This window comes from Aotus nancymaae, unplaced genomic scaffold (assembly GCF_030222135.1).
Source record: "Aotus nancymaae isolate 86718 unplaced genomic scaffold, 86718_ANA_hifiasm-v0.15.2.pri h1tg000008l, whole genome shotgun sequence".
NCBI classification, from domain to species: Eukaryota; Metazoa; Chordata; class Mammalia; order Primates; family Aotidae; genus Aotus; species Aotus nancymaae.
In genome coordinates, this window is record NW_026988419.1 from 42,400,431 (window position 1) to 42,454,930 (window position 54,500).

The 54,500-nt window shown below is 40.2% G+C and overlaps 1 long non-coding RNA gene across 1 annotated transcript; it reads left to right on the forward strand.

The window, feature by feature from the left end:
• The first annotated feature begins 46,159 nt into the window (after positions 1–46,159).
• LOC135273653 (uncharacterized) lies at positions 46,160–48,388 on the forward strand. The gene is made up of 2 exons (XR_010341441.1): positions 46,160–46,365; positions 47,615–48,388. It is a non-coding gene; the product is annotated as an uncharacterized LOC135273653 (long non-coding RNA).
• The last annotated feature ends 6,112 nt before the right edge of the window (positions 48,389–54,500 follow it).

Below are 54,500 nucleotides of genomic sequence, written 5' to 3' on the forward strand. Positions count from 1 at the left end.
ACACCTATCAAACGTAGATTAGGTCTTTTCACATAGTCCCATATTTCTTGTTGACTTTGTTCATTCCTTTTTACCCTGTTTTCTCTAATCTTGCCTTCTCGTTTTATTTCATTGAGTTGATCTTCGACCTCTGATATCCTTTCTTCTGCTTGGTCAATTCGGCTGTTGAAACTTGTGCATGCTTCACGAAGTTCTCGTGTTGTGTTTTTCAGCTCCATCAATTCGCTCATATTCCTCTCTAAGTTGTCCATTCTTGTTAGCATTTCGTCAAGTCTTTTTTCAAGGTTCTTAGTTTCTTTGCATTGGGTTAGAACATGTTCTTTTAGCTCACGGAAGTTTCTTATTATCCACTTTCTGAAAGCTGATTCTGTCATTTCCTCACACTCATTCTCCATCCAGTCTTGTTCCCTTGCTGGTGAGGAGTTGTGATCCCTTGTAGGAGGAGAAGTGTTCTGGTTTTGGGTGTTTTCATCCTTTTTGCGCTGGTTTCTTCCCATCTTTGTGGATTTATCCACCTGTTGACTTTGTAGTTGTTGTCTTTCTGATTTTGGTAATTTTAAGTCTGCTGTGGCAGAACTCATAAACCCCCTGCTCTTCCCCCCAGGTGTTCTGTCCCAGGGATTTACGGTTTTATGATGTTCCCCTGTGCGGTTGCTGTTTTCCCTGCCCACAAGGTGGCAGCCTAGTCACGCTCAGGCTGCAGAGGCTTCGCTAAGCTGCTGTGGGCTCCACCCAGCTTCCGTGTGAACTTCTGGGTGTAGTTAGAACTGCTTCCGCGATGTTGGCCCGCCCCTGTAGTGACGGAGTCTCTGTAGTGGCGGATTGCCTTGTTAGATTGCCCTGGGAACAGCAGGGTGCATATGGAGAACGCCCCTCCTCCACAGAGCTGGACCGTCCCGGTTTCAGTTGTGTTTCAGGTCTTCTTGCTGGGTAAGAGGGGACACCGTCTCATCTGATCTGCCTCCGGAGCCGCTGCGTTGGCTAAAGCCGCGGCTCTGAGATTCGTGGCGCTGGCCTGGCTCCCCGTTTCAGCTCCCCTTGCTGGCTTATAGGGAACTCAGACTCTCTCACTTTGTACAGTGAGCCGTTGCCTCAGGGTGCCGGCCCAGCGGCTGCGCCGTTCAAGTCAGCGGCGCCAGCGGCGCTGGCGACCCGTGTGGCTTCTCTGCGTGTGAATCTCCTGGTCTGTGGGCAGTAAAAATCAGTCTGGAAATACGGCGTCCACTCACCCTCTGTGCTTTCTCTCGGAGCTGCATTCCCGAGGTCCTCCTAAGCAGCCATCTTGGATCTCCTCCGTACAGTGGTTTTCATATTTGTATGCATGAGCCCCAAAAGCATGTGGGTGGTAAATATTAGAACTTCTGTTTGTAATTACTTTGGTTTATCCTTTTAAAATTTCAGTTTTGGTGTATGTTTGATAATAGACACATTTTAAAATTTTAGTTTTAGTGTATGTTTTATATATATTACAAAATATGTAATAGAATATATTTTATAATATATATAATAGCTTATATATGTTAGTGCATATAAAGAGAGATAAATAAATATACATATATTGGTGACGCATGTTCATAAATGTTTAAGAATTAGTGACAATGTCAGATATCTAAAACTGAACTGCCCCAGATTTTCTGGGAATCTAACTGCCTTAAATGTGTCATATCTGAATTGGGACAATTCCCTTCAACATAGAACAGATTGTAAGTATATTTATCAATTAAGATCCTTTTATATGTCTTTGGTTGAAAATATAATTCTTAGCTCAAATAAAGCTTCCTATATTCTTTAACACTTTTGTATGAAGAAATGATTGAATGAGGGTGAATCATTCCTGGAGAAGTAACATTGAGAATGAAATCAAATAAATAAAATGTAAGTTCATGCTTCTGACATAATAAAATTAAGTGGACTGAGATTAAGAAAATAGGTGCTTTCTAGAATGCATGTAAGATCACTCTGAGTCAATCCACTGGTCATCCAGTCTCATTAATCTTCTTCTGTCTTTAGCCTTAACATGGAGAGCCTCATTTACATGCAACACTCTGAAACTATAATTCAGGGTCACTTCTATGATGGTTTCTTACTGACAATGATGCAGAGAAAATGAGACAAAGTTTTCTCCATGGTTCCAATGTCTCTGACCTTCACATGACTGCATGTGACAGAGACCGCTAATTGATCCCCTACCTCCTGTCTCCTAATCTTTCTTTTTTTGGTGCACCTTTCCAGTCTCCTAATCTTTCTTTTTGTTAGTGGAGTTTATCCGGCATGTGACTACTTTGTCAGAGGCATTCCTTGCAGCTTTTTGTAGCCAGTTGACCAAGTTCTCCCCAATGGGATGTGAATAGAAGAGAGTGTGTAACATCTGCATCACATTCTTAAGAGGAAGCTGCTTGCCCTGTATATCTTCCTGCTTCCTTTGGGCTGGAATGCAGTTGTGATGGTGGTCAGCAAGCTTCAATCATACCCATGAGGAAAACAAGAAGAAGCTGGAATAAAAAGACCAAAGGAAGTTTTGTGACCTACAGAAGCACAGTGCCTTCCTAACATCGCTGCCGAGAAGCTCCAGAGTGCTTCATGAAAGAGAAAGAAAGGCTTACCTTGTTTAAGCCATTATTATATTTTGGAATCTCTTTGTTACAACAGCTTACCTATAACCTAACTGGTATGTATCTAACACCTGTTTGTTCATCATGCATTAAATTCCTACTGTGTGTTAAATATTGTTCAGATACTTTCTAAATTTTAGATATTAAAAAACAATTAGGCATAGATATATTTCCTATTCTGAAGAACTCCCAACCTAAGAAAAAAAATTTGACTGGGGCCAGGTGGGGTGGCTCATGCTGGTAATCCTAGCACTTTGGGAGGCCAAGGCGGGCAGATCATGAGGTCAAAAGATTGAGACCATCCTGGTCAACATGATGAAACCCCGTCTCTACTAAAAATACAAAAATTAGCTGGCATGGTGGTGGATGCCTGTAATCCCAGCTACTCAGGAGGCTGAGGCAAAAGAGTTACTTGAACCTGGGAGGTGGAGGTCGCAGTGAGCCGAGATCACACCACTGCACTCCAGCCTGGCAATAGAGCAAGACTTCATTTAAAAAAAAAAAAAACAGACAAAAAATGAAAGAAAGGAAGAAAAATTTGACTGGAAGAGAAATGGGAAGATAATTGACATTTATTAAACACCTATGTGTTCATACACTGTCTTAGTCTGATTGGACTGCTATAACAAAATATCATAGACTGGGTGGCTTATAAACAACAGATATTTGTTTCTCATAATTCTAGAGAATGGAAAGTCCAAGATCAAGGTGCTGGCAAATTTGGTGTTTCTGGTGAGGATCCACTTTCTGATTCATAGATGGCTACTCTGTTTTTTATAAGTTTATCACTTTTCAGAACCTCCAAGATTCTTGATTTACCATATAAAATATGAGATGCTTTGTCGGCAACAGTAATACATACTCAATGACTGCTGCTTCAGAGAGACTTTATAACACCTATCTTACTCAGTAATTTTGGATTTCCCACAGTTCCTGGCTGGTATATTTTTAGCAGTAGCATTGATGATTCTTCATATTCATGTACATTAAAAATATAACTTTTGATCTAATTGTATCCTCCTAAATCTAAATATAGTGCAGAATCAGAAAGACTTTAAGCTCCAAGGCGAAACTCTTAGTGAGTTAAATTTAGTCTTCCTGAGACATCAAAGAAATTAAACTGTTATTTCTTCTTTGTAGGACTATTAGAGCTAATTTAACAGCACTGTCTTATATCCTTTTAAAAGAAATCATTGATTTACTGTATTTGCTCAGAAACATTGTGATTAAAAATGGATTATGCTGCATCACAGTCTTTACTTCTAATCTCATGAATCTGGCCTGGAAGAAGTGGCTATATTTTCATTGATCCTACTGAAACTAGATTTTTATGAAATAAATTAATACTATTTATTTCACAAGAGGCTTTTTCCCATAGGTTTTGTACAGTACACACATTTATACATTATGCATCTGTGCTCCTGACTTTCATTTATCCTTCACGCTGTCTCTCCAAGATGAAAGAGGTAGAACAAATGTGTCAGAGCTCTGTGAGGGGGTGTGAGAGGCTGAGCATGGAGGTGTGAATGTGGGGGGGTGTGTTTAAGACAGCATCTGTTGGTGTGTGGGAGCAAGGGTTCAAAGAGCAAGGATGTGTGTTAGAATTCAGAGGCTGCTCAAAACTGCTGCTCAAATGGTTTACTTAATGTCAATTTTCAGTTAAAGCTCTGATTTTTCAGTTTTCAAGAGAGAGAGTACTATTACAGATATCAAATTAACATAAAGCAGAACTCTAATAGAATCCATGAAATTTTAGAAAAGGGTACATAGACCTTGATGTAAGGTTTCATCCATCATTCTTAAAATGTGACTTGTAACATTTTACATCTATATTAGCACTCTTTAATATGTTTATGATCAAATGATTTATATTTTTCACACATTGGAACTAGAAACTGTCCTTAAAACTATCACACACACATATGCGCCAACATACCCCTATTCTTATAACAAGTTTTCTTACATCTGAATTTTGAAGCTATAATTTTTGGAAAGACTAATTTTATAAATGCAACTAAATTTTTTAAAACTCTGTTTTATTTTACAAAAATACAAAATATTGAGGGCACCTGTGTAAGAATTAATATTCAGGGTTCTATTTCTCACCCTGTCACTAACGTGGCACAAAATTCTGGGCATGTAATCTCAGTTATCCAAGACTCAGACTTCTCATGTAAACTGGGGTAGTTTTATCAGATAACCTCCAGAATCTTTTCAAGGTCCACGATTCCCTAAAATAGACATGCTTTATAAATCACAAATATTACTGTTGTGATCAGTGGGAAGGAATATGATGTACTTTTGAAGACTTACTCAGTTATTTAATCATAATTTTAGATAACAGATTTACATATTTAGTCAGGAATAAAATTGCTTGAAATTACCTAACAATCTTGTCCTTCTTTTGTCTGAATTTGGGATGGCCTTAGAACACAAAGGATTGTAAATAACTATGAAGCAATAAGCTTTGTACAGGAAAGGACTTTGCTTATGTCACTGCTAAATCCCTAGTTCCCAGAGCAATGCTGGACATACGGAGGGTCTTAAAACTTGGTAAATGAATAAACAAGAAAATGCCAAGGTACAGGGATTTGTAAAAACCCAGTGGGAAAACAAAGAGTGAAGGCTTTGCAATAATTGAGTTGGATCTATAGGGGTGAACTAGAGTTTGCCAAGCAGAGAAGGAGGAAAAGACATTGTGAGCAGAGCCACTATACTGTGGCAGAAACAAGTCATCTCCCAGTAGCCATCCTTCTTCCTTCCCTAGGAAGGCAATTCCTGGCCCATGAATGAAGGCTATATTTTCTACCTCCTTTGTAGCTAAGTGTAGTCAACTCACTAGGTTTCAGCCAGTGGGGTTAAAGTAGAAGAGTAAGGTATCCCTTTGATGAAGTGTCCTTAATTAGAAGAGGGTGAGATCTTCATTTCCTTCTTCTTTTCCACTGGCTGGACCACAAATATGATGGTGTGTGGTGACTTGGTTACATGTCCATTTAGCCAGGCTGAGCCACCTTTTCTAGAATTCCCTTCCTGTTTGTTTCCATTGAGAGAAGCCTACAGGGAGATTCTTGTAGGAGACCTAGAGGGCTTCAGCCATTTTGTAGCTTTCATACCTTGTCACTGATCTGCTGACTCACCTCAATGCTGTGAAGCAGCAACTGCTCCATCTTCCCCTGGATTTTCCTTCAGCTTCTGACTCCTGGGTCATGTGTATTGTGTTTGGCTGTAACAGTGAGACTTGGCTTCTGCAAGATACTCATGCTACCATGGTTAGAGGCAATAATAACTGGCACATGTTTCAGTCTGTTCTCATGGGGCTCTTGGTTCATTTTTTTGCTGCTGTAATAGAATGCTACAGACTGAATAATTTATAATGAACAAAAAGTTATTGGCTCATAATTATGGAGGCTGGAAAGTCCAAGATGAAGGGGCTAGCATCTTGTGAATACCTTGTGGCTGCCTCCTCCCATGGCAGAAGAGCAAAGCAGGGAGGCAAACCCACTCCTCTGATAATGAACCAACTCCTGCAATAACAGCATTAGTCTATTAATGAGAGTCGAGCCTTTATGATCTAAACATCTCTTAAAAGCTCCACCTCATGATATTGTCACAATGGCCACCAAATTTCACCATGAGTTGTGGAGAGAACAAACATTCAAATCATAGCAGGCTTCAGCTTCATGCATGTAAGTTCTTACTTGTTTCTTGATCTTCATCATCCTTCCCTGATTCTTCCTGCCTTGTGGACTTCAAGCTCCAACATCAGATGTGAAGACAGGAGACTCATAGATACTATTTAACTAGCTCTTGCAATTAAGGACAATCATCCCTCACCCCCTCCCCACCGTGTGTGTGTGTGTGTGTGTGTGTGTGTCTGTGTCTGTGTGTGTGTGTCTGTGTGTGTAGTATTTCTTCTTCTCTGAACCGTGTACTGAGATGGAGTGCTGCCGTAACAAATGCCTAAAAATGTAGAAGTGATTTTAGAACCAAGCAGTGGGTGGAAGCTAGAAGGATTTTGAGAAGAAATGTTACAGAAAAACCTAGATTTCCCTGAATAGACTGTTAGTAGAAATCTGGACTTTGAGGATGCTGTTGGTAAAGACTCAAAAGGAAGTGAGGAACCCTGGAGGAATGGAGATCTTCATCATGCAGTGGCAGAAATCTTAGCAACACTATCTTCTGCAGTTATGTGAAAAGCAGAGAATATGCTTAATGAACTTGATAATCTAGCGAAGGAGATTTCCAAACAATGTGTTGAAGGTGCAACCTAGTTCTGTCTTGCTGCTTGTAGTAAGATTTGAAAGAAAAAAGATAAATTGAGAGGAAAAAAGTTAACAATTTTGAAAACTCGCAGCCTCTTCAGACAGCAAAAGATGATAAAATTAAGAAATGATTTTGAGCAAAATTTAAATCCAGGACACTGCCAAGAGAAAAAAAATCTAAAGATGAAGCCAGAGTATAATTGCAAACTCTTTTGTTAAGATCTTCAAAGATAAAAAGTGCCTCTCTGGAATGCTATTCAGTCACATAATCGGCCCTTTTAAAGGATTAAGAGTGGGTCTCATGGATCCTTTTGATCAAACACTAGGGCCTCAAAGAAATTTAAGAATTTGTCCCTCAGCAGTCTCTGCAGGAGAACAAAGTAGAGAAGGAATTTTGCAAGTGTGGCTTTTGTCTAATGGTGTGAACTCCAGAGATTCACAAAAAGTCTACAAAGTTTTCAAGAGATTTATATCTGCTAAGACACTGCCAGTTTGGAATGAAAGAGACAAAAATAGTACAAAATGATGAGGCCGTTGGACCCCTGTATTCTACTGGCCTGGAGCATGCTGAAAGACCACTCAGTTGCAAATACATTCTACCTTTCATGATAAATGAGGGATGTCTTTAGAAAATGGTTGCTCTTGAAAATAGATCCCTTCCTAATTGAGGCTTCAGATGAGAATGTAGCACTGGAAGATTCTTTGATTATAGCCCTATGTGAGACTTTTAGGCAAAGACGTTCAGCTAAATCATTCCAGGACTCCTGACCTACAGAAACTGTGAGATAATAAATGGATGCTATCTTAAGTAGCTGTTTTTGTTCCACTTCAATAGATAACAAATACGTGGTTTGAGCAGCCACCTTGGATCATTAATTCAAGTAACAAATTGAGGATGGCAGAGTGACAAGATATAAACAATGTGGGGACCACGGAGTTACCACACTGGGCCTAGACTGCTGACTTTTGGACTGTATTTACATGAAAGGGAAATATATCTCTATCCTGTTTAAACCATTGTTATTCTGTGTTTCCTTTCATTTGAAGCTGATACTGATAGAGACATACATAGAGAAACATAGATGAGAAAGAGATTTTTCATGAAAAGACTGAATTAATTAAGTCACTGGTTGAAAATTTATTTCAATTATAAAACACTTCCTACTAGAAGTAAAATGGAAAAAAGCACAGCATCTCTAACTAATTATGTACAATTTTAAATGTTCCATTTTATGAATAACCAGTTTGTTTATCCACTCATCCATTGAAAGACATCCTGTTTGCTGCTAGTTTTTTGCAATAATGAATTAAGCTGCTATAAACATCTGTGTGCAAGTTTTTGTGAGGTCATATATTTTCAACTCATTTAAGTAAAATACCTAAGAGCACGATTGCTGGATTGTATGGTAAGTTTATGTTTAGCTATGTAAGAAACTGCCAAACTGTCTTCCATCGTGACTACCATTTTGCATTCCCAGCAGCAATCTATGAGAATTCCAATTTCTCTACATTTTCACTAGCAGTAGATAATGCCTGTCTTTTATATTTTTGCCATTCTCCTAAGTGTATAGTGGTATCTCATCATGGTTTGAATTTGCATTCCCCTAATGGCTAATGATGTGAAGATCTTTTTACCTAATTAGTTGCCATCCATATATCCTCTTTGATAAATAATTTTAATTGGGTTATTTTCTTACCCTTGAGTTTTCATGTTTCCAGCATACAGATCCCATGCAGGTTTTGTTAGATTTAGATCTATTTCATTTTGGAGCTCTTTTGGGTGATTTATTTTCTTAAATTATGGTTGTCAATTGTCCACTACTGGCATATAGAAGTGTGATTGGTTTTTGTGTATTGACCTTGTATTCTGCAACCTTGATCAATTTATTAGCTTTAAAAACTTTTTCTGTAGATTCCTCGGAAGTTTTTACATAGACAATCATGTTACATGTGAACAGGAACAGTTTCATTTCTTCTTGTCCACTCTATATGCCATTTATTTGTTTGTTTCCTTATTGTACTTGATTTATTTCCTAAGATGCTCAATAAAGGAATATAGAAGAATGTTGGAAGAGAAGTATTCTCACCTATTGCTGATCTTAACAGGTAAGCATTCATCTTTCATCATTCAGCATGATGTTAGATAGTTTTGTAGATGTCCTTTATTAGGTTGAGAAAGTTTCCCGCTATTCCTAGTTGTCTGAGAATTTTTATCAGGAATGGATGTTAAATTTATTCAAATGCTTTATCTGCTTAAATTGATATGATCACATGATCATGTGAACTTCTTTGGACTGTTATAATGGTGGATTACATTGATAGATTTTCAAATACTGAGCCAGCCTTGCATTTAGGGTACTTTGCACTTGGTTGTGATGCATTAATCTTTTTATGTATTGTTTAATTAAATTTCCCAATATTTTGTTCAGAGATTTTGCATCTATGTTTATGAGGCATATTGATCTAATGGCTTGCTCTCAGGGTAATGATGAGCTAGTAAAATGAGTTGGAAGGTGTTCTCTCCTTGTCTATGCTCTGGAAGAAATTGTATAGAATTGTTCTCATTTCTTTAAATGTATGGTTGAATCTGTCAGTGAAACCACTTCAACCTGGAGATACGTATTTTCAAAAAAATTTTAAACTACACATTTAATTGCTTTAATAGTTATAGGACAATTCATATTGTCTATTTCATCTTGGGTGAGTTTTGATAGCTTGGGATTTTTGAGGAATTGATTCCTTTTCTCACAGTTGTCAAATTTATGTGTATAGAGTTGTTCATAGCATTTCCTTATTATGCTTTTAATGTCTATGGGGTCTCTAGTGATGTTTCCTTCTTTATTCCTGATATTAGTAATTTTTATAATTTCTCTCTTTTTCTTTTTGTCAACCTGACTTGAAGTTTATTAATTTTATTGACTTTTCCAAAGAACTAGCTTTTAGTTTCATTGAATTCTATTTTCTACTATATTTCATTGATTTCTGCTGTTATTTTTACTATTTCCTTCTTTAGCCTTGCATTGGATTATTTTACTCTTCCTTTTAAGTTTCTTAAAGTAGAACCTTTGGTTACTGATTTGAGACTTTGTTTCATTTTAAAATAAACATTTAATGCTATAAATTTCCCTCTAATCACTGTTTTAGTTGTATCCCACAAATTTTTGGTATGTTATGTTTTCATTTCTGATCAGTTTGAAATATTTTCTCATTTTTCTTGTAACTGCCTTGTTGATCCTTGGGTTATTTAGAAGTGTGTTGTTTAGGGCTGGGTATGGTGGCTCACACCTGTAATGCTAGCACTTTGGGAGGCTGAGGCGGGCAGATCACTAGGTCAGGAGATTGAGACCATCCTGGCTAATATAACGAAACCCCGTCTCTACTAAAAATGCAAAAAATTAGCCGGGTGTGGTGGCACGTGCCTGTAGTTTTAGCTACTCAGGAGACTGAGGCAGGAGAATCGCTTGAACCCGGGAGGTGGTGGTTGCAGTGAACAAGATCACACCACTGCACACCAGCCTGTGCCACAGAGTGAGACTCTGTCTCAAAAATATATTAAAAAAAAAGAAAAAAAGAAGAACTGTGTTGTTTAATTTCTAAGTGTTTGGATATTTTCCTATTAATGATTACATACTATTATAGTCAGAAGACAAACTTTGTATGATTTCAATTATTTTAAATTTGTTGAGGTTTGTTTTGTGATGTAGGATATGGTCTGTCTTGGTGTTCTTTTATATGCCCTTAAAAAGAATGTGTGCTCTTCTGTTTTGGCATGGGCTGTTGTTCTATAAATGTTAATTTGATCCAGTGGGTTGATGATGTGGTTCAATTCTTCTATATTCAGAGTCATCAAACTAAAGCTTAGTGAAATCTGGCTTATGGCCTGTTTTTGTACTGTCCTTGAGCTAAGAAAAAGTTGTAAAAAATGGAGAATTTGTGACAAAATATATGTGCCTGAGAAGCTAATGTGTTCACTATCTGATCCTTTACAGAAAAATACTTCCCAATCCTGCTATATATACTTGCTGATTTTCTGTTAGTCCTATAGATTACTGAAAGTGATGTGTTAACATCTCCCACTATAATTGTGAATTTGGCCATTTCTCCTTTCAGTTCTGTTAGCGTTTGCTTCATGTACAGTCATGCACTACTTAACAACAGGAATATGTTCTGAGAACTGTGTCCTTAAGGCAATTTTGTCATTATATGAACATCATAGAGTGTGCTTACACAAACCTAGATGGTATAGCCTACCACATAACTAGGCTATATGGTATAGCCTATTGCTTCTAGGCTACAAACATGCACAGTATGTTACTATATTGAATACTGTAGGCAATTGTAACACAAAGGTGTTTGTGTATCTAAACAAATCTAAACATAGAAAAGGTACATTAAAATATGATATTATAATCTTGTGGGACCACTGTTTTATATGGGGTTGATTATTGACAGAGACATTGTTATGCAGTGCATAACTATACTTTGACTCTCAATTGTTAGGTTCATACAGATTTAGAAACGTTATGACTTCTTGGTGAATTGACACAATTATCGTTATGACATGTCCTTCTTCAGCCTATTCATTTTCTTTGCACTGAAGTCTATTTTGGTATTAATATAGCCATTCCAGTTCTATTTTGATTTATGTTTTTATGGCATAGTTTTTCTATCCTTTTGGCTTTAACTGACTTATATCATATTTCAATTGAGTATATCATAGATAGCATATAGTTAGGTCATGTTTTTGTTTTGTTTTTAATCTGTTTTTATAATCTCTTCTTTTAATTTGCATTATATGTATTAATAGTTTTTTTCCATTTATATATGTTAAATGGACTGGTCCATTTTATAATAAGTCCATTGCTAGATATGTCATCTAACACTCAGTGTTCACTGTCCTCCTTCTGTGTTTTTTCATGTGTCATTATCTGTATGGGACCAGCCCACAAATTTGCTTTTGCAGTAATTCTTGTCTCCCTGTTTGCAGGCATTGAAATTGATATTTAGTATTCATTTAATGCCTGCACCTAATTATACATATTTTCTGCTTCAGTTTCCTAATAACACACATGACATTATTTTGATAGTACAGTATTAGATGATATGTCTTCAAAAATATCCAGTACTAATAGTTATTTAAAAAATAACTTACTATGAAAATCAAAATCTAACAAACCAAACCCACTTTATTTATTTTAACTTAATTCACAAAAAAGGGAATTAACAGTAGTTGCTATAACAATTAAATAAAAACATTTGTCCAATATGGAACATTTTATATGCAAATAGTATTCACTGAAGTCCCAAACCACTCTACCCTGACTCCCATCCTGAATGTCCTTAACGAGTTCAGGGATGGCCTGAACTGAGAGTCAGGAAACTTGGATTGCAGGCCTAGAGACAGATCAGCACTGTAACTCTGGGTAAATTTCCACCCTTTCCTCATTGCCAGTTTTCCCACCTGTAAAATAATGATGACCAGTGATAATTAGCCCCAGCCCAGGATCCATCACCTGACTGCAATATAGTTTAAAGTGTAACTTCAGAATAAAAAATTATAATGCTGACTTTTGTAATCTGCTTTATAAACATACCCATACACAGTCATGCCCTGCATGACATTTCAGTCAATGACAGATCACGTATACGATGGTGGTCTCATAAGATTATGATGGAGCTGCCCTATTCAGTGTTTATACTGTATTTTTCACTGTACCTTTTCTATGTTTATATATGTTTAGATACACAAATATTTATCATTGTGTTACAATTGCCTACAGTATTCACTACAGTAATATGCTGTACAGTTTTATAGGGTAGGAGCACTAGCCCATACCAGACGGTGTGTAATAGACTATTTCATCTAGGTTTGTGTAAGTGCACTCTCATGCTTGCACAACAAAATTGCCTAAAGATGCATTTCTGAGAATGCATTCCCATTGTTAAGCAATGCATAACTGTATTAATATTTTAGTGGCTAAAAAGTCAAGTCACCTGTCATATTGATGTTTTTCAATTCAATGAATTGGGTAATGTTAAGTCCTAAGACTACATTTCTCCGTGAGACCTAAGCAATTATTTTCTAGTTGTAATGGGTGAAACTCAACCCTGTTAACACATTTATATTCCTTTAATTGGCACTTAAGGTTTTCTCACCTCTGCACTAGATGCTCACTCTCAGTGATGCCTTTGAGTTCTAACATTGTATGGCTCTATCCCCAAATTTGATTTGAAACTGGGTCATCTTTCCTTATGGCCTCATGCATCAGGAATTATTTCTTGCCCCACCTAAATAGCCTTTTTATGCTTAAATACCTTTCTGCACCTCTTCAGTTTACTCAAGATGTCAGAATACACCTGGGCAATCTGGCTCACACAGTGGCTGGGTTACATTATCACAGCTGAATTAACCCAGCAATGAACCTAAACCAATAGTCGATTTCAAGGATGAGTAGATCCACTGGCAATAAGGAGAGCCTTCACTCCTCTTCCTTTCACAAAAAATACCACAAAAAAAGAATACCCTTAACTCATCAGTCCATCATGCAAATTACCAAGTTACCATTGGCCTTTGGTGGTATGTAATACCTTTAAAGAAGACTTTGATCATATAGGTATACAATAAAAATTGTTGGCTTTCTGAGGTAATCACTTTGTGATTCTCCCCATGTATACATGTTAAATAAATTTGTATGTCTTTTCTCTGATTAAAAAAAGTATTGTTTTTCAGAAGTGGTTTCAGATAGAGGATTAGGACTTATATAAATACAGATGAGTTATATCATATGCACATTAAATTTAGCTACACATGAGAGAGGAAAAGAGAGAGAGAGAGAACAATTTGCACAGTGAGAACAATTCCTCTCTCCACTCTTCTCCATATGCTTAGGTGCTGGAGTGACCGTGATGTAAGAAACGATTTGAGCTATGCTTCAGAGTGTCTCTGTTTTCACAAGTTGTTGTAGTGTGGGCAAAGCTCAAGTGTAAGCTAAACTAAGTGTGATCCTAGTATTTAAAGATACATCTTTCTTGTTCAATATGGCTCCAATACATAACAACTTCATAAGGTCCCCAACTGACAATGATCAATGATGTATTCCAAACCTGGATGATAAACAGACCATAGACTATACATTATGGTTATTTTGGGGAATTTTTAAAGATTATTCAGTCTATTCTGCAAGTTTCCACTTAATCTATTACTATTAGAAATTACCCCCAATATACGGGCAAATGACACAGATAACATTTACAACACAAACAATGATCCAAATGAAAATATAATTTGGTGTCTAATTTAGGCAGGAAAATACCATTTGACATTTCTAAATATGCTTAATTCATTTTTAAGGTTAGACTTTTTTCAGGTCTTTTTTCCACTGCTCCTTGAATCATGTTTGAGCTGTTCCCCAGAGAATGATTTCTTTCTTCTCTATTAATGTTTCTTGAGATTGCCATTCTTCCCAGTTAGTCCAAAACCTCGCTTTAACAGGTAGTATATAAGACCTTTAAAGGTGTGATCTGCACCTGATTTATCTTGTGTGCCCAAAATAGAACCCAACAAGGTATCAGTTACACAGCATGTGTTTGTTCATTGTTTGGTATAAGAATGGTGGCAATGGCTATCAATGTGAACCTGACACAATCTCATCAGAACAGCTATCTCATGAATAAAGAATCACCATATTGTTATCTTAGACATTGTGTCAGTTAGGAATTATGTTTGACTGCAAATAATAGAAACCTGAAACAAAGACTTAAACAAAGTAGGAGTTTTTCTGACACATAAGAGTATGTAGGAAGGTAGTTCAGGCGGGGGGATTTAACATGTTGCCTGAGACCCACAGCCATTCTAATTTTCGCCCAGCTTTCACACCACCCTTACAATGAGACCCTCATTTTTATAGCTTGAGATGATTCCCAAAGCTCTAGCCATCCAGTTTGCCCATATTTCAGGAACAGGAGGAAGGATAAAGAGCAAAATTGTACCTACCAGCTATACACCAAAATGTTGATAGTGATTGTCTTTAAGAGGTAGGATAATAGGAAATTTTAATTTTCTTTCTGCGGATGTTCCACATTTTCCAGTGTTTGAATGGTAAATATTACTTTTGTTTTGAGTAAGCAAATGCCTTGAATTTTTTTTTTTTTTTTTTGAAATGGAGTCTCGCTCTATCACCCAGTCTGGAGTGCAGTGGCATGATCTTGACTCACTGCAACCTCCCCACCTCCTGGGTTCAAGTGATTCTCCTGTCTCAGCTTCCTAAGTAGCTGAGATTACAGGTGTGCACTACCATGCCTGGCTAAATTTTTGTATTTTTTTTTTAGGACAGATGGGGTTTCACCACGTTGGCCAGGGTGTCCTCGAACTCCTGAGCTCAGGTGATCCACCCACCTCAGTCTCCCAAAGTGTTGTGATTACATGTGTGAGCTATTGCACCTGGCCTAAATGCCTTGAATTTTATTTAAAAATTGTTAGTTCTGTTTGAATAAGGGAGCATTCTAAGACAAAACCCAGTTATCTTTTTTGCAGCAAACCAACAGGAAGTGTCAGTATTTTTCCTAAGACTGCATTTGTTTGATTATTTGTCACCAAATCTATTGCAAAGCATATATATTTATGAATTGTCAAATGTGGTTCTAAATCTATAAATAAAATAGAAGAGTACATTATGATAGTCACTACTGGTTGCTCTCCTGACTTTCAAACTTGTCATTCTTCAAGTGATCTCAAAATTTGTGCAGTTAATGAGCTCCTGCTATACTGTAAATGGCTATCAAATGCTTTATGAATTTAGCTCTGCCCCTTGAAGAAAATTGAGTATATTCATTTTCTATTGTTGAATAATAAATTAGCCTAAAATTTGGCAACTTAAAACAGCAAGCTTTATCTCACAACTTCTGTGTCAGGAATCTGGGTATACAACTTTGCTAAGATTCTTTGACTAGGGTTTCCTATAAGGTTGTAATCAAGGTGTCAACTGGACTGCAGTCATTTCAGGTTCCACTGGAGAAGATCTCCAAACCCCTCTCATGTGATTGTTGATAGGATTCAGTTCCTCCCAAGCTCTTGGCCTAAAGACTGCAATTCTTCTCTGTCTGTTGGCTGGAAACCTCTGTCAGTGTCTTACCATGAAGGCCTCTCCATAGGGTAGTTCATAACATGACAACTGGGTTCAGTCAGTGAGCCAGCGAGAGACCAAGAGAGGGTAAGCAAGATGGAAGCTAGAGTCCTTTTGTTGTCTAATCTTGGCTATGACTTCCCATCACTGTGTGCCATATTCTATTCATTAGAACCAAACCACTGGGATCAACCCACACTCAGGAGCACAGATACCAGGAGATGAAAATCACTGGGAGCCACCTTAGAGCTGCCGACCACACTGATCAAAGGATAGTTTTTCAGCATTTTTACTCAAAGTTGCAATACAAAGTTCTGCTAGAGGGATATAGAAATCTGTTCAGAATTTCTGTCAAGGCACATCTCTGTATGATGAGAATGAATATAGGCTTTTACAAATCAGTGTAAGGAGGTTTTGGGGAGAATTTTTTGTTTGTTTCTTGTTTGCTGCTGCTGCTGCTGCTGCTTATTATTATTTTGCCTTGAACTACAGCCTCAAACTCCTGGGCCCAAGTGATCCTCCTGCCTCAGCCTCCTGAGTAGCTAGGACTACAGGCACACACCACCTCACCTGGCTTTTTTTTCTTTTTTTGTAGAAATAGGATCTTGCTATGTTGCTCAGGTTGGTTTTGAACTCCTGGTCTCAGGTGATTCTCCTGCCCCAGCCTCCCAAAGTGCTAGGATTACAGGCATGGGCCAGTGTGCCTGGCCTGTGGAAGGAGTTTTAAGCAGAACTAGACTCAAATAAACTTTTGAAACTCACATGTGGGAAAATTATATAGTTCTTGCTGGCTTTGAGGGTAGAGCTCTTCAATCAGTGTGCCACAAATGGAGGTTATTATATTGTGAGACATGGATGCCTTAGTGGAATGAGGTGTGATAGTGTCCCCCAAGATACTTGCGGATGGCAAGCGGAGCAAGGTCCTTTATCCCTATGCTGCCATGTTGCAAGGATTGCAGTCAAGAAGGTGCTTTACTACCTGGCACCTCCATCAGCAGCCCACTTAGAGCCTGCCAACAGGGACTCAACATGAAGAGGAAGTCTGTGTCTGCTGGGGAAGTTTGTGCTCTGGGTGCCCAAAGAGTAGAGAGAATAGGATTGGTGAGTCTGAGCGAGGACTGCTGACTGCTGTAACTTCTGACCCAGCATTAGCCCTTAACCTCTACTTTCACATTTATTCAATCCTTCCATCTATTTGCAGCCAATGGGTCCTTTTAGGAACACCTAAGCTAGTTGCAGGGTAACTATGCTAACAATGTGTATATGATACAAACACATTAACTGGACTTGAAAATTTTCATGGAATTTAAAAAACCATTCATATTAATCACAAGAAATGTAAATATGTCAAAGAAGAAAAGAAGGGCTGTTCATCTTTAAATACAATTTAAATGGCAGTAAATTTTTAAAGTGTTATTTTTTACTTTTTCTATCACCACTTGTAAACCATCCCTCATCAATAGTGACTATCAAGAATTTGAAGAGCTCTTCATTGAAGAACATTGATAAGAATGACACATAACCATTTCAAGCACAAATCACAATATAAAAACTTAGGTCTATGGAAGCAAGCTGAAATTTATTATTAAAATTTCAAAATATTTTATTTAGAAATTTTAGACAAATTTAGTATCAAATGTCTTCCCTTATATTCTGTATTATATTCATCATAATTATAAACAAAATGTAGTCAATGGTGCTGTAGTTTAAATGATGGTATCCCCTCCAAATTTCATGTTGAAACTTAATCCTTGATGCAACAGTATTAAAAAGTGGGGCCTTCAGGATGGGATTAAGTCATGAGGGGTCCATCCTCATTAATGGGATTAGCACTTTTTGAAGAGGGCTTGAGGTCGAAAGGAGCACCCTCTTACCCTTCGGTTCCTTCTACCATGTGAGAACATAGTGTTCCTCATCTCTGAAGGATGCAGCAAGAAGATGCCCCCTTGGAAGCATAGATAAGGCCCTTGCCAGAGACTGACCCTGCTGACACATTGATCTCCAAAATTGTGAGAAATAAATTTCTGTTCTTTATAAATTACCCAGTCTCTGTTATTTTGTTATAGCAGCACAAATAGACTAAGACACATGGTTTTTCCAAGCCCCATATTCCTCCCAGCTTATCCCAATTAAAATACATGCTATGACCTAAAAACAAGTTTAGGAAGCTATGCTTTAGAACAAGTTGTCTGACTGTTGATTACATATCTGTTGTTTCTCGGCTTTATACTTAACCATTTATAATTTTCTCTATATTAGGACTAGAAGTCTGCAGATTCCCTTTCTTAGACTCCTTGACAGTGGCTTCATGTTCATATCTGTCAAATCTGTCAGTGGCAGGCAGGCATTGGGAAAGATCAGAGAGTCGGAAAAACTTTCTATTTCTAAATTCAACCAGAGCTACTGTAGCAGCAGAGGGGCCAGTGTAACTGCAGACTCTGGCAGCCCAGACAGCAGCACAGTCTCTTTCTTGATTACAGCATGAGCCATGGAAGGACAATTTTGACAGTTCTAGTCCCTGAAGTGGCAGCATCCATAACTTCCTAGCACCAAGTACAGGCTCATGCATGCCAGCCTAGGAGTATCAAGAGCTTTCTGTGTATGTTACCCTTTCTTCCTTTTGCTCTTTCAGCTCTTCCTACATCTTTGTAAACAATTCCCTGTATTAAATCCCTTGTGTTTGAAATACCTACCATGGTTTCAGGTTTCCTGACTCAATACAGAATAGTATATTGACTTATGTGAGGAGGAATTATTTTTCTCTTCCCAAATATCCTAACATTCCCTAGGAAAGGAAATGTGTTCAACCAGTTGAGGTCCATGGGTAGTGTATCCATCCATTCTTGCACTGCTAAAAAGAAATACCTGAGACTGGCTAGTTTATAAAGAAAAGAGGTTTCATTGGCTCACAGTTCCTCAGGATGTACAGGAAGCACAGCTGGTGAGGCCTCAGGAAACTTACAATCATGGCAGAAGGCAAACAGGAAGTACATATGTCTTCACATGGCCAGAGCAGGAGGAAGAGAGAGAGGGGGGATGTGCTACATACTTTTAAACAACCAAATCTTGCAATAACTCACTCACTATCAGAAGAATAGCACAAAAGGGGGAATTTGGCCCCATGATCCAGTCACCTCCCACCAGGCCCCACTTCCAACACTGGGGATTACAATTTGACATAAGATTTGGGCAGGAACACAGACCCAAATCACATCAGGGAGCATGTGATGAGGGGCCACTTCCAAGTGGTTCTCTCTTTCCTGAGAAGACACCCAGTCAATTATAAAGAGAGGGCATTGAAGATGGAGTGGATGGAAAAAAAAAAGCACAGTAGCAGCAAATGGCTTACAGATCTACTGAGTGGGCCTTTAAAAGCCATTGGCAAGTCCTGATTGACTGAATGAGGACTCCTGCTTCAAAATTTACCTTAGTGTCAGAAAAAAATGTTCCTTTATTGTTGATCTCTTTTAGTTGCAATTTCATCTTTTAGTTATCATCTATACTTCCCTTAAGTATTTCCTTACTTGGTATTATTAGCAGCTTTGCATCCCATTGGAAAATCATTATATCTGAACAGCATACTTAATCCATTTATCCAGACACCTAGCCTAAATTACAAATATTAAATATTACTATTTCCCTTGAACTAGAGAAAAACTCATAAATCCTGGTGTGCCCCTTTTTTTTTTTTACCTCACTGACTATTGAATAAGAGAGGTGCTTTCTGCATCCCATATTTGACCTAAGATCAACAGAAAAAAAAAAGATAAAAATGCTCACTATACATTTACTCTAAAGAGATATAAAAATAGCTTCTTTTTTAGACACTCTTTCTGTATTAACTGACTAATTGCATTCCAAGATATCTGAACCATTTCCAGGAAAGTCTACTATTGGAAAAAATATTCTACAATTTATATTAAATTCCTCAAATAGTGCCAGAAAAGGCAAATACACCTAAATTAATTACCTATACAACTTGATGTACATTTGTTTATGTGCACCAAATTTTGCTGTATAAAAACACTGCAAACCAGCAGCCTTCCTTGAATCCTCATAGATTGCATCTGCTACATAATCAACTAGAGTGATTGTTAAGAATTTGACAGCCTTTCTCTGCTTCTTCTCTGTCTTTACCTCCCCAGGAGCCATATGAAAATGGAGCGGTATGCGAGGCAAACATTTATGCCTGGAGAACCCAGGTAGGTGTAGATAATACCAGCACCACTGGAGAGAACAAAGCAATTTTGTGCCCTTTCTCTCCCATTTGTTTTGACTTTTATTGAAATAAGTGAAATTTCCCCTTGAAAAGGGTGTATTTTACTTTAAACTTCAAACTGTCCATTCTTAACACTGGGCTATGGGGTGGGTTTGAAACATGCTACTCAGAGCCAAAACATAAATTGCAGCCCATCTTAACCTCCATTTGCATGGGATGTGTAAAATGGTAATTGCCCAGCTTGCCTTTTGAGGTCTATGGTATCTATCTGTTTTTAATGACTTTCAATGTAGTAGATTCCAGTAATACTTGTTTGATAAGCTGTGCTGTAGAAGTAGAAATTAATCATAAATATAATTACATGAAAGTCAGTGGGGGAAGGGTTCCAGAGTAATACCCAACAAATTATTGTACAACAGCAATTTTCTCTCTTTCTGGGCTGTCTTTCCTTAATACTTCAACTCAAAGATCTCATTAAATCCAAAGCTGTACACATGTTCTTTTGCAATATGCTTTCTTTCTGTGCCTCATCCTGTGTCATATTTTCAAGTTTGTGCTTGACACTAATAAGCATTTGACCATATTTCCCAAAAATCTTTCTACAGTTATTTTTATACCAACCTCCTTTATATATTTCTTGTACCCTTGTTTTTCTGCTTGATTTGCTCAAAAGTCTGTTGTGATAGCAGAAGTGAGCTGAGCTGAGAGCTTCACATTTTTTTTTTTGAAACCGAGTTTCGCTCTTGTTACCCAGGCTGGAGTGCAATGGCGTGATCTCGGCTCACTGTAACCTCCACCTCCTGGGTTCAGGCAATTCTCCTGCCTCAGCCTCCTGAGTAGCTGGGATTACAGGCACGTGCCACCATGCCCAGCTAATTTTTTGTATTTTTAGTAGAGACGGGGTTTCACCATGTTGACCAGGATGGTCTCGATCTCTTGACCTCATGATCCACCCGCCTTGGCCTCCCAAAGTGCTGGGATTACAGGCGTGAGCCACCGCGCCCGGCGAGCTTCACATTTTTGAAGGTCAATGCCACTTAAAGTTCTGCATTATCAAGCTGGATCTGTCATTACTAGGGAAGAAATATTTTGCCTCAACATTCCTACAGCCCAGCCCAGACTTTGAAAAGTCTTCCTAATCATGGAGCATATCAGAGTGTGATTTAAACACACAACCACTCCAACAACAGCAACAACAACAGCAATCAAAGTCTTTAGGGACTGTCTCAATATCCCAACTTCTTTAATAAAAATAAGACTCAGTTTCCTTTTGGACAATCTCTGGCTATGAATAGGGCAGTTGAACCACGAGGACCTTGCTCCGTTTGTGAAATTCACCTTTCCCTTGAAAAGGATGACCTTTTTTTTTTTGCACTCTGGCCATAAAGAATTTAATATTTCCTAGTTTTGCTCATAGTACAACTGAGAAGTCTTTTTTTTTTTTTTTTTTTTTTTTTTTTTTGAGACAGGAAGGTCACAAAGGGGGAAAACTGGATACAGAATCTTCAAAGTTAGAAGCAGAGTTTTCCACGAAAGAGTGCACACACCTCAGTCTAAGGGATTCACTGAGGTTTGTGATGAAACTATTAGAATTTTCTATATCTATTTATCTCATCCTTTGAAAATTACCATGTGTGTATGTGTTCCATAATGTACCTAAAATGCCAGTATAATGTACATGTGTATAATATATAAATAAGTACATACAAAGTCAGAAACTCATGTTCAATTTTTTTGGGGGGGAACATAACCTAGAATATTTGAAGACCACTGATCCAGAATACACAGCTTATAAACTACAGCTGATTCTCTATTCCACAGGAAGAAAACCTCTTGCCTAAGAATTTCCTCTAGCTCTTGTTTAGCCAAATCTATCAATCCAGCTGAAAGGAGAAAGGAGGGGAAACTTTGTTATTATTTTCAGAGACACACATTCAAAGGGTATAGGAGACACAGTAACCTATTTTTACTGTAGAAGAGTGGAGGACAAGACTAATTCTTCCTAAGGAGATGGATTGGGAAGGTTTTAGAGAACAGATTTCTCAAAAGAAGTGTGGCATGGAAAGCACTGATAAACTCTTGATAAGAGAAGGTGGATAAGGGACATTTTGAAAAGAAAGAAATAGCATAAATAAAGGAAAAAGGAGGCAAAAATACAGGGCTTGTTTGGTGACTAGCATGAGGTTCCATGTGACTGAAAGGTAAAGTTTAATAGGTAGAAGGGGAAAGACTGGCAGAGTGGCTGAGGCCATTTCATAGAGGCCTTGAATGCCTTGCTAACTTTAACATTTTTAGAAAGCAATGGAAAAAAACCCGAAGTTTTTGGGTTTATTTTGCTTTTAAAGCTAGGAACTCACTTTTTCCAAGGTTTACACTAGAAAGAGTAATTTGGCAGCATTGTGTATCAGTGTAACTAGGAGAAGAACAATTGGGGCACTGACGCAATTGTCCAGATGGCAAATACAATAGCCTAAATTATGATAATGAAATGGTGAGAATGGAGAACATACATTCAGAAGACATCATAGAAACACATTTGGAAGGACTTCTCAATTGGATGGGGGACTGGAAGAATGGTGGTACTATTAATTAAAATTGAGTTGTTAGAAAGACAAAGTGTTGGATAAGAGGTAAGGAGGGGAGTAACTTAGGTCAGGTTTTCTGAGATGATGGAGATTTGCATGCAGGAAGTTTGTTGAGGAGTTTGACGATTCTGTAGGAGGACTCAGAGGACTCGGCATATAGTTGTACTCACAGCTGTGATTTATTATAGCAAAAGGATTTTGAGAATAACAGCAAAGGAAAAAGGTGCATGAGATGAAGTCCGGAGGAAATCAAGCACAAGCTTCCAAGAGTTCTTTCCCAATGGAGTCACACAGGACATGTGTGGCAACATGTAAGAAATGGTGTCTACCAGGGAAGCTCAGCTGAGACTCCGTGCCCAGGGTTTTTATTCAGGACTGGTCCTGTAGGTATTCTTAGCCTAGCATGTAACAAAACTCCAGGCTCCTATAAGAAAAGCAGGTGTTCGGTATAAACCACATTGTTTTAACAAACAGTTTAGGCATGATGAGCTGCTTTCATCAATTCTGGGAATGGTATGAACCCTACTGAAATCCAAGTTCCTAGATGCCAGCCAAGGGCCAAACTTGTAAGCTTCTGTTTCAAAGAATGGCAGTCCTAGGCTGCCGTGCTAACTCTTAGCATGGGCGTGCTTGTAGGAACAGTACCTATGTAGAAGAAAGGGCAACACGACAGGGCCAAGGGAAAATGATTCAACTGAACCAAAAAGCAGTTGCAACAAAGGCCTCAGCCAATTGCACAGACAGCTCTGGAGCTAAATGGCTCTTCAAAGATGTCCTAAATTGAGGCCGTGGATTAGGCCTTCCTACCCTCACATTGACCAGATATTTATAGATCTCTGAAACTAAGAAGAGCAATTCCTTGAGCATTTCTTGGGGAAGGAAGAAGGAATTTAGCAACCTTTCAGAAAACTGAGTCATTGAGCATTTCGGTACTGTGGTCGTCATACCCCAGCTCTCTCCTCAGAGGGCATGATGAACTGAGTGTTGCTGCTTGTATCAATAGCTCCATTGCTTCTTTGCTAATGAGATCTAACCACACTGAAGATGTTGGAATTCTAATTAAAAAATTCAAATTCCACAGTATCTAAATACGAGCAATGTGTATATAGCTTATATAGGACAGAAAATTTCTGAAGTATCTTGGCACCTAAGGGCCCTGAGAACAACCCTGAATTTTCTCTAAAAGGCCCTATGGAGAGCACCACTCACTCATCACAAACATCTGATGAAATCCTTTTTCCAACCCCACTAGCCACTTAGAGGAATTCTACCTTGAAATGCTTTACCAAGCCCAAAGGAATCTGCCCCACTGCCAAGTAAAGGTAGCGTCCTATCCTGTTTGCAAGTAATTGTGCATAGAATGGTATTTTGTTTGACAGCTTGGTTTTCACGTCTCTTTAAAAAAATTAGGTCTTCTGATCACATGTAAACTCCAACAGTCTGTATTAAAATTCTTTTTTAAAAATTTAAATTGAATTCATTTTTAGAGACATGATCTCGCTCTGTCACCCAGGCTGAAGTGGCACAATGATCGCTCACTGAAGCCTCAAGCTCCTGCATTCAAGACATCCTCCTGCCTCAGCTTCCCACATAACTAAGACTACAAACATGCACCATCATACCCAGCTAAGTTTCTAAAATTTTTTTCTAGAGATGGAGTCTTGCTATGTTGTCCAGGCTGGTCCTCAAATTCCTGGCCTCACATGACCCTCCTGCTTTGGCCGCCCAAAGTGCTGAGATTATAGGCATGAGTCACTGCACCTGGCCTAGAATTCTTATAATTGAGAAAATTTAGATTTAGGGATTATAGAATGAACACAGGGACTCTCTACCAGTAAGCAGCAGATCCAGGGCTGAGTTCTGGAGTCTAATCTCCAGCATTCTTTTCACTCCCCTACAAACATCTCTGAGTCACTGTCAAATCCCTCTCCTAGAAAACAGACCCAGGGTCCCAGGTGTGCTTCAGGGAAACCAAAAATTCTATTTTTTTTTAATTTAAGAAATTAAAAAAATGTTATGTTGTTCTAGTTGTAGCTGAAGTGCCAGAATCACTAGCAAATGAGAGACTAACAGACATAAACTTAATGAACAAGGAGATTATGAAGGTCTGTAAAGAGCAATTCCTGCTTTGGGAATTCAAGTATTCTGCTGTATGAGAGAGATTCTGTTGATTTTGGAAGTACCGTGAATCATTTCCTGAAAGAGCAAAATAATGGAGGCTTTTTATTCCAAGTTTCCAAGAAATGTTGTCTAAAGGCAGAAGACACTTGGGAATATTAGGCTACGTGTACAGGCCATTGTGCCCTGGTCAGGACTGGGCCTTTCCTCTTAAGCACTGGACAACTACTGGAGAAGCATCTATGCCCTGGCAGGTGCTATCTGCCTCCTGAGTGGTCATGCAGTTAAGGGAGAAGGCTCATTTCTCTTTGTACATTTTAGCAGGTTACATTAGTCAGGAATGCATTACTTTGATGATTAATGAGCGATATCAGAGCCTGGAAACCCAATTACTTGTTTGTTTTGTTCATTGGTTGGTTTTGAGATGGAGTCTCATTGTCACCCAGGCTGGAGTGCAGTGGCAAGAACTCGGCTCACTCCAACCTCTGTTTCCTGAGTTTAAACAATTCTCCTGCCTCAGCCTCCTGAGCAGCTGGGACTACAGGCACCCACCACCATGCCTGGATAACTTTTGTATTTTTAATAGAGACAGGGTGTTACCATGTTGGGCAGAATGATCTCGATCTCCTGACCTCGTGATCCACCTGTCTCAGCCTCCCAAAGTGCGTGGATTACAGGCATGAGCCACTGTGCCCAGCCGTGAGACCCAATTTTCAAAACTGTAGTAAGGGTCTTTTCATCAGGGAATTTCCAGTGAAGTCAGCACCTGTGCTGTCTCTCTCATTGAGAAGCACACAAGAAACTCAAAAAGGCAAGATTCATCTTTGCATCTGCGAGATTAGTAGATAATTGTCAGCACTGGTAAAGGCAGAAAGCAGTCAGTATTTCCATCCTAACCCTCTCATGTTCCCCTCAGTCTGTTAGCCCTTTGTAATTCAACCATAAAAATTCACCACAAGTTGAAACTAGAGGCCGATATTTTTTTTCTAAGGCTGGGAACAATTTTCTCAAATGTCAGAGTTGAGAGCAGCAAACCTTCCTCAGGCAGCAGGAGGGAAAGAGTGGCTGTGAGACTCTTTCCTACATGTGCATGAAGGACACATGCAGCATTCTAGCTCCAAGACTGAAACTAGGTTGCCATTGTATCTCTTAGAACTGTCTTCCTGAGTTTTACCCAGAAGATTAAAAATATTATGGAGATTCTGCAGAACCCAGAAAAATTTTTTTCCCAGAAGTTATGGAGCTGCGTAGAAGCAGGTAACAACTGACAGACAGTCCTGAAGTTAGTTGTCAATCTCCAGTCTGTCACGTTGACTTTGCTGATGATGAAAATTTGCCTTTTCAGTTTGACTCAAATTATCTATTTGGTATGTCTATGCTAGCTTCTTATTGGGGGAAAAGGCAAAAGGTTCAGCTGCACTGATTACATTTGGCAGTGGCCCTTTTAACAAGTGTCTTAGACAACGTGGGATCTTTATTTCTTGTTGAACAAAAGAACAACAGGCTGAATCATAGGGTTAATGTGGCAACAGGTCATGACCTCCACAGTGGCAGTTGTTCAAAGGTAGAACCTCAGTGCTCAGATGTGCTCTAACATGACTCTGTTCAGATGTGTCTTCTTATATTGATATTCATCTGCACTTCACCCTGAGTGGGGGAAAAACCTCAAGCTGCTTCTTTAAAAAAATTCTCTCCATCAGCAGCAACCATCAACACAGAAGACTTCTATGACCTAATGAGTGGGATGCTTTTTTCCCCATACACCAAGTAAGCAATCAATCCCGCAGCAGTCGCTATCCTCCAATTCAATTCTGACTCTATCTGGAGATTACGTCAGATCTCACAGGTGGAGAGCTCAGTCCCCAAGACTGTCCCCTACTCAGACATGGGTCACAAGTCTGGGCCTCTGAAACTTCTGATGACCAACTTCTAGCTGGGGTTCCCACAACCTTCTCTTTGGGTTTGATTAATTTGCTAGAGCTGCTCACAGAACTCAGGGAAACACTGATGTTTACTGGTTTATTATAAAGGATACTGCAAATAATAAAAATGAAGGGATGCATAGGGCGAGGCATGGGGGAAGGGGTATGGGGCTCTCATGCCCTCCCTGGGTATGCCACCCTTGGGGAACCTCCATGTGTTCAGCTCTCAGCAAACTCCCTGAAGTTTGTCCCCATGGGCCTTTCATAGAGACTTCATTTGGATAGGCATGATTGACAACCGTGTGGAAATATAACTGGACAAAAGGGGTATGATCCAATACTAACAGGCTGAGAGGGGAAACTCAGCAATGCCTGTCTGTTCAGATTCTTCTTGGCCTCTCTGTGTAGCATTTCTTCCTCCAGGGTATGGGGCAGACCCCATCTAAAATGGGGATCTTGTGACCCACAGTCAGACAAAGTAGGTCACATAATTTCTTTATGGCCAGCTCCAAGACAGGAAGGAGGGAAAAGATTCCTGCCTTGGGGAGAGAAAAAAGCAGGTGAAAGGAGGGCAGGAGAATGTCAGAGAGAGAGGTTCTGTTTTCTGAAGCCTGATTCTAAGGCCAGAAGTGCCCAGCATTGTAAGAAGAATCATGGGAGTTAGAGGCCAGGAACTGTGGATGAAAATGAATATATATGGATAATAACACACACTTATATAATAATGTCATGCTCAAGCACCAGGAAGATGTCTAAAGAGAGGATATATGGGACTGGTGGAAGTGTGTCAAGATTTCTACAAATACTGAAGATGTCTTTGGTGCCTGCTGTTAAGGCTCTCAGAGGCTTCTGACTAAGCTGCTTACCTATATCCTCGAAGCTAAGTAGACCTTTGTTTCTTACAAGTAATGCATCTCTGAGCTTGATCAGTTGCATGCAAACCAGTGAACTGGTCTACCAGGTTTCTGGGTATTAGAATCACAAATAAATACTCCGTCCACACATCACAAAGCTGAAAAGCTTAATTGGTGCTATTATAAAAATCACAGGCTTTGATTGTAACACCCTAGCAGTGTATTTGTGAAAAGCTGAGTAAAATAGCAACTTTTAATTAGGCAACCAGTTTTTGTATGATACCAAAGCATTTTACAAACCCATTCATTTCAAGAAAAGCCAGGTAATTAATAGAATTACAGATTCTTAGGGTTGAAAGGAAACTATATAGCTTCAAAATGTTGGAACATTCCTCTAATTCCAATGACCCCTTAGTACTTGTTCACTTCAGCCAACATTGGTGGCCATCACCCCATGGATCTTCTCATCTGGAAGTGCTCCACTTCAGAAATCTTAGATTCCAATATCCACTCTCAGAAAACAAACTCCAGACATTTCCGCTGTCCACACAGCTGCTGCTTTTCCCTCTGGCACATGGCCATCTATGCTATCTGCAGCCTCACCAGCACTCCCTGGACTTGCCCTCTGCACTCTGTCACCCCAAAGCTATGTGATGTCTTGACTAGGTGACTTTGCCCCTGATGTCATTCAACTTAATATTTTTATTGAACTATCTGTGTGAGAATCATTGGCTGGCCTCTTTGTCTGGAGTGTCAGCCTCCTCTCACCCACCCCAAGGGGACTTCCTCCTTCTTTTAACTCCTGCACATTTTTAAGACACAGCCTTGGAAGCACATATTTTTTAAAGCCTTGTCTTTTAAAAATATGGGCCGGGGTGGCAGCTCATGCCTGTAATCCCAACACTTTAAGAGGCCAAAGAAGTGGGAGGATCTCTTGAGGCCAGGAGTTTAAGACTCGCCTGGCCAACATGGTTAAAACCTCATCTGTACTAAAAACACAAAAATTATCTGGGCATGATGGCACACACCTGTAATCCCAGCTACTTGGGAGGCTGAGGCATGAGAATCACTTGAACCTGGGTAGGCTGCAGTGAGCCAAGATTGCGCACCATGGCACTCCAGCCTGGGCAACAGAGCAAGACTCTTTCTCAAGGGGAAAAAACAAAAAGATGGCTTTTCTGACCACTGCCTCTATTCTGCCCTTTCCAGTCACACTAAGTCATATACTCCCAAGACAATTTGCACACATCTGCATCAGTGAGTCATTTTCCGTAACGGTCATCCTCCTTGAGTAGGTTGGTGTATTCTAGTGTGCTCACCTTTGGGAGGTCTCTACTGCTGATTATTTGCAAGATCTAAGGCAACTTACTTCCCTTTGAAAGCTTCTGTTTCCTCAACTATAAAACCAGGTTATTAATAGAAATTGTATGTAAGGAACCTAGCACAATGCTTGATATACAGTAATTGCAAAATAATTAAATGTTTAATAAATAAATGTCATAGGATCACCATTAGAATACTCCTTAAATGAAAAATATTTCTCCTTTAAGCACTTATAGTGACAAGGAGCTTGTCCCCTTGTTGTAAACTCTAATTATAGTGTAACTGGAGCCATAGTGGTTTGACTCACACTAGTTTTATTGACATAAATGAGCATCTTCTGCCCCCTACTCCCAGCATCCCCTGTTCTGCTAAAGAATCTTGAGACTCTCACGGTGCTCTGTCATATGTATTCAGAAACTGGTCCCTCTGGGGCAAGGCTATTCTCAGCTGGTGCCTGTGGCTGCCACCACTGCTGTGGCCTAAGGGCCAAAGTCACAACCCTCCTCTGCTTTGCCCCAGGTGTGGTTGTGAACCTTTCCTCTTAATTCCTCTCATGACATCAGAAGTCAAAATATTTGAGACGCAGTTCAGATCACAACAAAACTTCAGGGACAACGGAAAGAAAACAGAGAATAAGTCAGTGCCAGGCACGGGTCCTTCTTCCTCCAGGAGGAAGTGTCTCAGGGCCTCGGGAGTCACCCTTCCTGGGAAATCCTGTCAGACCAACTCCGGTCCCAGCATTCTGATTTCCTGCCCCAGGACTGACCTCTTCTGAGGACAGCTGGCAATGAGCAGTTACAGTCCTTCAGGGGAAACCCCACCCACATAATTTCAGGATGATTCATCACCAGTGCATTTCCCCAAAGCCCCATCATTCTGTCTTGCCTGTTGCCATGCTGTTGATCATAAAAATCGTGGCTACCACATCGAGTTTACTTAACAATCCTTGTTCATAGGAAATACAGTCATGAAATAATTTATTTTTCTACAATGACTTGCCTTCAATTCTGCCAGGTTCATGATCTCTGCACTGTGTTCCCTGACAATATCTTGGGTAAGTCTCTAGGGTTCCGGTCACTTTCAAAGATTAAAAGCCTGACTCGGTATAGTCTGCGAACCCCGAAAATCTGAGACAGGTCTCAATTTATAAAACTTATTTTGCCAAGGTTGAGGATGTGCCTGTGACACAGCCTCAGGGGGTCCTGACCTCATGTGCCCAAGGTGGTTGGGGCACAGCTTGGTTGTATACATTTTAGGGAGACAGGAGACATCAATCAATGTATGTAAGTACATTTGTTCCACCTGGAAAGGTGGGACGACTTGAAGTAAAGGAGCCTTCTCTGACCACTGCCTCTATTCTGCCCTTTCGAAGTGAGGAGGGAGCTTCCAGGTCACAGATAGGTGATACACAAATGGTTACATTCTTTTGAATTTCTGATTAGCCTTTCCGAAGGAGGCAAATCAGATATGCATCTATCTCAGTGAGCAGAGGGGTGATTGTAAATAGAATGTGAGACAAATTCACCCTAAGCAATTTCTAGCTTGAGTTATCCTTACAATTTTGGGGGCCCAAGATATTTTCCTTTCGCAAGTCCAATTTAAAACTTCCATCTGGGTTCAATGCAATGACCAATGTCCACTCTGCCAGCCCTGGCTGGCCCCCACCAGAGGGACTCAGCAGGTGGAGCAGCACATCTGCTCCCGAAGCAACCTCCTCTATTTTGTGGGGTCCTCCCCTCTGTGTGGACCCAGGCGAGGTGGGGGTGGGGGGAACAAGAGAGACAGACAAGTGTTTCTTACCAGCCTGTGGTGCTGACAGCCTCTCTGGCCAGGGTTGGCAGCTGGTGGCAGATATCCAAATACTGGCTTCCTCACTGATGCTTACGTGAATTTTCCAGAAGCCCCACAGATGCCTCCCACTTCACAATCTCCACCATCTGCTCCTACCCTTGGTGATTCACCCCACTGGTTTTTGTTGTTGTTGTCACCAGGGTCCACTTTCCTGGCAGCCAGTTCTCTTGGGTGGGATACGGGTGAGACAGGCTCAAGCCTGGCTGCCTTCCATGCGTCCCTTTGACCCACTGTGAAATCACATGTCCATCACCAAATGCTAAATGGTAGGCATGGGAGCTGCAGCACTCTACCCTTTCACTCCTCCTCCTTCCAATTTTCTTCTCCATTTGTCAGATTGGACAGAGGTGGGCCAGGCCGTATGCATAAAAGCAGACATCAAACCGGTGAGTGAGGAGAAAGCAGGAAAAGCACCTTCTCACTCTGCAGCCCCACAAAGAAGCAGATAACTTCCCAGGATTCTCTCCTCTCACCCTCGATCTGTTTATACAGACTGGAAACAGGTGGTAGAGATGAAGGTTAGGGAAGCAGAGAAAGTTCAGCCACTTCTTAACAAGCCCCGAAAGGGATTCCTGATCCCCATTGATTTATTTTTATTTTTTTATGCTTTGCCCCTTGACACTTCTTTGCCTCAGCTTTGGATTCCAGTTGCAAATTGCACAGCAACGAGAAAAATGCCTGCTAGTGTTGTGTTGTCACTACCAGACCTGGACATTGTAGTAGGGCCTTTATATACAGAATCTCATGTGAGACTCAAAACCTTCTATTATTACCTTAATTTTGTTGGTTACGAAGTAGTAACTCAGAGAATTCAAGTAACTTTCTTAGTCACACAGTTAATAGTGGTAGGCCCAGGACTTAGGCCCAGTGTGTTGGACTGTAAAGACCTTCCAACCCTGTAAACTGTTTCTCATAGAGATTTCTTCCTGTGGCTGAGTTGAATTCTGCACCCTTGGAACTTTAAACATCCCAGTCCTAATTCCGTCTCTAAGGTCACACTAAAGAAGTCTAATGCCTTCCACCTGGCAAGAGTTTTGGCTATTGTTTGCTCTAGAATTTGGCATGTGGCTGGCATTATTATTAGATTAGGTCATTGTGGCTGTCCATGCAAATATTGGAAGGCAACGACTGTCCCTGTGGTTTCTTTTCTCCAATTAAGCATCCCCATCTCCTTCACCTGATTCTCTCATGCTTCCAGACCCTAAGCAACGTTTTACAAACACGTTTAAAGACGGAGAGCGCTCTTGCCTTCCCATAGCTCTTGCTGTTTCCTCACGTTTCCTTTACCCTTCTCCCTCCCCTACCCTCAGCTCCTATTTTCTTCCTACCCTCTCTCTTTCATTCAGACTTGGTGTCAAAGATCTTGAATGAAATCCTCCTTTCAGGCTTCCAAGCTTTCAGATGTAGCCCAAGATGGAGGTCAGTGGACTCTACTATTTGGAGGCCAGCATTAGGGGGTGGAGGGCTTCTCAAATGTTTTCACCATGATCCCTTTCTGATCCTTCTCTTCCAGAATGAGTTTGCTGCGCCTACGTATTAACTAGGAATACTACCATACTGGCTCTCCTCCTCTAGGCCAGTGGCCCACAATCTCCTGGAAAGATTTTTAAACAAAATGCCTGGGCTTGCCCCTGAAAGATAATAATTGAATTTGTCTGGGATAGCCTCCACGCAGATAGAGGGTTGTGAAGCTCCCCAAGTGAATCTAAAATGCAGCCAGTGTATGTGAGATACAGCTTTAAATGAAATTCGGCTGCTTTGTCTCATGTCCCCACAGCTGTGTGGAACTCATGATGGGGGTCTATTCTGAAAGCTTGTATAGTCTCACCTAATTTCCACAGTGGAGCTCAAGCATATTCTATTTCAGCCCCCTCTTGAAATGCCTCTTAGTCTCTGGGTGGAGAGAGATCCTAGTTCTCCATTGCTTTGCAGGGCAGTAGTACATGGCTAACTCTGAGACCACAGAATAAACAAGTTCTTCCTGACTCTAGCCACCAGCTTTGTTCACTCTCCTAGACTCTCTTTGGCCATCCTTTTAGGCAAGCTTCCTCCTGGCCTCTGCCTTTCTGGACAGGTCTCCACGAATGTCCTCACTAGTTATAAAACAAACATATTGACTGGGCGCGGTGGCTCACACCTGTAATCCCAGCACTTTGGGAGGCTGAGGCAGGTGAATCACCTGATGTCAGGAGTTCGAGCCCAGCCTGGCCAACATGGTGAAAACCTTCTGTACTAAAAATATAAAAATTAGCTGGGTGTGGTGGCAGGCGCCTGTAATCCCAGCTACTCAGGAGGCTGAGGCAGAAGAATTGTTTGAACCTGGGAGGCAGAGGTTGTAGTGAGCCAAGATTGTGCCAGTCTAGGCGACAGAGCGAGACTCCATCTCAAAAAAAAAAAAGTTTAACACCCAAGAAGGCCAATTCTCAGTGTCCACACCTACATGCTTTCTCACAATCATTCTAGACAGTACTAATCAATCAGGCACTGGATTTTTCTGAGCCAAGTCATGGCTTTGGCATCCTCCTCAACTCAGTGCTCCAGGCAGACATGATTAGCCAATTAGAAGAGGCATTAAAAATGAAACTTTAAACACTCAGGGAAAAATGGCTGTAATAATATCCAAGAAGGGAATATGAAAAGTGACCTCCTTTAGTAACTCAGATCCTATTTTTACACCCTTCTTTTATAAAGGGGCCCTCAAAACAGAGAGATATAGGGACAACATTATCCATGATAACTTATGTTTGAATGTGATATGACTGGTGACTGTTTCCTGTCTTCTACTTCAGGTTCACTCAGTTCGTTCACTAAACTCACAACAACTGCCCTCCCTACATATTACTTGATTAAAAATTTTAGCTTCTTGAGAAAAGCGTGGTTGATTGAATGGCTAGAGAAATGAGCAGGTCTCATCTAAACTGGATTATAAATTCCTTGAGGGTGTGTCTTTCCAAGCACACTTTTTGTCATTTTCTGTATTTTTGAAATGAGTAGTACTAAATTTAAAGCCAAGAAATCTACATGAAAATGCCTATTCTGCCATAATTGTACTCTCTGGACAGCTCACATTATCAAACTTTATTATAAACATAATTGTTTCTATGGGTGATAGGGTTAGGATCTGCAGGGGCTCTAACACAATTCTTATCACCTTCATTGTCATTACAGACAAAACACAAAATTGGCATAAGGGAGAGATACACAAAAAGAAATCAGAGTTAAATGAGCAAGCAGCCAGCCACACAGCAAAGCAGTGATGTATTCCCAGACTGTGCTAGCCACGGCTTTTTCATTTTTCTTGTTTTGGTGCTAGTTCTTGATTGTAATTGTTATGATCAAAGATATCTGTGTTATGCAAAACATGCTCCCTAATTAGCCAATTGTCTTTCAAGCAATTCATGTTAAGAAAACTTGTTTTGAGGAAGAACTGTCTGTAGAAGTATGGTTCGCCTCATTCCAAATCTTTTAAAGGGATGCAGCCCATCCACTCAAGCCCTTCAGAACCCCTGCTTTTGACTATTCACCCTATTTTGTTTCCTTACTCTGAGCCTCAGGCCCTTGGTTAGGCATCCTGATTTCAGACTTAGCACCTCAGAAGCATCTCCAGAAAGAAGTTTCAGGTACTCCACCTAGCCTTAAGCATCCTAACCAGGGATGAGAAGAGATCTGTCCCTGAGCACTTACCACAGCACCTGAAACCTGTCAGCCTTTGCCCCATTCTCACCTTTTAGGCAGGGATACTGTGCAGGTGTGACATGTAAAGAACACCCACAAGTGTTCTCAATTCTTTTCAGCCTAATCTGTGAATCCTATTAGAACAAGACAGATTCTTGTCCCTCTAGGAGGTTTGATCCAATCTCGTTTAGAAGAAAAGATTTGCACTAGGCTAGAATTTCTTCCCATCTGGTGATTCCATAACCTATTCTTATCAGTGCTTGCAACTAGAGAACCAAGTTATTTTGGGTGAGGATTTGTGGTTTACAGCTCTATTCCTTTAGTGTGAACAGCAATGTTATTTTTAGCTCTCATTTTATTGCTTTAATTTATGTATCTGAAAGAATCTGCTCTAATTGCGGGTGATTATCAAAAGGGAAATGTGCTCTCATGCACCTCAGGGGATTTGTTTGTGGGCCTATGGTTTTAAATAGCCCATTTATTCCCTAGTGGGTAGAAAATCAATTTTATGGATCTTCAAACATACATAATAACCATCATAAATAGAAAAGTTAAATATTAAAGTGGTATTAGCACATTATACATTTGCTTTACTGACTTTTTTCTTTTGGTCTGTAAACAGCTACCTATGTTTCTCCTATGTACTTCCAAGGGTATTTCTAGTGTAATATAAAACAAAGAGAGATTTTGCCTCTCTCTGTGGACGGCTGGGAGTAGTTGAGACCAGCTAATGGCACTGATGTGGAGACACAAGGCCTCAGGCAACAAAGAAGACCCTCCAAGGCATAAGAAAGGTAGGAAGATAGGGCTCAGTGCCGAGATCGCGCCATTGCACTCCAGCCCGGGTAACAAGAGCGAAACTCCGTCTCAAAAAAAAAGGTAGGGCTCAATTTCTACTTGCTGCAGGTGGGGCCTCATAGAAATTTGATATGTCCAAGCAAAGCTCACCAGCCCTGTCAAGAAGCATTTGATATGTACACCTTTCCAATCTCGTCTTCTCACTGATACTAGAGATGTATTTCTCAACCAAAATTTAAGTGAGAATATTACTCTGCTCAAAAACTGGAATGCATTTTTGTTCTTAAATTCCTAACATGATTCTTTACCCATACTCTTTCTCCAACAATGCCATATTCTCCAACACTCTAGGCCTTTCTTATTTAATTTCATCTGCCCCTAGTGTCATTGTCTCCAATCAAATCCCTACTCACACTGAAGGATATTAAATGGCACCACATTCAAGAAATCTTTCCTGATCAAAGTCAGCTATCTCCAATCAAGATCAACCCTCCTCTAGCCTCACTTGCAACCTCTTAAAGTAGTTATTTCATTTTGTATATCATGACTAGTTGCTGAAATACTTACATTGCTCATTAGCTTGTATATTTCTGAAATTCCAATTGTCTCATTTCTTTGTGTATGTACCATAATACACAAAGGTATCTTCTGCATAGAAGTTGTGAAGGAAGAGTTAAGTAATTGCTATCTGAGCACATTACTGAGAGGTGGGATGAACTAGAATATCCATCTCGTTGTTCTAATCCTATGAAAGGGAAATTTGAAATTTAAAGCTGATGGAAGCCTGAGCCACCCCCTTGGATAGCTGGTGTGGTAATATATTAAAGAAACAAGTTCAGTTGGGTGCAGTGGCTTGTGCCTATAATCCCAGCACATTGCGAGGCCAAGGCGGGAGGATCGCTTGAACCTAGGAGTTCAAGACCAGCCTGGGCAACATAGAGAGACATTGTCTCTACAAAAAAAAAAAAAAAGAAAAAAATTAAAAAAATAAGTAGCTGTTTTTGGTAGTGCACACTTGTAGTCCTGGCTAGTTAGGAGGCCAAGGCAGGAGGATAGTTTGAGCCCAGGAGTTTGAGGCTGCAGTGAGCTATCATCATGACACTGCACTCCAGCCTAGGCAATAGAGCAAGATTGTCTCTCTAAAAAGAAATAAAAATAAAAAATAAAGGAAACAAGTGCTTTTTAACACAGCAAACAGTGAGTTCCATTTTTCTCAAAAGGGTAAGAGAAAAGCCAAGCTAACAGAAGAAATAGGCTTTTTAAGATGTGAATTTAGATTGTGTTCTCTTAAAAAAGGTGAGTGCTTGTTAGGTAACCAGTGAGGAAATTGATTGTAGTTCTTTACCCATCTAGGGGTCTGGAGCCCATCCCTCCCCTCCAGAGCTGACTGAATACATAACAGTGACCCAGAGAACAATTTGTCAAAGCCTGAGGACCTTAAGCTTTCAAGCCTCAAAAAACATTTCTCTGGATAGCGCTTCTCTTCCTTGCATGGAAGGAATTTCCCCAGCAACAGGATAGGACCTTTAATGGCAGTGCAGAGAGATGGAGAGAAGAAAGGATGGAAGGATGGATCTCCAGAAGACATCTTTCCTTTAAAGTCCAGGTCAGGACGGACCTCTCCTCAGGTGAAACAAAAGAATGTGGATAGAGCCACAGCCAGCACTTCTCACACTGCTTTGTGGATAGATCCTGAGATCTGACCCTCCCTTGGGAAAAAGCAACAAAAACACAAGAGTTCCCGTAGTCACTGAGGCTCCACTTTGTTTGGCCAAGTGGAGACCGGCGGGCCAATAGGTCAGGCAGAGATAGAGTTGGAGGGGACTTTGCCCCCAACTGAGAGACCAGAAGGATCCTATCTGGTAATGGCAGTAATGAGGAGACTCACAGTCCACGGAAGCAGGGAACATGAAGAGCCACAGAGATGGCCGTGTGTGTGTGTGTGTGTGTGTGAAAATACAAATGAAGAATCATCAGGTCTTCGTATCTGACTAAACATGAAGAGAAAGATAAGTTTCAAATATGACTCAGGGTTCAAGTCTGAGTGAAGACAAAAATCTTGGCACCAGTTAGGAGTAAGAGTAGTTGGTGTTTCTATCATCTCCTTCAAGTTTACCCTAAGCATATGTTGGTGGGAACAGCTCATTTTATGAAAGTTGATAAGCTTAAAATTTTTGAATCAGACCATTTAAGCAGGAAAAACGAATGAAACTTTTTCTTAATTACAAAATTCTTCCAACTAGATAAGGAAGATTATATAAGTAGAGCCCAACCAAGATATATCATTCATTCAAGCCAATATTACTTAAATGCGATTTCATATGTTAAGAGGGAAAAATGAATTTTTATTAACAAAAGTTGTATACTTTTTTTGTTCAAAAGAATTCGTTATTTGAACTGTAGCATAAGATCTTCACATTTCAGTTTTTCCATCACTCATGTCAATATCAACCAAACTTTGCTTGCCTGAATTGATTGTCATTTACTTCATTTAGAAAAGGACTGTTCTTTTTTCAAAGAACATTTTGAAATCTGTTCTGATTTCAATCAACTTTCAGTTACAGAGTTGTATAAGTAATTATTTGACCCAACAGATATCCAATGCTGCTTTATTTGATTTTTCCATATTATAATCAGGAAATAAAACATATTTTGTATAGGAAACTTGTTTTTTAGACAGAGTTTTGCTCTGTCACCCAGGCTGGAGTACAGTAACTCAATTGTGGCTAACTGCAGCATTCAACTCCTGGGCTCAAGTGATCCTCCCACCTCAGCCTCCCAAATAACTGAGACTACAGGCAACTGCCACGACACAAATCTGATTTTTATTTTTTAGAGACAGGAGTTTGTCATGTTGCCAAGGCTGGTCTTGAACTCTTGTACTTAATCAGTGTTTCCACCTCAGCCTCCCAAAGCACTGGGATTACAAGTATGAGCCACCATGCTTGGCCTGTAAAGGAAACTTTTGGAGAAACAGGAAAAAAATGCATTCATTTAGTGCTTTACTCCCATAGCCCAAAGTCAAAACTAAAAAAAAAGTGGCAAATATTATTTCACTTTTCTATACATTTTTTCCCTCTCTCCCTTAGTCTTCTTTTGCAGTTTTTTCTTTGTTTGTTTGTTTTGTTTTTGTTTTTTTGGAGTAGGAAACTTCTTGGGAGTTCTATTACAGGTGTGAATTTTAGACTAAAGCAAGTGATCTATTTTGTGTAAATGGCACAGTGTCATAATTGTAGCTGATTGAGACTTCAGAAGACTGTCAGCTGAGCTCACATGATATGGTTAGGCTCTGTGTTACCACCCAAATATCATCATGTAGCTCCCATAATTCCCAGGTGTTGTGGAAGGGACTTAGTGGGGGATAATTGAATCATGGGTAGGTCTTTCCCATGCTGTTCTCTGACAGAGAATAAGTCTCACAAGAGCTGACAGCTTTAAAAATGGGAGTTTCCCTGCACAAGCTCTCTCTCCTTGCTTGCTGCCATCCATGTAAGACATGACTTGCTCCTCCTTGCCTTCTGCTGTGATTGTGAGGACTCCCCAGCCATGTGGAACTGTAAGTCCATTAAACATTTCTTTTGTAAATTGCCTAGTCTTGGGTATGTCTTTATTAGCAGTGTGAAAATGGACTAATATATCATAACTGACACCCAACTTATAGTTGCAGTGTGCAACGTGCATGTGTATGTTGAAAGATACTCCTCAGAGATTTTTGTTTGGTATTTCTTCTCAAGAACACAAAGGAGCAGGATAGCTAACGTTTTTCCCATTCTGCAAGAAATTCATTAACTAGCACAATATTCTCAATTTGTTATGGTGTGTCCATATGAATTCTTATAGACTGGAGGCTATTTACCTTTTAAACCATCCCTGAGTTTAAAATAATTTCTTTTGTGGGAAATCCTCAAAAATTAAAGAGTTAGTTGGTTTGTTTCAGAGAACTTTGTTAGGAAATCACATGAAAATGTGGCCAATCCACTACTGGGGAGGCCATTGGTCATCAGCTAAGCTGAAGGAGGAGATTTCTCTTCTGTTCTGTAGCTTTACATGGGTAAAACCAGTCAGTGTCTTCTCTCTGTCTCTAAGAAACTTCAGTTGTAACTCAGTGAATCTTTTAGTCCCTGATATTAGGAAATTCATAAAATGCAGAGATCAAGAAAGTTCCTTGAGAAAACAGTATTCTAGTGAATTAGTTTGCTATGGCTGCTGAAACTAAGTACCACAGACTGGGTGACTTAGAAACTTATTTTCTCTCAGTTCTAGAGACAAGAAGTCTGAGATCAAGGTGTCAGTAGTGTTGGTTCTTTCTGAAGAAAGGGGTGAGGGAAAGGTCTGTTCCAGGCCTCTTTCCCTGACTTGTAGACAGTCTTCTCCTTGTGTCTTTACATTGCCTTCTCTCTGTATGTATCTGTGTCCAAATTGTCTCATCTTCTAAGGATATCAGTTGTATTGGATTAGGGCCCATCCTAATAACCTCATTTTGAATTGATCACCTCCTTAAAGACCCTATCTCCAAATATAATCATATTCTGAGGTCCTTGGAGTTAGGACTTTAATACATAAATTTGGAGAGGGACACAATTGAGCCCATAACATCAGGACACAAGGTTTGTGGATTTTAAATATCTACTCACATTTAGTCCCTGTTTGAGTAGTGCAGGATCTTGTTCTGTAGGGCAAAATGAGTCCTAAATGTGTCCCCACACCACAGCAGCACTGCCAGGCATGCACCCTAGCCTTTCTTCTACCTTTTACTTCAGCTCCACTTGGTCTCATCAGCTCCACACAAGGCTGCTGGGAAGAGAAGGCTTGCTGGGACCACCAGCCTCCAAGACCTCCAGAGTCCTGGTCCAGGGTGCAGGGCCTGTGCCCATGGCTGCTGTTCCTGGGGGTGCTCCCAACCACGCCTGTCACCTGAGCTCCTGAATCAGCTTGGCCTGTCCTCAAGCCTCACAAAGTTCTCTGAATAACTCATCCAGCTCCAGACCCCAACCCCTTACTGCATTGAGGACCCCAAACCTGCCTAGACTTGGTGAAAAGACTCCATTCTGCCCTGTCAAGCCTCTCCTCCCTCTACCACAGCCTGTCCATCCTACACAACACCCTCTTTCCTCTCAAGTGCAAGACAGAGATTTTAATCCTGAGCAGAGGAGACAAGCAACCTCCAGTATGTGAAGGTATGTCAGGGTGCGGGTGGGGGACAGTACGGGTGGGCAGGGCCGTGCTGTGTGGTGAGGAGTGTGTGGCTTGTTTGCAGGTATAAAAGGTCATTCTAGAATAGAATTTGACTTTTCAGCATGAACTCTGAATGATCAGCCTGTAGCTGTGTAGGGAAGGGAGGCTCCCCTTTAAGGTTCCTTTTTGTCTGTGCCTGAGAATTAAATTCACACAAGACAGATCAACTGGAGAAAAGCATACAAATGAATGTAATACACATTTTATATGGCACAGAAGCTCTGTAATGAAATGAACACCCAAAGAAGAAATTAGAGTCAGTTACTTATATACTGAATTGGACAAAGGATCAGACAAAGCAAGTAGTGAAGAAGCAACTAGATTTCTGGGAAGACTTAAAAAATAAGAGTTATTTTAACAAGGTCTGTACAGAATTCTGTTGATCTCAACTCTTCACCCTTGATGATAAGAATGTTGCCTTTTCTTCTCATATAGGAAGGGTTTCTTTCACATGGGAGTTTCATCTCCTGCTTTTCAAAAACAGAAAAGAAGTCGGAATGATCTACTTGCACCTGCTGATTTTCAGGTGTCTTTAGTTCAAAATAGTCAACATGTGAGAGTGGTGTATTTTTAACTCCTTCACCATCTATAGATGTGGTGAAATAAAGAGAATCACAGAATCTGAAATAGAGTTATAGGAAATCCTAGGGATACTTTTACCAGTATCTTTATAGTTTAAGTAAAGAAACTGGGACACAGAAATATTGTGTCTAAGTTTACATCATAGTTTATAAAAGATTAAATACTCTAAGTCTAAAAGCTAAGGTGTGTAATGAGTGTCTGATACTACAAATTAAAACTGTGGAAAGAGTTCCATATGCAATTGCATTGAGGCTGGGCACGGTGGCTCATGCCTGTAATTCGAGCACTTTGGGAGGCCAAGGTGGGCGGATCGCTTGAGGCCAGGAATTTGAGACCAGCCTGGGCAACATGGCAAAACCCACTCTCTACAAAAAATATAAAAATTAGCTGGGTGTGGTGGTACACGCCTGTAGTCCCAGCTACTCAGGAAGCTGAGGTGGGAGGATCACTTGAGCCTGGGAAGTTGAGGCAGCAGGGAGCCATGATTGCACGACTGAACTCCAGCCTGGGTGACAGAGTGAGACCCTTTCTCAAGAAAAGAAAAGAAACTGTGCATTGGAGTATCTGTCCAGTTCATAGCATCTTCCTTAAAGTTCCCTCTTCCCGTGCCCAAAGTGGCTGAATCTCTATTCCACTTTCCACAGTTGGCTGAACTGGACTGGACACCTTACCCAGGGTAAGTCAATCAGAGTCCATTCTCAGGGAATTTGGAATTAGACTTGGAGATAGACAGTGGCAATTGATGTAGCTAGACCCAGTGACAAGGTCAGATTCCCCACCGTCCAGTGGTACACAAGCATGGGGCAGTGGCACTCTTTACCCACAGCACTAACCCTGCTCTGGGATGAGGCCCACCCCCTGTTGGGGAAGGTTTAGGAACGTTTTGCTCTCTTCAAAAGGCTGCTTGTCCACAATGGCCTGAACAGATGGAGATACACGAAGTCCTGAGTCCAGGAAGCCCTTTTTTGCTGGATGGGCCAAGGGGATGTGCTGGCTGCTGCTTGTGGAAGAACTTCTACAGGTCACAGAGCAACAAAACCCAGCTAACTGTGGCACCTTGGCAAAAAGGAGCAGGTGCAGTGTGGCCTGACTCCATGGCTGCTCCTTCGTCTGCACATCTGGCTAGGCTCCCCCGTGTGGCTCCCAGCCCTGGGAAGTGAGGTACTCACAGTCTCTGGGTGCCAACTCTGCCTCTATCCATACGGCTTCCCCAGGATACTGTTCCTTTATCCCCAGGGCTCCACTGACCTCACCTCTCCTACCCCCTGGGGAGAGAGCCACAGTCAGGGTCCTCTTGCAGCCTCTTTCCAATGTATTATTGTTAGGACAGAAATTGTATACCTTGTTTCCTTCAAGTTTTTTCCTTCTAATTCACAATCCTTTCTTTTTTTCAACAAAACCCACTTCATTCTTTTTTTTTTTTTTTTTTTTTGAGACGGAGTTCCGCTCTTGTTACCCAGGCTGGAGTGCAATGGCGCGATCTCGGCTCACTGCAACCTCCGCCTCCTGGGTTCAGACAATTCTCCTGCCCCAGCCTCCTGAGTAGCTGGGATTACAGGCACGCGCCACCGTGCCCAGCTAATTTTTTGTATTTTTAGTAGAGACGGGGTTTCGCCTTGTTGACCAGGATGGTCTCGATCTCTTGACCTCGTGATCCACCCGCCTCGGCCTCCCAAAGTGCTGGGATTACAGGCGTGAGCCACCGCGCCCGGCCCCCACTTCATTCTTTAAATCAAAATCTTTGGCTTTCAGAAAGATTGTTTCTCATAGGTTCTTAGAAAAGAGCATGTTTTGGCCATGTGCAGTGGCTCACGCCTGTAAACCCAGCACTTTGGGAGGCCAAGGTAGGTGCATCACTTGAGGTCAGGAGTTTGAGACCAGCCTGGGCAACATAGTGAAACTCCATCTCTACTAAAAATACAAAATTAGCAGGGCCTGGTGACCCATGCCTGTAGTTCCTGCTACTCGGGAGGCCGAGGCAGGAGGATCACTTGAACCCAGTAGCCAGAGGTTGCAGTGAGGCAAGATCACACCACTGCACTCTAGCCTGGGTGACAGAGGGAGACTTCCTTTCAGGAAAAAGAAAAGAAAAGAAAAGAAAAGCCTATTTGGTAACACCCCACCCCCACCCCGTCAACAACAACAACAAAAAAGCATTGACTGTTTCTTTATTTTTGCATACCTGCTAGAACCACTCTAATTCTCCTTAAGTCAATGTGGATGACTCTAGGTGAGCAAAAGGAAGTGCAAAACAGAAACACAGACACACACAGACACAGATACACATTAATATTTTAAGAAATTACTCTGCTATGTGAGTAAACTCACTATTGTTGGCAGTCATATTCCACCTTGTAAATTAGGGAGAGCGTATAAGCCAGTTTGCAGAGATGATCGTGAAGCTGACTCACAAAGACAAACAGAGGAGCCAGCAAGGCCGGAAATAGTGGCTCATGCCTGTAATCCTAGAACTTTGGAAGGCTAAAGTGGGCAGATTGCTTGAGCTCAGGAGTTTGAGACCCGCCTTGGCAACGTGGCGAGACTCCGTCTCTACAAAAAAATACAAAAATCAGCCCAGCATGGTGGCGTGTGCCTGTATTCCTAGCTACTTGGGAGGATGAGGTGGGAGAAACCCCTGAGCCAGGGAGGTCGAGGCTGCAGTGAGCAGAGAACACGCCATGACCCTGCAGCCTGGGTGACAGAGTGAGACCCTCTCACAAAACAAACAAAACAGAGGCTGGTGGAAAGAGGACTGTCTGGGTTCCTGACACTTTTAAAATTCCCAGTTTTAGTCTAAGTAGAGCTGTCCTTTATCCCCATATCCTTAAACATCATTCTATTCTTAAAATAAATTTATAATTTTTCTTAAGCTAGCTCAAGTTTATACTTTAGCAACTGAAACAGTGCTAATTAATACAGTTTCATGGTTGCAAAGCTAAGCTACATTTCCCCAACTATCTTTTAAAATCCTATAGAGATTAACACTAATAATTAAATGGTCCTATAACTTTTGTTATAAAAGTTGATATTATTTATTGCCCCTTTAGTTAACATTTCCCTGATGAAGATTTCAGAATGTGGTTGCAACTTAGTCTTAAATGTTAGTATCCATCTGGGAAGAGATATGACCAAAATAGACTCTCTCCGCCCCTCATGTTAAATGGTAGTTGCTAGGCTATGGATGTCTTCTGCAGGTAAAGGCTTCCTCTCTTTGTGTGTTGGGACCGTGGGAGCAAGCATCAGAGGTCTGTACTTAGCTGGCTGCCACAATGCTCCTGATGCCATTGACTCTCTTTGATTTGAGGTCTGCCATATGCTACGGAGGAAAGTAATTTCCTTCTCTATTATTTTCACTCTGCCCCGACACTTTCCTTTTAGGGAACCAGTGCAAGCCTCCTTCTTGGGAATTTTGCTCCCATGGCTCCTACTAATCACTAGCAGGCAGTGATGCAGCCAAATTTCTCCCAGCTCACTGAAACATATTCCTACCCTAAAGGGAGCAGTCATATTCTCCCTGCAGAGAATTTGGAATTGGGCTTTAGAGACTCTGGTCAGTCTTGTTTGGGATCTGGATAGAAAGTCATTGTCGGGCTGAGCTGGGCAGTCATAAGCATCTTGCAGCAGACATTGCTGGTCTAGAGAGACAAAGCAGGTGTGCAAAGGGAAGGGAGAATGAGGGACCACTCTGCCTCTTAGAGAGGTATGAGAGGACGAACTTTGCTTCTGAATTCCCCAGCTTGTCGGACTCCAGTTCCTCCTGAGGCTGGGCTGCACTTCCTGCCCTGGGGTTCCTTAAGATTTCCTTATATTCTTCTCAAAAACTTCCATGTGCTTAAGTTCATTTGAATGGGCTCTATACTAGTCAATCACAGAGTCTTGCCAGTAGCTCACTATAGGGGTCTGTCATATAATTGATAGAGTATGTGACTGTCACTTATTTGTGTGATTCTCAAAACAGGTAGCATTAAGGAAAAAAAAGGAACATAATTTAAGTTTATTTCTTCCCTTTCCGTGTATCTCTTCAGAGTAGAAAAGGGTATTTGGATGTATTGACTTTCCTTTTTAATATGAACAGAGACTTTAGAATTCATTTTACAAAGTAGTAGTATATGGCCCAGCGCAGTGTCTCATGCCTGTAATCCCAGCACTTAGGGAGGCCGAGGCAGGTGGATCATTTGAGGTCAGGAGTTCAAGATCAGCTTGGCCAACATGGTGAAACCCCATCCCTAATAAAAATACAAAAATTAGCCAGGTAATTGACAGTGGCATACATCTGTAATCCCAGCTACTTGGGAGGCTGAGGCAGGAGAATCACTTGAGCCTAGGAGGCGGAGGTTGCCAGGAGCTGAGACCATGCCACTGCACTCCAGCCTGGGCAACAGAGTGGGGAAGAAAAAGTAGCATTATATATTAGTTGTAGGTATAGATATAAGAACTAAAAAATTATCAGTCCTTAAAATATGGGATGACATTCAGCACTTCTGATTTTAAATAATATTGAGGCCATCACATCCTTTCCCTCACAAATATCAGCTATTTGTGGAGTGACCCTGTGCTTAGTACTGTCAGCAAGTTCCTGACATCTGTAGGAGTTGAGTTGAACTTTAATGAAGAAAAAAAAACTAACTGAAAATGGAATGTCATCTTTGTCCAAAGTACATATAGACAGTTTGGCTGTAGCTTTCCTAGACAATTAAAGCTAGAAGAGATCAAATAGGGCTTCTTAACCTAGATTTTATTATGTGTTGGGTGAGGCTGTGGACCCACTGAAATTTATGCAAAAGTTGAGGCTTAAGTGCACTGTTATAAGGAAAGGAGTAATATGCTTCATCAGCTAACCAACAGGGCACATGACGCAAGAGTTAACAACCAGTGAAAGCCCAACCCCCCTTTAACAGAAAACTGAGGCACAGCAAAAATGCGACTTGATAAGTCACGCATAAATACAGTGGCCGAGCCAAAGACTGAAACCCACATGTCTGGAACACTACCCAGGGTTATTCCGCTGCATGACAGTGCAGTGCCTCTTGGTGCTCAAATAAAAGCCTCTTTAAAGTGGGATTGTAACGAGTAGGCAAAGCATGCTCTTCAATGGCAAGACAAAGGTTGCAGACTCCAAGAATTTGTTTTCCTCAGTTAATATTAGCAATAAGTTAAACGTTTATAAGATTCAGCTCATGGATTCTTAGAGATATGCATGGAATCAGGTAAGAAACTATCTACACCCCTTAAAAAGGCTGTGACAATTTTACAGCAACTTTATGTCTTGTGTATGCCACGATCTCACCACAATCTCAGGATTTGGAGGGCGTCTTTTATGATTCACATCTTACAAATGAAAAAACTGAAGATCAAAAAGCTCTAGTGACTTGCTTACAGGTCTCATCACCTGAAGATGAAACTAGTTGTAAAATGAAGGTTTTTTTGTCCCCCTCCCTCACATTCTTTGATCTGTAGCACATGGCTTTGAACTTCCAAAGTGTACTTCTCTGGACAAGAAAAATGCGGCTATAGATATGGGGATATAAAATGATTTGATGGTAGTCAAATAAGTAGTGGATAAGCCAAGACTCAAACTCCTGTTTCATAAATTATCTGTAACCTCTAATAGTGAAAAGTTTGTGTTTTTATTGTTGTTTGTCAAACAATAAGAGAAGGGTGCTGCAGGAAAACAAACCCTGGACTAGGGATACAGGGACCTGGGGTCTCTGGCTGTGTCACTTGCTGGCTGTGTGAGACCTTTGACAAGTCACTTAACAGTTGGGCCTGGATTCACTTTGGGAAATGGGGCAGGTGACCTCAATATTCTACCCTTTCAATAGGATGAGCTTTTTTGATTCTTCTGTATGTGTATCATAGCCCACATGATAATGTGGCAGAATTGGCATTCTGGTGCCCTGTCTGCAATCAAACAAGCAAAATGGACATGTTGTAAGATATTTTTGAGAGAATTAAGTGAATTTTGAAAGCCATTTTTATTAAGTTAAAGGTAGCAAACTATGAAGGATGAGAAGAACTAGTCTAATTTCTTTAACTCAGAAGTCCTTATGAGTTAATTACTTTGTACCTTAGTTCAAGAATAGCGTATCATAGGCTACTAAAATTTTAAAATTTGATAGCTCTTTACTTCAAATTCCAACATTCTTTCAGTTTTAGCAGGTCTTTTCTTCCCCAAATATGTGGTTGGGCACATACTCTTCTCTAGGCTTCGTCGTGTATATATTCACTCTCTTTGATGGCAGAAGCTAGAAGCAGATGTAGTTTACTTTCATGGAAATAAAATCATCAAAGTTCATCATTTCTGTGAGATCAGGAAGAGCATGTTTAGGTTGAACTACAGCTATTAAAGTATTCCGATCATAAGTCAAAGCTGCTCTTAGGAGAAAAACAAGTATATTTTAGAGGCTTAAACATACTTCAAGTCCTTTTTTTAAAAAAAAGTATTTTTATTTTTAGGGATGGGGTCTTGCTGTCACCCAGACTGGAGTGCAGTGGTGCCATCACAGCTCACTGCAGCCTTGAACTCCTGGCCTCACATCATCCTCTTGCCTCAGCTTCCTGAATCACTGGGATTACAGGCAAGATCTGAAACCACAGATGAAGAGAAGCATAAGACAAGGCTAGAAGGAGGAGCAGAGCTTCCATCCCTCTCTGGGCACGCCATTGTCCAGGAACCTCCATGTGTTCAGCTATCTTTCCGGAAGCTCCTTCAAGTCCTTTTTAAAAAAATCGTTGGTAAATTGTTACTGTTGGCTTCTAAAAATTCACTTCATGCTTTGGTTTTTATTACGTATTTCTGAAGCCATAATAACTTCAGATAAGCAGTGGTAAGATAAGCCAAGTGTTTTAAACCAAAGAAACACAGGTTATTATAAACAGCCAGATATCAATGAGGGGGCCTGGTATCATGGGTCAAGGGTCATCAGAATACTGCAGTTTATTGACAGTATACTAATTTTACTGAAATTTGTGGAAAACAAAGAAAATAAAAAACAAATGTTTTCTTTTACACTAATTTGCTCTGCTGTAAAGTTTAGGTGTTGCCTGATCAGTTGTTCTATGGGATTCTTCTTTGACCTTTTTAAGTACAGACAGTGCAAATGTGGCGTGCCTAGTAAGCTTGGATGTGTCAAAAAAATCTCTCCAACCTTCTGTGAATAAAGGAGGAATGTGGTGTTTATTGAGGAATAGAAAATCCTTACATTTGAATAAAAGATGCCATATAGTGAGTCCACTACTCATTTTCATATTCTTCCTGTTTTCTTCTGTCAGTATGCTGTGTTTTACTTTAGTAAATTAAACTATTGCATCAATTATTTTTCCCAATTACCCTGCTTGGTAGCACTCTCTTAATGTTCCTAAAGTTACCTGTAGCCTCTTTAATAATCCACTTCCACAGCCTGTTCTCAGCCTGCTTGACTCCTCCCTAGTTCGGCATTCCCAGCACCCTCTATCGTGTGGCTTCCTGCCTGGTCTCTAGGATGTTTCTGTCTCGGTGTCCTCCCATTTCTCTGACTGCTCTTTCTTGGTATCCTTGGTGGTTTTTGTTATTGTTCCACCTGCCCCATATAGTTAATATTTCCCAGAGTCCTATCCTTACCCATCTTCTCTTTCATTTTTCTGCTCCCTCATTCACTCCCATGGCTTCAGCTGCCAATTATGAGACTCCAATGACTATCAAATCTAAGATCCCAGTCTTGACCTGAATTCCCAGCTTTCCTGATCTCCAGACTTTTGTCTCCAAGTAAATCTTAGATAGCTCCACTAAAATAAACTGAAGGCCTCTCAAACTCCCCAAGTCCCACATAGAACTCATTGTCTCCCTCGCTGTGGAAGGCAGTCTCCCAGGTGGCCCCCAATGGCTCCAGTTTCCTGGTATGCATTCATGTCCTGGAGTGGAAGCAGAGAATGAGTCTGGGGAGTGGGCAGTTTGTAATGCTTTACTATATTCTTTGCATTTGTCCAGAATGCTGCTGCCTGTTTTAGATTACAACTGTTTCAAGCTCAAAAATTATATCTTAATTTGTTCTTATGGTCACCTTGTCCTTAGATGTGCCTAAAAAATGTTAATGCAGATACTTTTTTGTTGTGTTTAGGACACTCTTGAGTTTTTAAAAACATTTTCTCCATCTTAAAGAAAAGACCTCTAATGGCCGGGCACAATGGCTCACAACAGTAATCCCAGCACTTTGGGAGGCCAAGGTAGGAGGATTGCTTGAGCCCGGAAGTTCAAGACCAGTCTGAGCAACATAGTGAGACTCCATCTCTAAAAAACATTCAAAAAATTAGCCAGGTGTGGTGGCATGAGCATCTGCAGTTCCAGCTGTTGAGGCTGGGGTTGCAATGAGCCACGGTTGAACCACTGCACCTTTCACCCTGGGCAACAGTGAGACCTTGTCTAAAAAAAAAGACCCTCAATTTAAGAAACAGGTACAATATAATATTTATATTTAATTTTGAATTTCTCTCAAGACATCAGTATCTATGCTGCTGTGCTAGGTCTTCCTCAATCTTTGCACAACTGTATCATTAGGGCCTTCACATTGGCCCACATCAAGGAGCTGGAGGAAACCTATATTTTTTAAATGCACAATCTGATTTTCCCTTCTCATTACCGACAGAAACCAGAGCAGAAATAATACTTATCACCTGCAAACTGATTTCTTCTCTAGGTATCAATGAGTTCCTAAATCTCTTGGTGCTGTTTTTCCTTTCATAAAAAGAGGATAATAGTGCCAAATGTGTTGGTTTGTGAAAAGGATTAATTAGGCCACAACTAATGATAAAGATAGTCTTGCAAGCTTAAATAAAGGTGTTATTTCTAGAATTTTCCACTTAGTGCAAGAAAGGAGAATAGTCTAGAGCTCACAGCTGTAAAATTGACTTGTCTCCTTTGCAATTAATAAATAATTTGTGAGTGACATTTGGAGATGCAAATTAACTTAAACCATGGTATGAAAGAAACCTAGCTAATTGTTTATTTAATCCCTTCTTCCTCCTTGTCCTCTAAATAACACATTCAAAACACACCTCAATCCTTAATCATGGGGTTCTTTAAGGTTTCTTTAGGCCAGGCACGGTGGCTCAAGTCTGTAATCCCAGCACTTTGGGAGGCCGAGGCAGGTGGATCAGCTGAGGTCAGGAGTTTGAGACCAGCCTGGCCAACATGGTGAAACCTTGTCTCTATTAAAAATACAAAAATTAGCCAGGCATGGTGCCTGTAATCCCAGCTACCCAAGATATATCAGTATATCTATAATTAACTTTGCTCTTGGCGGAGCTCTTTAAGAAAATGATTTTGAATTCTCAAAATTCCTCCACTCCAGCTTGAATCTTGTACACTCTCTTTGGTCTCTTGTTTCTTGCTGCCTGTAGGACAGCTCTGCTCACATATAACAACGACCCCAGAACTGAACTGTCTGACACAAAGTATTATTGAACACCAAACTCCCTTTCTTTCCTGAATTCTTTTTTTTTTTTTTTTTTTTTTTTGAGACTTCTCACTCTGTCACCAGGATGGAGTGCAGTGGTGCCATCTTGGCTCACTGCAAGCTCCAACTCCCTGGTCCAAGCTATTCTCCCACCTCAGCCTATGAGTAGTTAGGATTACAGGCATGCGCCACCATGCCCAGCTAATTTTTGTATTTTTAGTAGAGACGGGGTTTCACCATGTTGGTCAGGATGGTCTTGAACTCTTGACCTTGTGATCTGCCCACCTCGGCCTCCCAAAGTGCTGGGATTACAGGCATGAGTCACTGCACCCAGACTCTTTCCTAAATTCTCTTTTGGAAAGTGATGCTACTATTCTTTTTTTAAGGGTCACAACCACTGATTCTTTTTCTCCAATTGGTTAATATGATCTTTTCTCATGAGCTCGACAATTAATCTGTTACAAGTTCTGCCACTTCAGCATCAACAGTTTCTCTCTTCCTTTATTAAACGTGAGTGTCCCTCAAGAGCAGCTCCTAACACTATGCCTGGGCATTTTTAAGCAGGTGGCTTAACAAATGCTTGCTTAATGAATGAATGATTGAATAATTGCATATCCTTCACTCTTGTTGCCCTTGGTCCTTATTGCCACTGCTCAAGTTTGACGACCTGAAGGGTGAACAACTGCAGCAGCTTCCTGGTCACTGGCTCCACATAACACAGCCAGAATTAAGCCCTTTGGGGGTATCTTGGAAAAATTAATAAACCATAAAAAAAAAAATTAGCTGAGTATGGTAGTGCACATCTGTACTCCCAGCTATTCAGGAGGCTGAGGTGAGAGGACTGCTTAGGCCCAGGAGGCAGAGGTTACAGTGAGCCAAGATTGCACCACTGCACTCGAGTCTGGGCAAGAGAGCAAGACCCTAGCTCAAAAAACAAAAACAAACAACTTCTAATTGCTTCTCAAATTGAATGAGAACTTTGTATGCGTTTCAAAGGATTTCATTTAGTAGGCACACTTTTCTAGATGGTTTATCTCTAATTAAACTTTTATTTGAATTTTCTGCTTTAGTCCATTGCATTTGCCAGTGGTATCTGGGTGTCTTTTCTGCTTCCCAACTTGGGCCTTTCAGACATGCTAATCCCAAAGCTGAGCAATGCCCTTTCACTTCTCCACTTCAGTAACTGCCTTCAGAATGGCTTGATGTTTACTTCCTTTGGGAAGCCTCTGCTGCAATCTAGACAATAATCACCAGCTGATCAGTACTCACATATGGCCTAGTTCTTTCTACATGTGTATTCAAGCCTTATCTATATTTGTAAAAGTGTTTACTGTGTAAAATGCTTACACATAGTGCAGACCACTCAGTTCAAAGGATATTTGACAGGTTAGGGTGCTCATGGACAAGTGAGGGGCCCAAAGTTTTAAATCTTTTGTTTTGAAAGGCAGAACTAGATCCTGTCCTTTAAATAAGGAATCACAGAAAAAGTGACTTTACTTATAAGCCAGCTGTCACATACCTGCATCAAGTCTTGAGGAATGGAATCCTCTCTTCTCACTTTTAAATATTAAAATACATTAAAATTGTTCTTCTCTTTGAATAAATTACATAACCTCTAATTAATTTCCCCTTTAATGTTAATTTTTTAAGTGGAAATGCCTTTTATTATCCTAAGAATTGGAATATATCTGTGGCTGTGGCTATATCTGTCACGCCCATATCTTACTAAACAAATATTTCTGTTGCCTTCTCAACAATAAAAATCAGAAAGATGTGGTCCTATTTGAGAGTTAGCCAATTGCAAAAGAAACTCACACAGTCAATGTATGAGCATTTTCTGATGATGGAAACATTGGTCGAATTCAGAAAGAAAATGAATGACGTAGTCCATTTTAACTGCTGATGAAAAACATGCTTACATTATGTCAGGCATCTGGGGATGGAAAGTACATATATTTGGGGGAAACATAACTAAAACGATGAGACTCTGGAGAGCCTACAGTGTAAGAACATGCTACCAAAAAAAATCACTTTGTCTTCTGAAAAGGATAATAGCAGGGTATGGTGCGTGCTAGACCACAGATGTTTAGTTTAACAGTTCACAGTTGAAGATGGTAGGTAGTCTCAGAAAATTATAAAATGTCTCTGCTGAGACAGTTACCAGTAAGATTCCACCTACGTGTGCACTACTTATCTTCCTACATACTGCAGCCTAAGTGACTGCCAATATAGGGTGTCTGTGACAGTTACAAGAGAATGGCCGTGCTTGCTTAGGATTATGTGTAGGTGTTGAACATGGCACTTTAAACATAAATTTATGAGGTGCAAACTTTTAATGCAAAGATGACTCATAAGGTTTCAGAATGTGTACATATGAAGCACATTCTAATTTATACCATCACCGGTGCTCACCCACAGCAAAACTAGGCTAGGCTGATTGCCAAATTGTTTGGACTAACAGGAAATTCACAAGAAATTTGTCACTCTTAATAAATGAGAAAAATTGTTGGGTTCATGATTTTAACATGCGTAGCACTACCACCTTGAACCAATGTGACGTACTTAATCTACATTTTGCAACATTATGTTTTGATGGCAACATTCAACTATCACTACTTCTCAGTGTTAAGAAGTGAGCCGATTCTTTTAATCAGAATGGAAAACTTAAATAGGACTGTATAATAAAGCAAAAATTTCAATAGAAATTTCTGAAACTTAAAACTGTTTAGGTAGGTTTCTAATTTACATAAATGTAGAATAATGCTCTGTGTAGAGGAAATATTTTTAAACATTTTACTGACAGATATATAGACATTTAATAACTAATTGACTAAAGTGCACTAAATGTTAAGTCAACAAAAATTAGGAGAGACAATTTCCCACTGAAGTGTTTTAACCTGATTGTGGTAATCAGTATACAATGTACTTGTATAAAAAACCAACACACTGTATACTTTAAGCTTTTTGTCAAATATTTTTAAAAGAATAAAATGGAGAAATAATGGTAACTAAGAATTTCATATGGATGTTGAAATAAAAACTAATATTACTATTTTATGTGATTCTGATGTTGCTTGAGGGTTTTATCCCAATTGCAAAACAAAAAACAAAACAAAAAAACCTCATTAAAAATTGCTTTGAGATGAAGTGGTAGATGCTAGACCTTTAACATTATTGGAGCAATACTTTGAAAGTAAATCACTTAGCAGTCAGAATAACGATTTGGAAATTGTGACCAAATAGTCAAACACAGCTGGGAGACCTAGAATTCCACAGGACATCATTTTAACACTTAAGAAATTGTGTGACCTAACAGATGGGAAGACTATAAAGGAATAAGGCTTAATTAACCAACTTTGTAAACAGGACCAGTTCACAGTTCCCTTAACAGTGATTAAGATTTGCTAAACTTGGAAAGTAAAGATTTGTAAGTTGAGCTTAACCTTCGGCACAATACATTTTTGCATTCTAACTTTAATAAGCTGATTATGAACTTAAAAAAAAATTTCTGATTAGGTTTTTCTGCACAGAAAAACACCTTTGAGGTGATAAAAAAATGTCATAAGTCAGTAGAAACAGATGCCAAAGAAGATGTTTTAAAGGTTTAACTGTTGCATACTCAGAAGGTTAAGAAAAAGCATTTTGCTTTCGATCACTTCTACGTGAAATAAAAATCTTACAGGATCACTATGGACATAGTTAACAGTAAGGTTTCTGATATTAAATTGTATTTACAATAAAAATAAATGTCAGGACATTGGATTATTATTTTTTTATTAACTTGGGAGGCCTACTTACAAACTTCATTTATGAGGACACCCACAGACATAAGCTTACATTCCCTGAAACACCACCCGTGCACAGCTGGACCATACGGTGGCTTTTAGTAAAAGAGCAACTACCTTATTTGG